Source organism: Musa acuminata, chromosome BXJ1-9 (genome assembly GCF_036884655.1).
Source record: "Musa acuminata AAA Group cultivar baxijiao chromosome BXJ1-9, Cavendish_Baxijiao_AAA, whole genome shotgun sequence".
Taxonomy (NCBI): domain Eukaryota; kingdom Viridiplantae; phylum Streptophyta; class Magnoliopsida; order Zingiberales; family Musaceae; genus Musa; species Musa acuminata.
This window is the reverse complement of record NC_088335.1, coordinates 23,106,660-23,178,748: the sequence shown is the minus strand read 5'-3', so window position 1 is coordinate 23,178,748 and position 72,089 is coordinate 23,106,660. Positions and strand designations below refer to the sequence as shown.

At 36.7% G+C, this 72,089-nt stretch overlaps 2 protein-coding genes across 6 annotated transcripts; both read left to right on the top strand.

Moving 5' to 3' along the window:
- Nucleotides 1-35,336: 35,336 nt before the first annotated feature.
- On the top strand, nucleotides 35,337-68,076 carry LOC135584300 (diacylglycerol kinase 1-like). 5 transcript variants are annotated; one of them, XM_018818494.2, is made up of 14 exons: nucleotides 35,350-35,517; nucleotides 35,611-35,654; nucleotides 36,253-36,461; nucleotides 36,542-36,664; nucleotides 36,812-36,940; nucleotides 40,033-40,118; nucleotides 42,909-43,032; nucleotides 56,755-56,803; nucleotides 57,798-57,880; nucleotides 58,138-58,205; nucleotides 60,324-60,398; nucleotides 67,140-67,227; nucleotides 67,328-67,444; nucleotides 67,591-68,076. In XM_018818494.2, exons 3-14 carry the CDS (start codon nucleotides 36,261-36,263, stop codon nucleotides 67,903-67,905), a joined length of 1,458 nt encoding a protein of 485 aa, XP_018674039.2. In that variant the 5' UTR covers nucleotides 35,350-35,517; nucleotides 35,611-35,654; nucleotides 36,253-36,260; the 3' UTR covers nucleotides 67,906-68,076. The 5 variants fall into 5 exon arrangements, with proteins under 5 accessions (XP_064939517.1, XP_064939514.1, XP_018674039.2 ...); XM_065083443.1 differs by having other exon boundaries at nucleotides 35,364-35,517; nucleotides 35,606-35,654; XM_065083445.1 differs by lacking the exon at nucleotides 35,611-35,654 and having other exon boundaries at nucleotides 35,337-35,357.
- LOC135593424 (uncharacterized) lies at nucleotides 46,867-56,748 on the top strand. The gene is made up of 4 exons (XM_065083441.1): nucleotides 46,867-48,730; nucleotides 48,810-49,016; nucleotides 49,107-50,318; nucleotides 50,411-56,748. The coding sequence occupies exons 1-3, from the start codon at nucleotides 48,148-48,150 to the stop codon at nucleotides 50,303-50,305; spliced, it is 1,989 nt and encodes a 662-aa protein (XP_064939513.1). The 5' UTR covers nucleotides 46,867-48,147; the 3' UTR covers nucleotides 50,306-50,318; nucleotides 50,411-56,748.
- Nucleotides 68,077-72,089: the final 4,013 nt, after the last annotated feature.

The following is a 72,089-nucleotide window of genomic DNA, read 5'->3' as shown; positions in this document are numbered from 1 at the left end:
AATCAGAAAATCTTGAGTTAATTGCTTATGCTGATGCAAACTTTGCTGGCTGTAGACTAGATAGAAAAAGCACATCAGGAACATGTCAATTTTTAGGACATGCCCTTGTTTCCTGGTCATCTAAGAAACAAAACTCGGTTGCACTATCAACAACCGAAGCTGAATATATTGCAGCAAGTGCATGCTGTGCACAAGTTGTATGGATGAAAAATACTTTAGAAGATTATAAAGTTCATCTTAAAAATATTCCCATTAAATGTGATAACACAAGTGCAATATGCTTAACAAAGAATCCTATACAACACTCAAGAACAAAACATATTGATATTAGACATCACTTTATACGAGATCATGTTACTAATCATGATGTAACCATAGAGTTCATTGACACTTAACATCAACTAGCCGATATTTTTACAAAACCTCTAAGTGAAGAACAATTTGATTTCATAAGAAGAGAATTAGGAATGTTGATGTGTCCGAATACATAAACTAGTTAAAATTATCTTTCGGACTTTATTGAATGATCAAATCACTTAACTGCCATTACATGCCTAAATAACATGTTGGAAATTGTGTTGAATACAAAAATGTTTTGTCTTTTGATTGTATTTGAAAATCTGTAGCATAGTCTTGTCCAAATGCATGAAAGAGTAAGTTTCATTTTCGGATTTGCTTAACAATTGGAATACTAAAAATCAGATTTTCTCATACACTCTTATGAAAAATATTTTTCTGAAATGGATTTGATGAAATGATTCCATGGATGATAGCATTTCTATTTACAAAAAGTTGTTTCATATATCTTGACTCAAAGCAAACTCACAAATAGCATGAATCAAAGCAATCAACATATCATGTTTTCCTTTATGTGCTTGAACAATTAATTTCCTATCATTTACTATTGGAAATAACATGAATCAAGTAAAGGCATGAAACAATCATCGCACTTATACTCAAAATTTACTTGTATTGTTCTCCTGATATCACAACTACCATGCTTTTTGTTGATGACAAAGGGGGAGAAATATATGAATTGATGCTATAAACACTGATGCTATAATTATGCCATGCTTGCATCACCAAGAGATATATGAATAAATGCTATGATTTGCATTATGCCTTGTATCGTGTCAAGATATCAAACAAAAAACTTGCATCGTAATTTTATGAGTTGATATCATACCGTGTGATGAAATGCAATACTTGCTAAAATATTTGAAATGTGTACTTGAAATTTGTACATCATGTAATGATATCAAAATCTTACTTCACAGTTTTACATGCTGATATCTTATAATATGATGAATTGTTACTATTACCATCATTCAAACTTGTAATGTAAAATTTGAAAATGAATGTCAAGCCTTGACATCATCTTCAGAGAGATACATCATGATAGGAATCATGATGGGAATATTGATAAGTTCAAATGATTTTAACTTATCAATATGTCTCTTGAATTCTTAAGCTTTTGAATTCGAGAATGACTTATCTCAAGTATGGCATATAGACAGGGGGAGTTAAGGTTAACTCCATTATCAATTGATTGTCATCATCAAAAAGGGGGAGATTGTTGAATCTCGGATTTTGATGATGAAGTCAATTGTCATTTGTTGTCTAATCTATGTGTTGAGATAAGTGTGCAGAATTAACTATGATGAAAGTTAGACATGCAGCAGGAGTTGAGCCAGAGTCAAAGACTATGATCACATTGGGAGTTCGAGAGCTCGATGGAAGTCCGAACGGTCGTCGGAGGTTCTACGGGAACAAATCCGAGAAGTCCATAAGCTTGCCAAAAGAAGCTCATCGGAACTCACCAAGTGGATCGTTGCAAGTCCAGGAGTTTGCCGGAAGTCTGCAGGAGCATCACCGAGGGTTCATCGGATGATCGACGGAAATTCGTCGGAAACTCGCCGGAAGAAGCGATTGACGCACCGGAGCAAGCTGCAGAAATTGTCTTAGGATTTATCGTAGTTAGCACAATGATTAAGTTGGAAATGGGAGGTGATCCCATTAGCTTAATCTTGGGGCAATTGGGCCCCTGAAAAACCCAAATTGGGTCGAATGGATCTACCCATTCGGACCCTGATTGCTGTGGGAGGTGCAACCGCCCAAGCCAGGAGGTAGCACCGCCTGGGCTAAGTCTCCCAGGGAGACTGGGCGGTGCAACCGCCCCAGCCAGGAGGTAGCACCGCCAGGGCTTAGTCTCCAAGCGAGACTGGGCGGTGCAACCTCCCCTAACAGGAGGTAGCACCGCCTGAGCTCAGTCTTCGAGCTTTGGCAGGTGGTGCAACCGCCCCAGTCAGGAGGTGCAACCGCCTGAGCTCGATCTTCGAGCTCTAGCAGAGAGGTGCAACCACCCCTAACAGAGGTGGCACCGCCCAGAGGCTCAGTCTTCGAGCTCTGCCAGGCGGTGCAACCGCCCCAGTCAGGAGGTGCAACCGCCTGATCCCAGAATTCCGGGAATTGATAGTATTGAGCTCCAAATTTGAACTGGGTTGGGGCCTATAAATACCTCACCCATTCAGCACTGAAAGAGAACAACTTACACTCAAAATCTTGATCTTTTTCTACGATTCTTAGAGCTCAAAATTGTTGAAAAGGCCAAAAGTTCTCCTCCCTCTGTTCTTCAAAGTTTTGAGTTGTAAAGAGAGGAGAGAAAATTTCTGTAAGGGTTGTCTCCTAAGCCCGTCAAAAGGAGTGAAACTGTAAAAGGGTGGTTGGCCTTCGCCTATTGAAGGAAGGCCTCTAGTTGACATCGGTGACCTCGTCGGTGGAGGAAGCCAAAAGTGGAGTAGGTCAAGATTAACCGAACCACTCTAAATCTCGGTTTGCATTTACTTTGAGCATTTTATCTTTACTGTAAACCTCCTAAATAGCTACTGCCTTCTGCGCTTTTACGAACGAGTTTCCAAGTTCAGAACTTTCCGAATCTACGTTTAGACGTAAATCGACTTTTTCGTACGATCATTACATTTCAGTTTACGTTTACGTTTTGATTTCAATCATAACTGCAAACTACCTTCTGCACATTTATAAAACGTATGTCAAAATTCAGTATCCTTAAAATTGGCATTTAGACGTAAACCGGTTTTATCGTACGAACGTCGCATTTCAGTTTACGCTTGTATTCTGATTGTTATCATAAACTGCAAACTGGCTTCGTAGATTTACTTTAACGTCATCTCGCTTAATTTTAAGTTAAAGTAATCTTAGAATCTGCTTTTACATCGAAATCATTTTTATCAAACGAACACAGCTTTCGATTTTAATAGTGAAAGATTTCCGCTGCACTAATTCACCCCCCCCCCCCCCCCCCCTCTTAGTGCTCTTGATCCTAACATCGATGACCTCATCGGAGGAGGAAGCCAAAAGTGGATGTAGGTCAAGATTGACTGAACCACTCTAAATCTCAGTTTGCATTTACATTCTACTCTTTATCTTAACTGCAAACTGCCTCCGTTGCTTTACATCAACTATACTTCTGTTTGCTCTTATGTTAAAGATCTTTCCGAAATGGTTTTCATACGAAGTTTTTTTGAACCGACAAAAGTTTTCCGCTGCACTAATTCACCCCTCCCCCTCTTAGTGCTCTTGATCCTAACAATTGGTATCAGAGCCTCGTTATTTCTCAATTGGTTTAACACCCAAGAGAAATGACTCTTTTCGGCTTTCAAGAGGGTCACTCTCTCATTCGTCCTCTCTTTTTCAATGGGACGAACTACACTTATTGGAAAACTCGAATGAGAGTTTTCTTGCTTTTATTGAATCTCGATTTATGGCATATAATCGAATCCGGTTTTCAAATGTCTTCTCTTCCAATGAACCATTGAAATGATTTGGAGAAGAAGATGTTTTCTCTAAATGTAAAGGCTATGAATGCATTATTTTGCGCCTTAGATAAAACAGAGTTTAATCGGGTTTTTTGTGCGAAACAGCCTTCGATATTTGGCATATTCTCGAAATCACACATGAAGGCACAAGTAGTGTAAAAAATTCTAAAGTAAATTTATTAATGCACGATTTTGAGATATTTTGTATGAAACCAAGAGAGACTATTGGAGACATGTACACCCATTTTACGGATATCGTCAATAATCTAAAAGCACTTGGTAAAAGCTTTTCGAATTTTGAACTTGTTAACAAGATTTTGCACTCACTTTCTAAAACTTGGGATTCAAAAGTAATCGCTATTCAAGAATCAAAAAATTTAACTATTTTTTTGATCGAAGAACTAATAGGGTCTTTGATGACCTATGAAATAATGTGCAATGCACGTGAAGAACTCGAGAACCACCTTCCAAAGAATAGGAAGGATTTCGAACTTAGAACATTTGAAGACCACTCGAGCACAAGCTCAAATGATGGTGAACTTGAACTCACTAAGAAATTTAAAAAGTTAATGAAACAAAAATTAAAGAACAAAAAGAACGCAACTACTTACTTTGAACGCAAGAAGAAGAACACAAATTGGGATGAATCAAGCTCCTCTGAAGACGAGGAGAAAATCAATAAAGGCGAGGTGGCAAACTACGCCTTAATGGCTTTCGACGATGAGGAGATCAAAATGCCCCTAATTTACTTTGAAATTACATAATACTTTTCATGAATTATTTTTAATTTAGTTTAAGAAAATTATATAATTTTTTTTTAATTGCATGTTTTATGATGTAATGAAAATGCAAAAATAAAATTATATCATGCTTATCTTTCTAGTGATTTTAAAAAATAATCATGAAAATTGTATGTTTTATGAAAATATAACAAAATGTTAGATTTAAATATAATGATAATCCTATGTATGTTTTTGAAAAATTTCTTCTTGATGATTTCTAATTTTGATTGAAAAATGATTTAAGCCTTATGAAATCATGCTTGAGGCTTTAATGATGTAATGAAGTAATAATGCGCATCTTGATGATTTTTGTATTGCTTTTTATTTTAAATGAAAATGCTCTATGTTTAATGCAATAATGCTTGATGTTTTAAAGACATAATGATATAAGACATAATGAAAATGTTAAATGACTTTGTATCTTGCTTGATGATTTTATATTATGCATGAGGATTTGAAGTAATGATTTGAAGGTTAATATTTCAAAATTATGCTTGATGATTTATAGTATATTGAAAGTTTCGTTTTTAAATGATGATGCTTGTTTTCATTTGGAATAAATGAAAAAGGCATGCTTCTATGAATTGAATCAAATAAATTGAAACAACTAAAAAGAGGAAAGGTTTCTCCTTGAAGAATTTATTTTTTCCTACTTTATCGATTTTTCTAAAAGGAAGATTAATGAATCTATTTGTATCATTTTTATGAATCTCTTAAAAGTGACTATGGTGATTTGACAAGTTGAATGATTTGAAGATAAATATTGATTTTTCTCTTGATCATAACTTGTGATTTTTTTTTATATGAATCACCATCTTGATTTCTCGATATTTGATACATGAGACTTCTCTATGAATCAAGATCTTGTTTTTGTACTCCTATGTTTCTTCTTACCAATTTTCTAAAAGGAAAGATTAATGAATCTATTTATGTCTTTTTTATTAATCTCTTGAAAACAATTTTGTTTTAATGATTTAAATTTGAATGAGTTTTATCAAAATCATATCTTGATATCTTGGAATTATTTGAGATTTTTTTTCAAGATCTCTTCTTTGAACTCCTACGTTTTTTTCTTGGTATTTTATTTAAAGAAGAGATTTACTATATGAATCATGTCTTTTGGTATTTAATTGATCTTATCCTTCATGATATGATCTCTTTGTATTTATGGCTTGTATGGCTTCAAATATTTTGGAATGATACATGTAACACTATGATTTTTTTCTTAGGTAAAAATACATGCAACACTATGATTTTTGAAATAATATGAAAATCAATAATTATCATTTTATGAAATAATACTCTAGAATGATGATTCGGAATCATGCATGTAATGATGATTTTATATTTTATATACATGATGATTTGGTGTTATGCATGCAATACTTTAACTTATGATAATAATGCATGCAATGATGAAATATTCATGATAAAATAAGTGTTTTGAAATTCATGACTTGAATTTTCATCTATGATATTTACCTTTGTCATAATTTGAAAATTGATGTAAAGAGTCTTCCCTTCTTTTTGACAATGACAAAGGGGGAGCAAAACATACTAGAAAGCAAATTTACTAGCTCGCATAATTCAAGAAGAAAGCAAAAATTATACTTCTCAAAAGAAAAGAAATTGTTATCTTGAACATCACCAAGAAGTGCTATCTTGCAAATCTCAAGAGAAGTAATGTTTGTCAAGTTACACATTTTAAAAAGAGGCAAAATAATCCATCTTGCACATCTCAAAAATGTAAAATTTTGCTAAATTTTTTATGTGTAAAATTTGATAGCTTGCACACTATAAATTTGCATACCAAAAGTGTTATCTTGCCTATCTCAAGATGCAAAACATGTTAACTTGCACTTTACAACGGAAGCAAAATTGCTAGCTCAAACATTGTGAAGGAAGCAAAAAATTTGCTAGCTTGCAACTTGTATATTTCAAGAAGCAAGAGTTGCTTTCTTGAACATCTCTAATTTGCTAGCTTCATGATGTAGAACTTGCTATCTTGAACACTACAAAGAAGTGTTATCTTACCCATCTCAAGAAACAAAAATGCTAAGCTTACACATCTAGCAAAATTTACAAACTTGCAAAACTCTAAATTTTTGCTAGCTTGCATGATGATAAAAATGGATATTATGTTTTTCATACAATGTATTGAACTTAGATATTCCAAACACATGAATAGTTGAACTTCTCCTTTTTGTTGATAACAAAGGGGGAGAAGTATGTTGATGTCATGCATGATTTGATCATGACATATTGCTTGGATTTTTGAATCCAAGAGTTTCTATCAATATGGCATATTGATAGGGGGAGTTTGTTTAAACTCCAGGAGTTAAGGTTAACTCCGTCATCGATTAGTTGTCATCATCAAAAAGGGAGAGATTGTTGAATCTCGTATTTTGATGATAAAACCAATCGATATGTGTTTATGTTTTAATCTGCATTTTGAGTAATGTAGGATGCTTCGATTAGGATGAGACAATTAAAGCAGGAAAAATCATGTTATGCCGGAGAAAAACATGTCAGAAGATTGGACGTCGGGCCGGAGGAATGGTCAACGTATCGACAAAAGGCTTCGGGCCGTGGATTCGGGCATCGGGCAAAAAAGAACAGATATTGCGCCAAGGATATCGGAGTTGCGGAGTTAACTGGCCGATTGGGCAATAGGCCGCAAGAGAGGACGATGCACCGAAGAATCGGACGAAGCGTTGAGGGACCAATGATATGTCAGACAACTTGATTAATGCTTAGTATTAATTATCTAGATCGAAGTATGTTTTAAGTGTGTAGGATTAACTACAATGGCAGTAATATATGCAGCAGGTGTTAAGCTGGAGTCAAGACCAAGATCACGTTGGGGGTTCGAGAGTTCGTCGGAAGTCTGGACGGTCGTCGGAGGTTCTGCGGGAATAATCCGAGAAGTCCAGGAGCTTGCCAAAGAAGCTCATCAGAACTCGCTAAGAGGATCGTCGCAAGTCTAGGAGTTTGCCGGGAGTCCACCGGAGCATCGCCGAGGGTTCGTCGGATGTTCGCCGAAAGCTCGCCAGAAGAAGCGATTGACGCACCGAAACATGATCTGCAGTATTGATGTCTTAATTATCGTAGTTAGCATGTAGATTAAGTTTGGATTAGGAGGTGATCCCATTAACTTAATCTAAGCCCAATTGGACCCTTGGCAAACCTAAATTGGGTCGAATGCATCAGCCCATTCGGACCCAGAATTCCAGGCCGACGGTGGCACTGCCTAAGAGACTCAGTCTCCTAGGAGTTCTGAGCAGTAGTACCACCCCTATCAAGTGGTGGTACCGCCGACAGTTATTACTGCCAGCAGTGGTACCGCCCTTGTCAAGTAGTGGTATCGCTTGAGCTCGGTCTCCGAGCGATGTCAGGTGGTAGTACCAACCAGACTGAGCGGTAGTACTGCTTAGTGACAGATGATAGGTGGTAGTACAGCCCAGTTATGGCAATGGTACCGTCAGGACCCCGAAAATCTGGGAATAGACACTTATGAGCTCCGAATTCAAACTGATTGGGGCCTATATAACCCCCACCCTTTCCTGCATGAAAGGGCACCGAAAGCTTACTTTTATTCTGAGTATTTGAGAGCTTAAAAGTTTTGTAAAAGGCTAGAGTTCCTCTCCCTCTTTTCTTTCTAAGTCTTGATCATTCAAGATAGGAGTGAAAACTTGTAAGGGTTGTCTCCTAAGCTCGTTAAAAGAAGAAAAGCTATAAAAGAGTGGTTAGCCTTTGCCTATTGAAGGAAGGCCTCTAGTGGACGTTGATGACCTCGTCGTCGGAGGAAACCAAAAGTGGATGTAGGTCAAGATTGACCGAACCATTCTAAATCTCGATTTGCATTTACATTCTACTCTTTATCTTAACTGCAAACTGCTTCCGTTGCTTTACATCAACTATACTTCTATTTGCTCTTAAGTTAAAGATCTTTCCGAAATAGTTTTCGTACGAAGTCTTTTTGAACCGACGAAAGTTTTCGCTGTATTAATTCACCACCACCACCCCCCCCCCCCCCCCTCTTAGTGCTCTTGATCCTAGCACCACGAACTTGCATAGTTCTATCTTTGATTCCAACTTGTTGAGATTGTGTCTCCTAATATAGGCAAGGCAGCCCTAAATCTTAATAACCTTAAGATCGAACTTCTTCACTTTCCATATCTTATATGGCGTAAACACTACCAATTTAGTTATAACTCTATTCAGAAGGTCAGCTATGGACTCTGGGGTGTATCCTCAGAATGAGACGAGTAGGTAGGTGAACGTCATCATAGACTACACCATGTTTAACAGCATGCGATTCCTGTTGAATCTCGTATTTTGATGATGAAGTCAATTGTCATTTGTTATCTAATCTATATGTTGAGATAAGTGTGCAGGATTAACTACGATGAAAATAAGATATGCAACAGGAGTTACGCCGGAGTCCAGACAATGATCACGTTGGGAGTTCGAGAGTTCGACGGAAGTTCGGACAGTCGTCGGAGGTTCTGTTGGAACAAATCCGAGAAGTCCATGAGCTTGCCAAAGAAGCTCGTCGAAACTCGCCAAGTGGATCGTGGCAAGTCCAGGAGTTTGCCGGAAGTCCGTAGGAGCATCACCGAGGGTTCATCGGATGATCGACGGAAGTTCACCGGAAGCTCGCCAGAAGAAGCGATTGACGCACCAGAGCAAGTTGCAGTAAATATCTTAGGAAAAATCGTAGTTAGCACAATGATTAAGTTAGAAATGGGAGGTGATCCCATTAACTTAATCTTGGGGCAATTGGGCCCTTGAAAAAACCCAAATTGGGCCGAATGGATCAACCCATTCGGACCCTGATTTCTGCCAGGCGGTCCAACCGCCTCAGTCAAGCGGTGGCACCGCCTGAGCTTAATCTTCGAGCTCTGGCAGGAGGTGCAACCGCCCCTGACAGAGGTGGCACCGCTTGGGCTCGGTCTCCGAGCTCTGGCTAAGCGGTGCAACCGCCTCAGTCAGGAGGTGGCACCGCTTGAGCTCGGTCTTCGAGCTCTGGTAAGAGGTGCAACCGCCCCTGACAGGAGGTGGCACCGCTCAGAGGCTTAGTCTTCGAGCTCTGCCAGGCGGTGCAACCGCTCCAGTCAGGAGGTGTAACCGCCTGATCCCGGAATTCCGGGAATTGACAGTTTTGAGCTCCAATTTCAAACTGGGTTGGGGCCTATAAATACCCCACCCATTCAACACTGAAAGGCAACATACAAACACCGAAATCCTGATCTTATTCTGTGATTCTTAGAGCTCAAAATTATTGTAAAGGCCAAAAGTTCTTCTCCCTCTTTTCTTCCAAGTTCTGATCTTTAAAGAGAGGAGAGAAAATTCTATAAGGGTTATCTCCTAAGCCCATCAAAAGGAGTGAAACTGTAAACGGGTGGTTGGCCTTCGCCTATTGAAGGAATGCCTCTAGTTGACGTCCATGACCTCGTCGGTGGAGGAAGCCAAAAGTGGAGTAGGTCAAGATTGACCGAACCACTCTAAATCTCGGTTTGCATTTACTTTTAGCATCTTATCCTTACTGCAAATCTCCTCAAAAGCTTACTGCTTTCTGCGCATATACGATCGGGTTTCAAGCTTTGCACTTTCCGAATTCGGCGTTTAGACGTAAATCAATTTTATCATACGACCATCATATTTCAGTTTGCGTTTACATTTTGATTTCTATTATAACTGCAAACTACCTTTATATCCTTGCTTTAACTGCATCTCGCTTAATCAAGTGATTTACGAATCAGCATTTAGACGTAAATCAGTTTTTGTCATACAAATATCATATTTCAGTTTGCGCCTACTATCTGATTTGAACCATAACTGCAAACTACACTTATATCTTTGCTGCATCTCACTTAATCAAAAGTTAAAGTGATTTACGAATCGGCTTTCCTACCGAAATTACTTTTATCGAACGAACGCGATTTTTATCGTAGAAGGTTTTCCGTTGTCACCCCACAACCCCCCCCCCCCCCCCTCTTAGTGCTCTTGATCCTAACAATTCCTCCTTTCTAATACACTATTAAGCTAAGGTGTATAAGAAAGGGTCTATTGGGATAGGATTTCATGGTCTTTGAGGAACTAGGTGAACTCTATACTCAAGTACTCACCTCCTTGATCTGATCAAAGAGTCTTGATACTCTTTCTAGTCTAGTTTTCTACCTCATTCCTATATTCCCTGAATTTTTCGAAGACCTCGGACTTGTACTCTATCAAGTACATATGTCCATACCTAGAGAAGTTATCAGTGAATGTAATAAAATAAGAATAATCGCCTATGGCCTAAGTTGACATAGGACTACACACATCACTATGTATGAGTTGCAGCAACTCAATAACTCTCTCTCCGGTTCTACTAAATTGAGAATTGATCAATTTCCCTTAAAGGCACGACTCGTAGGTTGCATATGATTCATAATCAAATGGATCTAAGTATCTATCCTTTAGCAATTTCTAGATTCTTCCTTCGTAGATATAACCTAGCCTATAATGTCATAGGTATACATTGTTTACCTCATTTTGCTTCCTCTTAGATACGCTTATATTCATGACTTATGGAGCATAATCTAGTATGAATAAATCATTATTTAATATTTTTCTCTATTGATGATCTCATCATCTAGGATCAAAGAACAATCATTGCTCTCAAAAAAAATATATATATATATATATATAATTAATAAATAAATAAAAAATAATATTTTTGATAATTAAAATAATAAAATAGAAAATATCTAATGCTTAAAGAGCTCCACCAAGTAACTGTAAGGTGACCTCGCCAATGGTAATAGTGGCAACCTTTGTGTCACTCTTCATTTTGAGGTCCACCACGCCTCTCGCCAATCTCTTAAGTTTTGCCAAAACTTACAATGAATTGCAGATATAAGATGCACTATCGGTATCCAATACCTATGCACTATCATAATTTTTTGACAAATGAAGATCAATAATGAATGTACCTGAAGCTTCTCTAAGCTTCTGTTTTGCCTTTTTTATAAGGTACTCTTTATAGTTCCTCTTCTAGTGTTTGTCTTTGCCATAGTGGAAGCACTAGCCTTTATTCTTTATCGAGACTTTCTTATCAACCTTTGCTTTGCTCGATTTGCCCTTGCCCTTGCCCTTCTTAAGGGACTTCTCTATCTTCCTTTTCTTTTTGCTCTCACCAATATAGAGAACTGGCTTCTATTTCTTGATAGTGCTCTCAACCTCTCTTAATATATTGAGAAGCTCAGGGAAAGTCACTTCAAGCTTGTTCATATTAAAATTTATAATGAACTGCGAAAAAGAATCTTGGAGGGACTAAAACATAATATTCACACATAAGTTATCCTCTAAGACTATTCATATACCTGTGAGCTTTTTTATTCACTTAATGATCTCAAGGACATGGCTCTGAACCAATGTCCCCTCAATCATCTTAGCGCAAAAAAGACTCTTGATATCTCATATCGTTGAATCATTCCCTGTTTCTCAAACAATTTATGGAGATGTAGGAAAATGGATATGACATCCATATTTTTATGCTGCATCTATAACTTGAGAGTTATATAGCTCAACATATAACACTGAGCAATAGTAGAGTTGTCTATGTACTTTATATAGCAAGCGATCTCATCCTCACTTGCCCCTTTCTCGGGCGTGGGCATCATTATGTTAAAAACATATGTGATTTTCATCATCGTGAGAATGATTCTCAAGTTATGGAGCCAATCCATGTAGTTTGGACCAGTGAGCAGTTGACATCAAGTATGTCACGTAATGGATTTGAAAGTGATATTTTTTAAAAAATAAATATGCAGTAGAAAAATAAATAACATGCAGATTTTGAATTTTATAAAAATAACTAAGATATGATCTTTTATCTTAATCTACTCCCACTATTTTCTCGTGAAACACACAAATCCCTTTGTTACGTGAATCAAAAATCTCAAGTGGATTTCTAATAGGGATCGGGATCCAATCGACATCTTAGTATGACCTTGAGGAACTCAACCAATCACACTAAGCCCAAATGGTAGGCAACTCTTGCCAATCACAACTTCTTGTTATTTCCATCCTATTCTCTCTGTACCATCATAATCTCGAGGGACTCGACTAACCTTGATTTTCAATTAAGTTAGTACCATCATTAGAAGATGAGTTTGATTCAATGATATACTTTCGAGGGACTCGACCAAGCATACCATGTCATCAAGTCATCGGTGACATCTCTATGTCATAGATAAGATCTCAAATCTCAATATAGGTGAGCCTCGAGGGACTTGACTAACTCAACCTATATTGAAAATTAATTTCCGCCTATAATGATGGAAGGCCACATTGGTCTATCTTATTGCCTCATATTTATCGACTTAATATTATTTTAGAAGGATTTTTCTAATTCGATTCAGTCTCATGGTTAAATATGATGTGTCACACACATATACTTTTATCTAGTAGGTGTAGAAATATATATCATACGATCATGGATCATAGCCTAAAGTGATTAGGCCCGAGCCAAAGGCTTGATTATAAACAAAAAATCTAAGTGTGTCTCGACGCATCTCCATGCCCGATGATTATTTGTCTCGTTCTCATCGATCCTACTTGCACCTCGACGCATCTCCATGCCCAATGATCATCCGTCTCATCCTCATGAGTCATGCTAGCATCTCCATGCTTCTGTCGTGCCTTCTCGTGTAATTACAACTTAATTAAAAATATGTAGGCGAACAAATACACATATCACATGATGAGAAACCTTGATCTTAATTGAGGAGAGGTATAACACCGAGGGAGATAGAATTACATGTCAGATATAATGAGAGAAAGGGAGGTTTGCAAGCCCCAATAATAATAATCACATACACATATCATCATATATAGCCCATGATTATCTATCCATATCATATATCATATGTACATAAAGATAAAGGACTACCAGGTAATAATAAATTAAATATTTAATTAATTAGACTTGGATTAACTTTTAATCCAATTAGGAAACTCTATAATATCCATACTATAGAGTGTCCCATGTAGTTATGAAACCCTAGCCGCTATGGTCCCCCTTGCAACTAGGAATCCTTGGCTGCAAGGCCTCTGCTCGGCCATGCAGCCCTCAATAAGGCCAAGAGTAGTAAGTTCTGCTCTCGACCGAGGCTACGAGCAGCCTTCTGCCATCGCTACAAAGCTACAACAATTGCTATCTTTTTTTCAATTTTTTGTCAATATTATGATAACAAACCAGTGATCGACATAACCCTTTAAAGTCATAATAGATTCAGTTTAAATATGTGACTGGTATCAAATATAACAACTATTGACAACTCTAATTTATATAAAGCATACTTTATATGAAAGTAGACTCATATAGTTTTCTAGTAATATTTTATTTAAATAAATTGGAGTACAATTGCTTATCTGAATATCTAGTGCAACTTATTTTATGAATTTTGCTATAATAGATTAATTCTCAAATTTATCAATTCTTGCTTCTAAACTTGATTTGAGCTAAAATCTTTTATTAAATGAGACTTATATTACTACTTTAAAATCTTTTGATCTCTTATTAATAGATTTTTATTATAATTGATATACATATGTTAACTTGATATTATTTCATACATACACATGTATGTTTTTATTATCTTATATGTGTTTCCGATACGTTCCATTTTTAATCAAAATATCTTTATTATATTTCAATATTTATGAGATAATATAAATTTTTATTAAAAATAAAAAAAAAATAAAAAAAAAGTTATATTTAGAGCTTGTGATTCTCTTGCCACCCTAACATCCAAACTTGGGTGGCTAAAGCTCCCAAACATGGGAGACTTGTGGACACCCATAAATGGGTAGATGAAATGAATATCAAATATAATTCTACTTTTAAACTTATATCCTATTTTTTGACTTTGATATGATTATATGTTGTTATATGCTCATTTGATATTAATGGAATCAAATGAAATAACAATTCTAGCTCTACTCTTGAGATCATGCCTTGTATTTTAACTTCGATATGCTCATATATTGTCATTTATCATTTTGTTATCAATGAATTGAGTAAAATATCAAATATAACTCTTGAACATGCCTTGTATTTTGAGCTTGATTTGCTCGTATGCTATTATATGTTCCTTTGATAATCAATAAAATCAAATGAAATGATAATTATGACTCTATTATGGGGATCATGTCTTACATCTTGATCTTCATATACTCATATGTTACCATTTACTCCTTTGTTATCAATGTATTGAATGAATTGTCAAACGTGACTCTTGAGATCATGCCTTGTACTTTGATCTTGATCTGCTTATATAATGCCATATGCTCCTTTGATATAATAGAATCAAATAAAATGATAATTTTGACTCTACTCTTAATATCATACCTTGCATTTTATCCTTGATATGCTCATATATTATTATTTGCTCCTTTGTTAATAACGAATTAAATGAAATATCAAACATGACACTTGGGATCGTGACTTATATTTTGATCTTGATTAGATCATATGTTGTTATATACTCCTTTGATATCAATGAAATAAAATCAAATGACTAATATGACTATTGAGCTCATGCCTTCTGATTTTGATTTGCATTTATTTTTTTTTTGCTCCTTGTTAAGTATGAATCATATGAAATGCTAATTAGGACTTTTGAATTTATGCTTTATATCTTAATCTTTGTCATATGACTTATCATCCATATGCCATCAATATGATAGCTGCTTGGTAAGCTTTATAACTTATATTGTTGCTATATAAATATTTAATATTAGCTTGTTGCTCACACTCGTGTTGGGTTTAGACTAGACTAGGGCAGTAGACTACTAAAAGTTTATGGCAAGTCTCTGGTGGTTTAACATGATATGATTGTAAAAGAACATTTTGCATGAAATGTTATCCAAAGAATCCTAACTAGTGTGTGTTGTTGTAAATGTTAGAATACCTCTGGATGTTTAGAATGTTAAATCTAAAGTTTTTATGTTGATGTGAACTTGTGGTAAATGTTAGTTTACTATTATGATGTTTCCTTAATCTTATGAGTTTATAAGTGGTTATTAATAAATTTTTAATTGGCTTCAAGTTTTATAAAGTTACTAAGTGATATATTGAATGATTATAATCTGCATACGTTGTTTATAGGTTATAGGTTTGAATTATGGACATAGTTAAAAATATTTTGTTTATAGGTTCACGCCTCCAGAATGCTATTTTGGGGAGTGACAACTCCCTCTCTTCGGTTTGCTTTACCTTCTCTCTTTTGCACCTCCAATTCTTCCTCCAAAAAATTCTTTTAAAATTCAAATTATAGTTCTCATAAAATTTTCTAGAAATGAGAAAAAAAACATAAATTAAATGTAGATGCAGATGTATAAGTTTAAAGTATTTTAGATGGGTCTTATAAACGAGTATATTTTAATTTATTTTCAAACGTAATAAAGTCAACGTTAATTAAAACATCTCGAATTTTCAATATAATCTAAGAGGACATCATTCCAACATCATTAGTGTTGAATCTCGTATTTTGATGATGAAACTACTTGATATATGTTTATGACTTAATCTGCGTTTTGAGTGACGCAGGATGCTTCGATCAGGATAAGACAATCAAAGCAGAAAAATCATGTTGTGCCGGAGGAACATGTTAGAAGATTGGACGTCGGGCCGATGGATCGGTCGACGTATCAATAGAAGGCTTCGGGCCGTGGACTCGGGCACGGGCCAAGAAGAGCAGGTATTGTGCCAAGGATATCGGAGTTGCGGAGTCAACTGGCCGATTAGGCAATAGGCTGCAGGAAAGGACGATGCGCCGAAGAATCGGACGAAGCGTCGAGGGACCAATGACATGCCGGACAACTTGGTTAATTGCTTAGGATTAATTGTCTCAATCGAAGTTTTGTTTTAAGTGTACAGGATTAACTACGATGAAAGTAAGATATGCAGCAGGAGTTGCGCCAGAGTCAAGACAATGATCACGTTGGGAGTTCGAGAGTTCAACGGAAGTTCGGACAGTCGTCGGAGGTTCTGCGGGAACAAATCCGAGAAGTCCATGAGCTTGCCAAAGAAGCTCGTCGGAACTCGCCAAGTGGATCGTCGCAAGTCCAAGAGTTTGTCGGAAGTCCGCAGGAGCATCACCGAGGGTTCATCGGATGATCGACGGAAGTTCGCCGGAAGCTCACCGGAAGAAGCAATTGACGCACTAGAGCAAGTTGCAGTAAATGTCTTAGGAAATATCGTAGTTAGCACAATGATTAAGTTTGAAATGGGAGGTGATCCCATTAACTTAATCTTGGGGCAATTGGGCCCCTGAAAAACCCAAATTGGGCCGAATGGATCAACCCATTCGGACCCTGATTTATGGCAGGAGGTGCAACCGCCCAAGCCAGGAGGTGGCACCGCCTGGGCTAAGTCTCCGAGCGAGACTGGGCAGTGCAACCACCCTAGCCAGGAGGTGGCACCGCCTGGGCTCAGTCTCCGAGCGAGACTGGGCGGTGCAACCTCCCCTGACAGGAGGTGGCACCGCCTGGGCTCGGTCTCTGAGCACTGGCTGAGCGGTGCAACCGCCTCAGTCAGGAGGTTGCACCGCTTGAGCTTGGTCTTCGAGCTCTGGCAGGAGGTGCAACTGCCCCTAACAGGAGTTGGCACCACCCAGAGGCTCAGTCTTCGAGCTCTGCTAGGCGGTGCAACCGCTCCAGTCAGGAAGTGCAACCGCCTGATCCCGGAATTCCAGGAATTGACAGTTTTGAGCTCCAAATTTGAACTGGGCTGGGGCCTATAAATACCCCACCCATTCAGCACTGAAAGAGCAAGAACTAACACTGAAATCCTGATCTTGTTCTGTGATTTTTAGAGCTCAAAATTATTGTAAAGACCAAAAGTTCTTCTCCCTCTTTTCTTCCAAGTTCTGAGCTGTAAAGAGAGGAGAGAAAAGTCTGTAAGGGTTGTCTCCTAAGCCCGTCAAAAGGAGTGAAACCGTAAAAGGGTAGTTGGCCTTCGCCTATTGAAGGAAGGCCTCTAGTTGACGTCGGTGACCTCGTCGGTGGAGGAAGCCAAAAGTGGAGTAGGTCAAGATTGACCGAACCACTCTAAATCTCGGTTTGCATTTACTTTGAGCATATTATCTTTAATGTAAACCTCCTCTAAAGCTTACTGCTTTCTGTGCATATACGATCGGGTTTCAAGCTTTGCACTTTCCGAATCAGCGTTTAGACGTAAATCTGTTTTTTCGTGCGAATATCATATTTTAGTTTTGTTAGGATCGAGAGCACTAAGAGGGGGGGGGGTGAATTAGTGCAGCGGAAATCTTTTAGCGATTAAAAACAAAAGCTGCGTTCGTTCGATAAAAATCAGTTTTGAAGCAAAAGCCGATTCTAAGATAACTTATGATTAAGTGCAGTTTACGTCTAAACGTAGTTTACGTCTAAACACAATTTATATTTAAATGCAGTTTGCGTCTAAACGCAGTTTTACGTCTAAACGCAGATTTACGTTTAAACGCAGATTTACGTCTAAACGCAGATTTACGTCCAAACTCAGTTTACGTCTAAAACGTAGTTTTACGTCTAAACGCAGATTTACGTCTAAACGCAGATTTACGTCTAAACGCAGATTTACGTCTAAACTCATATTACGTCTAAAACGTCTAAACACAGTTTGGACAGTTTTACGTCTAAACGCAATTTTACGTCTAGACGTAGTTTCAAAGGGATCTGAACTTAGAAACTCGTTCGTAAAAGCGCAGAAGACAGTTTTGCAGAATCAAGGCGTAAACGTAAACTGCAATGTAAATATCGCACGAAAACACTGGTTTACGTCTGAAAACAGATTTGGAAAGATCAGCACTTAGAAACTTGTTCGTGAAGACGCAGAAGACAGTTTTGCAGAATCAAAACGTAAACGTAAACTGTAATGTACAAAAACACCGATTTACTTCTAAATGCAGATTCTGAAAGAACAGCACTTAAAACTTGTTCGTAGAAGCACAGAAAGCAGTAGTTATGAAGGAGGTTTGCAGTAATGATAAAGTGCTCAAAATAAACGCAAACCAGAGATTTATAGTGGTTCGGTCAGTCTTGACCTACTCCACTTTTGGCTTCCTCCACCGACGAGGTCACCGACATCAACTAGAGGCCTTCCTTCAATAGGCGAAGGCCAACTGCCCTTTTACAGTTTCTCTCCTTTTGACAAGCTCAGGAGACAACCTTTTCAGACCTTTCTCTCCTCACTTTACAACTTAAGAACTTGAAGAACAGAAGGAGGAGACTTAAAGGCTTTACAACACATTTGAGCTCTTAGAATCACAGAAAAGATCAAGATTTCGGTGTAGGTCTGTATCTTTTCAGTGCTGAATGGGTGGGGTATTTATAGGCCCCAACCCAATTCAAATTTCGAGCTCAAAACGATCAAATCCCAGAATTCCGGGATCAGGCGGTTGCACCTCTTGACTGGAGAGGTTGCACCGCCTGGCAGAGCTCGAAGACCGAGCTCAGGCGGTGCCACCTCTCTGTCAGGGAGGTTGCACCGCCCAGTCTTGCTCGAAGACTGAGCTCAGGCGGTGCCACCTCTCTGTCAGGGAGGTTGCACCGCCCAGTCTTACTCGAAGACTGAGCTCAGGCGGTGCCACCTCTCGGCTGGGGAGGTTGCACCGCCCAGTCTCACTGGGAGGCTTAGCTCAGGCGGTGCCACCTCCTAGCCTAGGCGATTGCACCTCCTGGTGCAATCAGGGTCCGAATGGTTAGTTCCATTCGGCCCAATTTCAGTCTTTCAGGGGCCCAATTGCCCCAAGATTAAGCCAAAGGGATCACCTCCCATTTTCCAACTTAATCAATGTGCTAACTACGATTAAATCTAAGACAATTTCTGTAGCTTTGCTTCGGTGCGTCAATCGCTTCTTCCGGCGAGTTTCCAGCGAACTTCCGTCGATCATCCGATGAACCCTCGGTGATGCTCCTGCGGACTTCCGGCAAACTCCTGGACTTTGCGACGATCCACTTGGCAAGTTCCGACGAGCTTCGCTTGGCAAGCTTCTGGACTTCTCGGATCTGTTCTCGCAGAACCTCCGACGACCGTCCGAACTTCCGTCGAACCCTCGAACTTCCAATGTGATCATGAACTTGACTTTGGCGCAACTCCTGCTGCTTGTCTAACTTTCATCGTAGATAATCCTGCACACTTATCTCAACACATAGATTAGACGACAAATGACAATTGACTTCATCATCAAAATCCGAGATTCAACAATCTCCCCCTTTTTGATGATGACAATCAATTGATAATTGAGTTATCCTTAACTCCCCCTGTCTATATGCCATAGTTGAGATAAGTCAATCTTGAATTCAATACCTAAGAATTCAAGTGACGTATTGATAAGTTAGATCAGTTAAACTTATCAATACTCCCATCATGATACTCATCATGATGTATCTCTTCAAAGATGATGTCAAGGCTTAACATACATCAACAAGTTTGTATGATTGTGTTTATAACTATTCATCATGTAGTTTAAACATTATCATATAAAGCTGTGAAACACTATTACATGATGCACACATTTGAAGTATTCTAGCAAGTTTTGCATTTTCTTCACATGATCAATTTTGGGCATAATGCAAACTTCAGCACATGTTCATATGTTCATATATTTCTTGATGATGCAAGGATGGCATAATCATAGCAGTGTTTATCAATTCATATATTTCTCCCCCTTTGTCATCAACAAAAAGCATAGTAATTATGATACCAGGAAAATAAATATTAGCAAGCTTATAGAGGAATTTTTCGTAGATTGCTTTAAAAACTTCTTCCCCCTTTATAAAGATTGCTTTAAAAGCTTATAGAGGAATTTTGGAGTACATACATATCACTTCATCAAATTTATTCATGAAAGTGTACGAGAAAATCTGTTTTATAGCATTCGAATAAATAAGATGCATTCGGACAAGATTTTGTTGCAGATTTTCACATAGAAACATGGCAATCAAGTGATGCAATATAGTCCAAAAAATAATGTTAGCAAGTTTATCTATTCGGACATATCAACATTCCTAATTCTCTTCTTATGAAATCAAATTGTTCTTCACTTAGATGTTTTGTAAAAATGTCAGCTAGTTGATGTTTAGTGTCAATGAATTCTATGGTTACGTCATGATTAGTGACATGATCTCGTATAAAGTGATGTCTAATATCAATATGTTTTGTTCTTGAATGTTGTATTGGATTCTTGGTTAAGCAAATTGCACTCGTGTTATCACATTTAATGGGAATATCTTTAAGATTAACTTTGTAATCTTCTAAAGTGTTTTTCATCCATACAACTTGTGCACAGCATGCACTTGCTGCAATATATTCAGCTTCGGTTGTTGATAGTGCAACCGAGTTTTGTTTCTTTGATGACCAGGAAACAAGGGCATGTCCTAAGAATTGACATGATCCTGATGTGCTTTTTCTATCTAATCTACAACCAGCAAAGTCTGCATCAGCATAAGCAATTAACTCAAAATTCTCTGATTTTGGGTACCATAATCCTAGATTTGTGGTACCATTAAGATATCTAAATATTCTTTTAACTGCTTTGAGATGAGATATCTTAGGGTTTGATTGAAATCTAGCACAAAGTCCTACACTGAACATGATGTCTAGTCTGGTTGCAGTGAGGTAAAGTAAACTTCCTATCATACCCCTATAAGTTTTTTGATCAAAGCTTTCTCCAATTTCATCAATTTCTAACTTAGTGGAGGTGCTCATAGGAGTGTTACTAGCCTTTGATTTGTTCATATTGAACCTTTTTAATACACTCATGGCATATTTAGTTTGACTAATAAAGATGCCATTGCTTAGTTGTTTGATTTGTAAACCTAAGAAGAATGTTAATTCTCCCATTAAGCTCATTTCGAATTCAAGACTCATAGTTTTAGCAAAAGATTCACAAAGAGATTCATTTGTAGAGCCAAAGATAATATCATCAACATAAATCTGAACAATAAGAAAATTATTTTCAAAATTCTTGATAAATAATGTAGTATCAACCTTGCCTTTTGTGAAGTTATTTTTGATAAGAAAAGAACTAAGTCTCTCGTACCAAGCCCTTGGGGCTTGTTTTAAACCATAGAGAGCTTTAGTTAATCTGAACACATGATTAGGGAGGCTATTATTTTCAAATCCAGGAGGTTGTTCAACATAAACTTCTTCGGAAATAAAGCCATTTAAAAAAGTGCTTTTAACATCCATTTGAAATAACTTAAAATTATTACTACTAGCATAGGCAAGGAACATCCTTATGGCTTCCAATCGAGCCACAGGTGCGAAGGTTTCTTCGTAATCGATACCTTCTTCTTGGTTGAAACCTTTGGCCACTAATCTAGCCTTGTTTCTAACCACGATACCATTTTCATCTTGCTTGTTTCTAAAAACCCATTTAGTACCAATTACTAAATGGTCATTTGGCCTAGGAACAAGCGTCCACACCTCATTTCTCTCAAACTGATTCAATTCATCTTGCATTGCGATAATCCATGAATCATCTTTCACGGCTTCATCAACGCATTTGGGTTCAATTTTGGAGAGAAAGGCGGCGTTGGCACAAAAATTTTTAAAAGAAGATCGTGTTTGAACCCCCTTTGATGTGTCTCCTAATATTAGCTCCTTAGGATGAGCATCTACATACTTCCAATCCTTGGGTACGGATGTTTCGGAAGTGGATGCATTCAAGTTGCTAGTTGGAGAAGGGGTTTCATTTAAGTTTAAGGAATCAAAATTAACATTATCATCAAGATCATTTTTCTTAATTTCGGAAATCTCATTAAAAACAACATGAATGGATTCTTCAATAATTAAGGTTCTTTTATTGAAGATACGAAAAGCTTTAAAAACCGAAGAATAACTAAGAAAGATTCCTTCATCGGATTTAGCATCAAATTTTCCTAAGTTATCCTTTTCATTTAAGATAAAACACTTACACCCAAAGACTTTAAAATATGAAACATTGGGTTTTTTGTTATTCCATAACTCATAAGGAGTTCTGGTGAGTAAGGGTCTTACTAGTACTCTATTCAAAATATAGCATGTAGTGTTTACGGCTTCGGCCCAAAAGTATTTGGGTAGGCTGTGTTCATTCAACATGGTTCTTACCATTTCTTGTAGATTTCAATTTTTTCTTTCTACTACCCCATTTTGTTGAGGATTTCTTGGAGTAGAGAAACTATGGTTATATCCATTGAGTTCACAGAATTCTTGGAAATCGTGGTTTTGAAATTCTCCACCATGATCGCTTCTTATTGACGAAATCATAGAACCTTTCTCATTTTGAACAAGTTTACAGAACTTGGTAAAATATCTAAAGCATTCATTTTTTTGTTTTAAGAAGTAGGTCCATGTATATCTGCTATAGTCATCAACAATGACAAAGGCATATTTGCTACCTCCTAGACTTGATGAAGAGATTGGTCCAAACAAGTCCATATGGATCAATTGTAAGGGCCTAGAGGTGCTTATTTGATTTTTAGTCTTGAAACTACCCTTAATTTGTTTACCTAATTGGCAAGCATCACATACATTATCTTTGATGAACTTGATATGAGGAATTCCTCTTACAAGTTCTTTAGATGATATTTGAGTGATTAGTTTCATGCTAGCATGACCTAATCTTCTATGCCATAACCAAGCATCTTCATTTAAAACTGAAAAACACATTTCATTACACAAGTCATTGATGTCAATAGTGTATACGTTATTTTGTTTTAATGCAATCATAGACATGTTTTTATGGGGTTTTTCAATAATACAAGCATTGGATTCGAATTTGACAATGTATCCTTTATCACATAATTGACTAATGCTCAAGAGGTTATGTTTTAAACCATCAACTAACAAGATATCTTCAATAAAAAAGTTGGATTTGTTACCTATGGTTCCTTTGCCAATGATTTTACCCTTGTTGTTGTCTCCGAAGGTAACATAGCCTTCATCTATGCTAGAGAGCTTAGAGAATTGAGATGGATCTCCGGTCATATGCCTTGAGCATCCACTATCAAGATACCATCTCTTGCTCCTAGCTTGGGATGGTGTGGGTTTCTACAAGAAAGGATAATTTTTAGGTACCCATTTGCTTTTGGGTGCCTCACAAATAGATCTATATTTTCTATCATGTTGCATAGAATTTGTCATGGTTCCTTTAGGAACCCAAATCAATTTGTTTGGACTTATTTTCTTGAATGGACAACAATGTGTCTTGTGTCCAAATTTGCAACAAAAGTTGCATTTGTTTTGATGTTGAACATGTAAGATGGAGCCTTTTATGAAGGTGGTTGGATTTTGGTGAGAACTTCTCACGAATCCAATTCCACTTCTTTTGGGAACGTGACCCTTATTTGTAAGGATCATGTTCAATGACTTGCTACCAACCTCGAATTTCTTCAAGATATCCTTGAGTAGCAGGTTTTCTTTTTGGAAGGTTTCTAAATCATGACATTTGGTACATGAATTTAAACTATCATGACTTTCAACTTTTAACTTGTCAAACTCACAAGTAAGACTATCATGCACCTTTTTCAGCAATTTATATTTTCTACTGATACTCTTGCATTCGTCAAATAAGTCATTGAAAGCATTTAATAATTTATCAAAAGATAAATCAGCATTTAATGAATTCGTTACCTCCTCTCCAATAGCCATTAAGGCGTAATGAGCAACTTGCTCGGTGTTGGACTCCTCTTCCTCAGATGCGCTCGAATCATCCCATGTTGCTTTGAGTGCTTTCTTCTTTGTTGTTCTCTTTTTGGCTTGGGGACAATCACTCTTGTAGTGTCCCGGCTTTTTGCACTCATAGCAAATAACTTGATCCTTCTTGGGTTCAAGTTTATTTTTAGTATCATTCTTAAACTTGTTTCTTTTAATGAATTTTTTAAATTTTCTAGTTAAAAGTGCCAAGTCGTCGTCACAGTCCTCATCACTTGAGTTTTCTCTCAAGTGATCTTCAGAAGTTTTGAGTGCCATATCCTTCCTGTTCTTTGGAAGGATGTCTTCTTGCTCTTCATGAGCTTTACAAGTCATTTCGTAGGTCATTAATGACCCGATTAATTCTTCAAGAGGGAAATTTCACAGATCTTTTGCCTCTTGAATAGCCGTGACTTTAGGATCCCAACTCTTAGGAAGGGATCTTAGTATCTTATTAACAAGCTCAAAATCCGAAAAGCTCTTTCTGAGTCCTTTTAGACCGTTAACGATATCCGTGAAACGGGTAAACATGTCGCCAATGGTTTCACTCGGTTTCATCCGAAAAAGTTCGAAAGAATGTAACAGCAAATTGATTTTTGACTCCTTTACTCTACTTGTGCCCTCATGGGTCACTTCGAGTGTGTGCCAAATATCAAATGCAGTTTCACAAGTTGAAACACGGTTGAACTCGTTTTTGTCAAGTGCACAAAATAAGGCATTCATAGCCTTTGCATTAAGAGCGAAAGCCTTCTTCTCCAATTCATTCCAATCGATCATTGGAAGAGAAGACTTTGAAAAACCGTTTTCGACAAGGTTCCACAGTTCAAAATCCATAGAAATAAGAAAGATCCTCATTCGGGTCTTCCAGTAGGTGTAGTCCGTCCCACTGAACATGGGTGGACGAGTAATAGAATGCCCCTCTTGGTTTCCGGCATATGCCATTTCTCTTTGGGTTTTAATCCGTTAGAGAGTTAACCTTGCTCTGATACCAATTGTTAGGATCGAGAGCACTAAGAGGGGGGGGGGGGTGAATTAGTGCAGTGGAAATCTTTTAGCGATTAAAAACAAAAGCTGCGTTCGTTCGATAAAAATCAGTTTTGAAGCAAAAACCGATTCTAAGATAACTTATGATTAAGTGCAGTTTACGTCTAAACGTAGTTTACGTCTAAACACAATTTACGTTTAAATGCAGTTTGCGTCTAAACGCAGTTTTACGTCTAAATACAGATTTACGTTTAAACGCAGATTTACGTCTAAACGCAGATTTACGTCCAAACTCAGTTTACGTCTAAAACGTAGTTTTACGTCTAAACGCAGATTTACGTCTAAACGCAGATTTACGTCTAAACACAGATTTACGTCTAAACTCAGATTACGTCTAAAACGTCTAAACACAGTTTGGACAGTTTTACGTCTAAACGCAATTTTACATCTAGACGCAGTTTCAAAGGGATCTGAACTTAGAAACTCGTTCATAAAAGCGCAGAAGACAGTTTTGCAGAATCAAGGCGTAAACGTAAACTGCAATGTAAATATCGCACGAAAACACTGGTTTACGTCTGAAAACAGATTTGGAAAGATCAGCACTTAGAAACTTGTTCGTGAAGACGTAGAAGATAGTTTTGCCGAATCAAAACGTAAACGTAAACTGTAATGTACGAAAACACCGATTTACGTCTGAATGCAGATTCTGAAAGAACAGCACTTAGAACTTGTTCGTAGAAGCGCAGAAAGCAGTAGTTATGAAGGAGGTTTGCAGTAATGATAAAGTGCTCAAAATAAACGTAAACCAGAGATTTAGAGTGGTTCGGTCAGTCTTGACCTACTCCACTTTTGGCTTCCTCCACCGACGAGGTCACCGACATCAACTAGAGGCCTTCCTTCAATAGGCGAAGGCCAACTGCCCTTTTACAGTTTCTCTCCTTTTGACAAGCTCAGGAGACAACCTTTTCAGACCTTTCTCTCCTCACTTTACAACTTAATCAACATGCTAACTATGATTAAATCTAAGACAATTTCTGCAGCTTTGCTTCGGTGCGTCAATCGCTTCTTCCGGCGAGTTTCCGACGAACTTCCGTCGATCATCCGATGAACCCTCGGTGATGCTCCTGCGGACTTCCGGCAAACTCCTGGACTTTGCGACGATCCACTTGGCAAGTTCCGACGAGCTTCGCTTGGCAAGCTTCTGGACTTCTCGGATCTGTTCTCGCAGAACCTCCGACGACCGTCCGAACTTCCGTCGAACTCTCGAACTTCCAATGTGATCATGAACTTGACTCCGGCCCAACTCCTGCTACTTGTCTAACTTTCATCGTAGATAATCCTGCACACTTATCTCAACACATAGATTAGACGACAAATGACAATTGACTTCATCATCAAAATCCGAGATTCAACAAGTTTGTGCCTACTATTGGATTTGAATCATAACTGCAAACTGCATTTATATCTTTGCTGCATCTCGCCTAAACAAAAGTTAAAGTGATTTACGAATCGGCTTTCTTACCGAAATCACTTTTAACGAACAAACGTAGTTTTTATCGTAGAAGGTTTTCCGCTGCACTAATTCACCCCCCCCTCTTAGTGCTCTTGATCCTAACAATTGGTATCAGAGCCTGGTATTTTTTATTTCGGATTTACACCCGAGAGAAATGGCTCTTCATGGCTTTCAAGAGGGCTTATCGGTCTTTCGTCCACCGTTGTTTAACGGATTGGACTACACTTATTGGAAAACTCGAATGAGAGTTTTCTTGATTTCTATGAATTTGGATTTATGGAATATCATTGAAAACGGTTTTCAACTTCCCTCTTAACCGATGAACGAATGGTCAGATTTGGAGAAGAAGTATTTTTCTTTAAACGCAAAGGCTATGAATGCCTTATTTTGTGCTTTGGACAAAAATGAGTTCAATCAGATTTCTACGTGCGAAACAGCTTTTGACATTTGGCGAACACTTGAAATCACGCACGAGGGAACTAGTAGAGTCAAAGACTCGAAAGTTAACATTTTATTGCATGATTTTGTGCTTTTTCGAATACAACCAAGCGAGACTATAGGCGACATGTACACCCGTTTCACAGATGTCGTCAATAGTTTAAGAGCTCTTGAAAAATGTTTTTCAGATTTTGAACTCATATACAAGATTTTACGTTCTCTTTCTAAGAAGTGGGATTCAAAAGTAACTGCAATATAAGAAGCTAAAAACCTAAACAACTTACCACTTGAAGAATTAATTGGTTCGTTGATAATATATGAAATGGTGCATAATGCACGTGATTAACATGATGAACAAAATCACCTTCCAAAGAACAGGAAGGATTTGGAACTCCGGACAAATGAATACCACTTGAGCGATGACTCAAGTGATGAGGACAATGATGAACTTGAACTTCGAACACTAAATCTTAATAAGTTTATTAAACAAAAATCTAAAATAAATAATAAACTTGAACGAAGGAAGAGGCCAAAGAAGAAGAACACAAAGTGGGATGAATCAAGCTCCTCCGAAGACGAGGAGAAAATCAAGAAAGGCGAGGTGGCAAACCACGCCTTAATCGCTTTCAATGATGAGGTAATCGAAATCCTCCTAATTTATTTTGAAATTACTTGATGCTTTCATGATGTATTTTCTCTTTTAGTTTAGAATTAATTTTCTTAAAAATTACATGTTTAAAAAAAATATTATGATCATGCTAAGTAATTTCGAAAATGATAATATTGCATATTTTATGATAAACAAATAAAATGATCTTGATTGAAAATATGAAAACATGGTTAAGAAGTAATAATGTGTATTACGTTGATTTCCATTGTTATTGATTAAAAAAATCATGTTTGATTTGAAGAAATGCATAATGATGAAATTAAATATTTTGATTAACAATTTTATGCATGAGATTTTAAGCTGATGATAAGCATGTGTTATTTTCATGAGTGTATTTGAAAAACTATGGCAAAAATGTGCTCGAATGCATGAACTTGTTAAGATTATTTTTCGGACTTTCTTGATTCAATGTTCAAATCACTTAATTGTCATGATGATTTTACACTATTACATGCCTTAATAACATGTTGGAAATTATGTGTTTTGGATACATAAATTTATATGATCATGAGCATGTTTTATCTTCATGATTGAACTTGAAAATCTATAGCAAAATCTTGTCCGAATGCATGAAAATGTTAATTTCATTTTCGGATTCGCTTAACAATTGGTATCCTAACAATTGGATTTTCTCATACACTTATTATATGAAAAATATTTTTCTGAAATGGATTTGATGAAATGATTCCTGCTTATAAATTCCATCCTGAAATATGAATGATAGTGTTTTTACTTGCAAAGATTTGTTTCACATACATATCTCCTATGATTCATATGTAGAGAAAGAATTTATAAATCATAATACAATGAGATTTCTTATGCAAAAATAAAGTACTTTTGTGATTCTTTGCTAAAGAAAATAATTATTAAAATCATGATCTTGATAATTATAACATGAAGTTCTTTATAAATCAAGATCGTTCATTATGCTCCCTACATTTATAAAAAAAGAATTCTTCAAATGAAGTGTAACTTGTCTTTTGATTTCTCAGAATCCAATGAAGTGTCATATTGATATCTTGATACTTGGAATATTTTAAAATGTGATCTTGATAAGAATGTTTCAAGTTGCTCTTTGTGCTATATCTTTTCAAATGAATCATTAGCCTTGATATCATATATTTCATAATATAGAAATAACAAGATTTATTTGCCTTGTATGTCTTGTGTGATGATTGTACATCAATTTGCTTTATTATGAACTATATGAATCTTGATCGTGAACTTGTTAAGAAGAATTTTAATGAACCATGAATCATATCTTTGGTATTCACAAATTGATCCTCATTGATATCTTTCATTGATATGATAAATTATCATCTCATGATATATCTTATAATTATATCATGCTTTGCAATTGTATCATGTGATCTTTGCTGAATTTTCACATTGATATTCTTCATGACATGATTTCTTTGCATTATTGTCTTGTATACTTCATGCGATAATATGAATACATGAAACACTTATGATATGATTTTTATGCAATTCCTTGTATTCATGAAATGTTTATCTCATCACCTAATAATTTTTCTTGATATTCCTTATGTGATGATAAGAATACATGAAAAATTCATTAATTTGTTTTGATGTACACAAATAAGAAGTTTCGATCATGTATGGTAGGATGTAATTTGACAAATTTGGTACCATCATGTTGCAAAATAAATGATGATTAGGAATCATGCATTAATGATGATTGTATATTTTATGATTTGGCATGATGCATGCAATGATGAAATATTCATTAATTTGAAATGATGCATGCAATACTTATGAAAATGATGTACATGATGTATTGTATATGATATGTATCATGAATGCTTTAAATGATGAATGTTTGGTATCATGATCAACATGCTGATAAATGCTTAAAAATTTTAATGTTTGAGTATCATGTATGATATGCTCATTAATGATGATTGATTTATTTTTCGGTATCGTGCATGAAAAATAAGGTTTTTGAAATTGTGTATATTTTAATTTGAATATATAATGATGCATAAATAAGATTGATACTTACCTTTTTCATAATCTGAAAATTGATATAAGGGTCTTCCCTTCTTTTTGACAATGACAAAGGGGGAGCAAGAATTTATAGCGTGAACATCATGAAAAGAGGCAAACTAGCTAGCTTGCACAATTCAAGACAAAAGCAAAAATTACACTTTTCAAAAGAGAAGAAATTGATATCTTGAACATCACCGATAATTACTAGTTTGAAATCTCAAGAAGAAGCAAAACATGCTAACGTGCATGAAATTGAATATATAATGATGCACAAATAAAATTGATACTTACCTTTGTCATAATCTGAAAATTGAAAAAAGGGTCTTCCCTTCTTTTTGACAATGACAAAGGAGGAGCAAGAATTTCTAGTGTGGACATCATGAAAAGAGGCAAACTAGCTAGCTTACACAATTCAAGATGAAAGCAAAAATTACACTCCTTTAAAGAGAAGATGCAAATGTAACACTTGCTAAATTGTTTGCTTGCCTCATGTAAAACATTATCTCTTGCTAGTTTGGCATTTTGCTAGCTTGCACTTAGCAAAGAAAGCAAAAATGACACTTCTCAAAAGAGAATAAAGAGCTTGTTATCTTGAACATCACAAGTTTGCCAAACAAAAATTGCAAAAGTGCTATCTTGCCTATCTCAAGAAGCAAAACTTGCAACTTGCACATTGCAATAGGAAGCAAGAATCATAAGCTTACACAAGAAAACTATCTTGCATTTGCTTTCGAAATTTTTGCTAGCTTGTATGTAGTAAAACTTGCATATCGTAAAAATTGCTAGCTTGTAGTATAAAGAGAAGCAAATAGTTGCTATCTCAAAAAAATTAAACATGCTAAACTTACACCTTGCAATGGAAGCAAAATTGCGAGCTCAAACATTGCAAAGGAAGCAAAAATTTGCTAGCTTGCAACTTGCATATTTCAAGAAGCAAGAGTTACCTTCTTGAACATCTCTAAATTGTTAGCTTGCAAGTTCTAAAATGTTGTAACATTGCTAGCTTGCATGTTCTAAAAGTGCTATCTTGTATGCTATAAAACTTGCATATCTAAAACTAGATAGCTTGAATGTTCTAAGCATGATATAACATTTGCTGAATTTTCTGGCTTCAAAACTGTATGATGATAAAACTTGATATTATGTTTTTCATGCAATAAGTTAAACTAATATTCCAAACACAAGAATAGTTGGACTTCTCCTTTTTGTTGATGACAAAGGGGGAGAAGTATGATGTTCTGCATAAGTTCATGATGACGTGTTGTAAGTATTCATGATGAATATTGCAATGACTTGAATTCAGTTTGAATTCAAGATTCTATCAATATGGCATATTGATAGGGGGAGTTTGTTTAAACTCCGGGAGTTAAGTTTAACTCCGTCATCAAGTGGTTGTCATCATCAAAAAGGGGGAGATTGTTGAATCTCGTATTTTGATGATGAAACTACTTGATATATGTTTATGACTTAATCTGTGTTTTGAGTGATGCAGGATGCTTCAATCAGGATGAGACAATTAAAACAGGAAAATCATGTTGTGCCGGAGGAACATGTCAGAAGATTGGACGTCGGGCCGGTGGATCAGTCGACGTATTGACAGAAGGCTTCGGGTCGTGGACTCGGGCATCGAGCCAAGAAGAGCAGGTATTGTGCCAAGGATATCGGAGTTGCGGAGTCAACTGGCCGATTGGGCAATAGGCTGCAGGAAAGGATGATGCGCCGAAGAATCGGACGAAGCGTCGAAGGACCAATGACATGCCGGACAACTTGGTTAATTGCTTAGGATTAATTGTCTCGATCGAAGTTTTGTTTTAAGTGTGCAAGATTAACTACGATGAAAGTAAGATATGCAGTAGGAGTTGCGCCGGAGTCAAGACAATGATCACGTTGGGAGTTCGAGAGTTCGACGGAAGTTCGGATAGTCGTCGAAGGTTCTATGGGAACAAATCCGGGAAGTCCATGAGCTTGCCAAAGAAGCTCATCGGAACTTGCCAAGTGGATCGTCGCAAGTCCAAGAGTTTGCCGGAAGTCCGCAAGAGCATCACCGAGGGTTCATCGGATGATCGACGGAAGTTCGCCGGAAGCTCGCCGGAAGAAGCAATTAACGCACCGGAGTAAGTTACAGTAAATGTCTTAGGAAATATCATAGTTAGCACAATGATTAAGTTGGAAATGGGAGGTGATCCCATTAACTTAATCTTGGGGCAATTGGGCCCCTGAAAAACCCAAATTGAGCCGAATGGATCAACCCATTCGGACCCTGATTTTTGGTAGGAGGTGCAACCGCCTAAGCCAAGAGGTGGCGCCGCCTAGGCTAAGTCTCCGAGCGAGACTAGGCAGTGCAACCGCCCCAGCCAGGAGGTGGCACCGCCTGGGCTCAGTCTCCGAGCGAGACTGGGCGGTGTAGCCTCCCCTAACAGGAGGTGGCACCGCCTGGGCTCGGTCTCCGAGCACTGGCTGAGCGATGCAACCGCCTCAGTCAGGAGGTTGCACCGCCTGAGCTCGGTCTTCGAGCTCTGGCAGAAGGTGCAACCGCCCCTAACAGGAGGTGGCACCACCCAAAGGCTCAGTCTTCGAGCTCTGCAAGGCGGTGCAACCGCTCCAGTCAGGAGGTGTAACCGCCTGATCCCGGAATTCCGGGAATTGACAATTTTGAGCTCCAAATTTGAACTGGGTTGGGGCCTATAAATACCCCACCCATTCAGCACTGAAAGAGCAAGAACTAACACCGAAATCCTGATCTTGTTTTGTGATTTTTAGAGCTCAAAATTATTGTAGAGGTCAAAAGTTCTTCTCCTTATTTTCTTCTAAGTTCTGAGCTGTAAAGAGAGGAGAGAAAAGTCTGTAAGGGTTGTCTCCTAAGCCTGTCAAAAGGAGTGAAACTGTAAAAGGGTGGTTGGCCTTCGCCTATTGAAGGAAGGCCTCTAGTTGACGTCGGTGACCTCGTCGGTGGAGGAAGCCAAAAGTGGAGTAGGTCAAGATTGACCGAACCACTCTAAATCTCGGTTTGCATTTACTTTGAGTATATTATGTTTACTACAAACCTCCTCTAAAGCTTACTGCTTTCTGCGTATATACGATCGGGTTTCAAGCTTTACACTTTCCGAATCAGCGTTTAGACGTAAATCTATTTTTTCGTGCGAATATCATATTTCAGTTTGCGCCTACTATCGAATTTGAATCATAACTGCAAACTGCATTTATATCTTTGCTGCATCTCGCTTAAACAAAAGTTAAAGTGATTTACGAATCGACTTTCTTACCGAAATCACTTTTAATGAACGAACACAGTTTTTATCGTAGAAGGTTTTCCGCTGCACTAATTCACCCCCCCATCCCCTCTTAGTGCTCTTGATCCTAACAATTAGTACTATTTATTTATTTTTAAAAATTTTAATATAATTAATTATCAAAATTTAGATATTTTTGTTATGCTATGTAAACGAGTGTATTTTAATTTATCTTTAGCGTAATAGAGTTAACCTCGGCCGTACCATTCCAAATTTTCGTTGCTCTAATAGGATATTATTCTAACATTATAGGGAAATTTTTTAAATTTTTATAGTATTTTAGGTTATATAATTATTAAAAATTAAAAATTTTAATAAATTTTATGAATGAGTGTATTTTAATTTATTTTCAATTATAACAAAATCAACATCAGGTAAACCAGATCAAACTTTTATTATTCCACTAGTACATCATTATAACATTATTAGTAATAATTTTTTATTTTATGAGAATTTTAGGATAATTAATTATCAAATTTAAAATTTTTTAGATACGATTTGTGAATAAATTTATTTTAGTTTATTTTGGAGTGTAACAAGATCAATTTTAACAAAACTAGCTCGAACATTCACCACTCTACGAGGACATAATTTTAATATCATTAGTAACACTTGTTTATTTTTATAAAATCTTAAGATAAATAATTATCAAACTTTAGATTTTTTGGATAGGCTATATGAATGAGTTTATTTTAGTTTATCTTTGAGCCTAATTTTGTCAACTTCAGTCAAACCATCTCAAATAATTACGAATCTAATGAGACATCATCCTAAAATTATTATTAATAGGTTTTCTGAACGAGTTATTTTAATTATTTTTGAGTGAAATAAGTCAACTTTGACTAAATCATTTCAAACGTTCACCACTTTGCTAAACAATGATTTAGAAGATTTTAGGATAAATAATTGTTAAACTTTAAATTTTTTTTATGTAGACTTTGTGAACTTTAGTTTATTTTTGAGTAACAAGAGCAGCTTCAACTAAACCATTTGAAGCTTTTACCAATTTTGTAGGATATCATTCTAACATCATTAGTAATATTTTTTTATAATTTTTAGAAAAAAATAAAATAGTTAATTATTGAAACTTAGATTTTTTAGATAGATTCTAAGATTAAGTGTATTTTAAATAATTATTGAACATAATATGATCAATTCGATCAAATCATCTCAATTTTTTAGAATTCTATTAAAACATCATCGTAGAAAAAAATTATTATAAATTTTCATTTAATAAAGAATTAATGATCAATTTATATAAAAATTAATATTTTTTTAATAAAATTTAAAATAAGTTTATTTTAATTTATTTTTAAGTCAACAAAAATTTTTATGACTAAATCATTAAATAAAAAGAAAAAGAAGAAGAAGAGAGGGAGGAGACAGGAGACAGGAGTTAGAGGAGGAGCACAATCGGTTCATTAACCCAAACTAGTTTAAAAATTTTATGAGAATGATATTGATATTTATGAAAAAAAAATCTAAGAAAAAAATGATTTATGAGGAGTACAATCTGATTAAAAATAATCATCATGAGTTTTATTTGATAAAATATCCTAAATTATTATTGTCCGGATAATATTTACATATTTCTTGTATTAAGTCAAAACTATGTGCCTGCTATCTTTATCTTTATTTACATCAATCACGACCATGTGCCTGCTATTATTCGACGGTCGTTCCCTGTGCCTGTGCAATTTTTGACATTCATGGGGGGTCATTCACCGCCTGTACGTTGAACTCTTTTCACTAGCTTTATACCTAAGCCGATCTATCCCTCCCATCTGTCGGTCACAGGTGTTCCTAATTTCCTGATTTCTTAACCCAAAGATCATTCGTCCATCACGACAGGAGACCAGCCATTTGGTTATTGCCAAGTACCCGCAATGCAGCCGTCCGACCAATATCCTTTGCCCGTTATCAAACGGTGGATCCTTTGTTCGAATTTGGAGCATCCGCGAATCCGGATTCTTCACTTTGCTTTGCCCCGACGCTATTAAGATTAGACGGGACTGATTCAAAGGTATGTGCGGGGCCCATCATGTTCGTGCTTTGATAGCGTCACCGGAGAATATTTGGCGATCCGTACCCAACCTGGAAACATTGTAAGGTGACATCTTTTGGCGTCGCCCCTTCTCGCATTTTGAAGGCACGATCAGTTTGAATCCATTCCTTCCCCTGTTTTGCACAACATTTATAGCGGGGGAAGGAATCGCGTAACGGAGACCGATTTCGTTTTGTTCCCTCTTCGAATGATTCTCGGGTGTGCGTCTCCCGGACCCGTCTCGCATAAGTTCTGTTTAGGGTTTAAGTCGCTTATTGTTGCTTTCTAAAATTTGGATTTCTTTTCAAGATTAGGTTAAGAGCTTCGAGACTTATGATGACGGTGTAGTTTTCTGCAGGTGAGTTTCTGTTTCTCGTTGGAAGTGGTTGATGGAAAGGAAAGTAGATCTTTTCGGTTTAGTTGTCTCCTTAGCAAGAAATTGATGGATCATGGTCTGATTTTTATTTTAGGATTCTGGGGCTTCTTTATGTGGTTTTCTTGTTTGAGATGTTCGGTTTGTTGTTTCAAGTGATCGATGGAGAGATTGAATTTGAAAAGGCTATTTCATTGCATCCTTCCGTCGCATAGATGTTTTGTTCTTATTAATTAGGTCACTCTAACTTCATTTTTTGTTGTACGACTGTAGATATATGGAATTAGCTCAGTTAGTTTCTCTCTAGTCACCTATGATGTGGTGTTGAACCGAACAATATCTTTTTCCTATCTTAGAAAAAATAAAAATTAATATTTTGTTTGTGGGTGAATTACCGATTATCATTGACAAAATCTTCCTTTTGTTTGAAGGAGATAATCAAAGCATCATTGAATATTTTGTATCAACCCAATTGGCATCATGCTAGCATTTGGTTTTAGTCATCAGATAGTACCAATAACTGCTTTTATTATTTGAATTTAATTTTTTGAGGATAAAATTTTCTTCATATGTCACGTATCAGGTTGTAGGATGGATAACTTTAGTCCTGAGAAGGATGAATTTCTGAAGGAGTTCTATATCCCTAGTTACATATTTCTTCCTGAGTTACCTACGAGGCATCCTTCATTTGTGCCGAGTTGTCCTGTTGTGGTCTTCATTAACACCAAAAGTGGCGGCCAGCTTGGAAGTGCTTTGCTTGCGACATACTGCAATCTTCTTAACAAACTTCAGGTGCTTAATTTTATGCCTAGAGATACTGATACATGTGAAATTTATCAGTCTATTTTACTTGCAAAGAATGTAATTTCCAGGTTTTCAACTTGAAAGAGGAAGCTCCCGACAAGGTGTTGCATAAGCTTTATGGCAATCTGGAGAAACTCAAGTCAAATGGAGATCATCTTGCTGCTGAAATTCTGAATAGGCTGAGACTAATAGTGAGTAGTATAATGTCCAGGAGTAGTACCTAGCCTTCCATTCTTTCCAACTTTCATTATATGTAGGTGAAATTGTTGTCATTGATGTATGAATTTACATTTTTTAAGTTTTCTTGACTTGCCTTTGATTTAGGTTTGCTTGATTAGGTTGCAGGTGGAGATGGTACAGCAAGTTGGCTTCTTGGAGTGGTTTGTGATCTTAGACTTGCTCGACCACCTCCTATCATAACAGTGCCATTAGGAACTGGGAACAACATTCCATTTTCATTTGGCTGGGTGGGTGATAAAGCAAAATTTTTCTTTGTGTCCATCTTATTTAGGGACTTTTTTTACTCTCAATGCACATGAAGATTCTTTACTTTGGAGCATATGCAATATTGATTGAGGGTGTCCTATGATATAATCTGGTCCAGGTGTCTAACACTTAGTCTAGTTTAAATAAGTTGAATTGAGGGTTGAGTCAATTGTAGGTACTGTTGACATCATGTCTTAGGTCAAGTCAATTGAGTTATTTTGTTTCTACTTTTCTGGAACTTTTGTTGTCCAATTTTTAGTCACATATTATATTAATATATATAGTCATAGAGGGAGCAATTTGTTTAGGTTGGATTCTATTTTAGTCAGCTTTGGCTTGTTTATGTCACGGAGTACTGAAAGTATAGATTCAATATATCCAAAATATAAGATAATAAACAGATACAAAAATGCAAAATGTTTGTTTTTATCTATTTAAATATTTATCTTGTCTTGAGTCCATGGTTAAAATATGATGATTTTTTTGTTAAAAGAGTTTTTTCTTAAGCCAGATGGTATAAGTTGCCCTTTTTGTACTTGATGAGTATTTCTTTTGCTTTTAATCCACTCCTGCTCTTTATGTCCTTAAATCCAATATGTATATCTTTGGTTATTTTCAGTTATCTTGAGTTATATTGTTTCAGCTATTTGTTGCTATCTATATATATATATATATTCTAGTACAGATTATAGTTTTTGACCACCACGCAGCTTTGTATTTTCTCAATTGGCATCAAAGAAAGTACAGAAATTCTTAGGATTGAATCTTTTCATTTTCCTACATCTTTCTCGCTTTAACTTATCTTCATTCATCCTATTTTTAGCCATATTCTTCTCATTTTTGAATCTCTTTATTGGACAATCGAGGTTAACACTATAAAACATGTTAATGAAAATAATATTTACATTAAGTACATATTAAATGTGCAGCTGAGGCACATTAAAGGATTGAACTAGACTGGCATTGCATCATTGCAATAAGTGAAATCTCAAAGGATAATATTTGCATAAGGGTGATCTTATTGACTTAAAAGTTTCTGACTTGAGGTGCTTAGGTTGGATATCAAGTATTTATTGGGTCAACTCAATTGTGTATTTTGTTTTTCAGTGTCTTGCTACCGTTCTCTTTAATTATTTATTTAGAGAATTATGATTAGATTGAATTAATGTTAGTTTTGTATTTTTAGGTTATCATAATTGTTAGGATGCATTTGGAGAAAATTTTGGAGTCTCAGATATGTCAGTTATTCATATAAAGAGAAAAGAAGTAAACCACTCCTAAAGGAAACCTCTGATTAAACTAACAAAATCGTTTAAGTTGTCCAACAAAAGAAAAGATATGTTTTTCTGTATTTTTTGGATTCTGAATGAAATATTATCAATATTTATGTATGGTATTGTGAATTAATGAAACTAGCGATTTCAATAGGTGCTCGGGCGCTCGCCTAGGAGCTCGGGCAAGGCGAGGCGAGGCCCGAGCACCTCGCTTCATGTCCAGGCGCCTCGCTTCAAAGAGGCGCCGCTTAGGCGCTCACCCAAGCCTAGGCACCGGGCGCTTCGGGCGAGCACCCGAGTTAAACCAGGCGACTGAACCAGTGTTTTATGTTTGGTTCGGTCTCTGGTGCTTCGGTTTGTTTGATTGAACCAACTAAAGCACCGATATCAACTTCCCAACATCCCTCTTGCGACTTCCCCAACCCTAACCCTGCTCGTCGTTGCCGCTGCCACTGTCGCCGCTGCCATTGCTCGCTGCTACTGTTGCCGTTGCTCACTGCTACTACTACTGTTGCAGCTGCTCGTTGCTACCGCTGCCACTATCGTTGCTCGCCGCTCCCGCTGTCGCTGTCGCTGCCGCTACTGCTGCCACTATCACCGCTTGTCGCTCCTGCTCCCGCTGCTTGCTGCTACCGCTGCCGCTTCCACTGTCATTGCGCGCCGCTTCCGCTTCTCGCTGCTACCGCTGCCGCTGCCGCTGCCGCTGTCGCTGCCACTATCGCCACTCGCCTCTCCCGCTGCTCGTTGCTACCTCTTCTCACATCGACTCGATAGTATACTGTTAAAAATATATTAACAATATACTGTTAACTGTATGCTAGTAATAATATTTTTTTATTTATTATATTAATAATATATTATTTTGATTTTAATACTGCTAATTTTTATTTATTTGAAATTATTGTTATTATTTTGAATTTTGAGATTTTTTTGTTAATGTGATATTGTGATTTTGTAATATTTTTTAATTTAATATCATATGTTTATTTAAATAATTATATTTATTAATTATATTATATATTTTTAAATTTTAATGTCTCGTTTCGTTTGGGTGAGCACCTAGCGCCTCGGGCGTTTTTGGATCTTGGCGTCTTTTGGCGCCTAACACTTTTTAAATCACTGAATGAAACAAACATAAATTTTTTGAAGAAATAATTCATCTTTTTATGGGCCAACTGACCCAAGTTTGCTTTCTTCTCTCTATGCTGATTACTGGTTTCAATTTTGTCTACGTTGTTCTTTATAAAGTGCTGTTTTTATTCCTTGTGTTTTCTTTCTAAACTTACATCTTTGGGCTTTAGCCCAAACATAATGCTAAATCACAGTTTTGGTTTGACACAATCCAAGCGACTCGAGTCAGATTATGTAAAAGCTTATTCTTTTATACCAATTAACCACTTCAGTTGTTTTCATATAGGCTTTTCAGATGGCATGCAGTTGCTTGGCTGATCGATGCATAATGTGAGAGCTACGACTTTCATAAAAAAATTCCAAAATCTTGATTTTTTATAACTTAGAGTTTATATACACATATTGATACATTCTTTGCTTTGCTTTTATTTAATATAATTTCATAGCAAGCCAGAGACATTCAAATATAAAAGATTGTTCCTAATGTATGCTAATATACGTATATATCAGCTGCTTCACTGTGCAGTTATACACAAATGTGTTTATTTATTTTCAGATGTTATGTTTGAATTTCAGATAAGTTGGTCCTGTGATGAATTATTTCTTTAATTAACATGACACATGATTGAAAGGCCAGTTGTTGAGTTGCATTTCAAATTCACTTGTAGGGAATGAGGAATCCTGGGATAGACTGTCAGTCTGTCAAGTCATTTCTAGAGCAAGTCATGAAGGCAAGAGAAATGAAGATTGATAGGCAAGTCATATACTGTTCTTGAGTAGGCAGATTTTTTATCTAAGATAATGAAATTTGCCTTATCAGTTCATTATCTTCTTTCTGTACATTTCCTGTTTGCTGCATGATTGGATCTTGTGACTTGCATTGCCTCCATCATCACTTTTGAACATCATTAGATGCAGTTGTCAGCTTTTCATATTTTGACGAACTAGATGCTTTCAAACAAATAGAAGTACCAATCTTGCTAGTGTATTCTCAATTTTCAGCGAATTGTTTTTCTCTTTACCTACAAGAAAGGACAATAATTTACGGAAATAGATATTTAGGTGGACTGTATGTGGTCTCTCACAGACCTGACATGGCAAACAACACATCACTCATAGCTCTGCAAGAGGTGACATCATTTCTGACTGATCTTGGGGTGATACAATCCATCTAAATAGCAGAGTCCATAATTAGCAACATGGATCATAAATGTCTCATGATTCAGGGGCATAAACATAATTATGTGTATCATATTTTGAGCCAAGAATGTTATTTAGCTTATTTTCAGAGTTTACTTGCATTAGTAGCTGGAGCCTCTAATGAAAATAGCCTATCTGCTTGTAGTGTTGAGGTTATGAACATTGACCCTTCTCACATCCTGCATTTGTAGGAGGCTCATGCGCTAGGATATCCCTTTTTAAGTAGATGGAATCTTTAATTTGCATGTATGACTAATTGGAGTCTTATTAGTAAGTTGCACTTTCTAATGTTTTGGAAGTTTGTTCTGAACTTTTTGAGACTTGTTGCTTGCATTGAATGTGTTCCGACTTACATTGAGATTTGTCATGACTGAAACTTTGCTAATCCCGTAACTATCCATGAGAAATGAAATAAAAAAGGGTCTTTTAGCATTTCCAAAATTTAAATTTGCAAGTGTTCTTGCTTGGATATGATAGGGTCCTTCTAAAAAATTAAGCATCTGCTTGTTTGCATTGAGTGGCATCTTTGATTAGAGACATTGAATGGAATCCAATGGCCCTGGTCGAGTCACATCCTAGAATTATCCCTTGCTTTTTCTTCTCGATTTTCTTTGCATCAGGTGTGGATCTAACTGGACTGCATCAAAATTGGTGTTAGTGCTTCAGTTGGCTTATGCTATCCTGAAGGCAAACTGGAACATACTTGGTTTAAATTGATTTAGTAGAAAAGACTAGTTGGTGAACTGTTTGACACTGGAAATCCCTTTGATTCTACTTTCCAGGAAAGGAGGGATCGTAATTCTGACTTTGTTGATTGAGATATGTTTTTATTGACCAAAGGTCAGGCTGTCCTGACACTGTGGGATCTGTTTTTCTTATTTGTTTCAACAATCCGCGCCATGGATGAAGGAGAAATGTTGAGGTTTACCCACAACAGTCCATTCAAGTTTTGCAACCAAATGATGAATTAAATCTTCTAAAGAATGCAAAATTCTCCACCTTGTAGTAGAAGGAATTTGAATGGTTCAAGAAAAGAAGATCCCAATGATGATATTGGTTTTCTAACTTGTAGCTTTGATTTTATGTAGGTTTTAGCTTGTGTTGGAATGAGTCCCGACTTCAATGTAGAATTATTATCATAATCTATGTTTTCTACTCCTATAAATATTCATTATAATGGGATAAATATGATCTTTTTTATTTTTTATTTTTTTTCAAATGTTATTGCTTGGAGTTGATTGGAAAACATTTAAATGTTGGCTTGGCCACTTTGAGTAGCATCTGAAATTAGCAACACTGAGAGGTATTCCTCCTATGGTTTGAGCATCAGCTACTTGTCTAACTGGCTGTATCACGCTGTATGGTAATAAGCCATCTTTGAGTATTAGATCCATGAGTAAGCAAATATGTGAACTCTAAATTACATGGAATTTTGATTTCATTTCTAAGATGGCGACATCGATTGATTTTCTTGGTCATACTACACTAGATGATAAATGTTGCTTGAGCATTTAAGATCTTATGTCTACTATGTGTACATTGCCATTTTCACTCCCCAGCATAGTGAACCTGACAAGATCAAGTGGTTTGGTTCTTGTATAGTCAGATTTATATTACCAGCATTGATATTTGTTTTTAAATTGTTGATATGCTCCTTGAAAATTGCAGGTTCTTAGTTTGCCACTACCTAGGGATGAAAATAGGATGGATATAAATAAATACTAACTTGTATCCACTTGTGGTCATGGAACAATTATAGATGTTGTCATGAGATGTCATTCAAGCATAAATCATTTGATAGAAACATGTTAACCTTAATTAGTTAAGGCACCGAGTTAGATTTGCAAACACTCAAATTTAAATTCTTAAGCAGCTTAGAACAACTAGTCAAGTGGCTTTATTTTTCATTGATTAATTTTACCTTTTCATGAAATTTTATCGTCAGTCCAAGATTTACACATTTTCATATCCTTATTTGGAAACCTTTGAATATCAAATTTGGTACTGAACATGGATATCTGATAGTTACAGATTTGAATGGTAATATCTATCTCCAAAAGGATGCTGACCGGCTTTCAACACATTGCACAACCTATTTTCCCTCTTTGCACTATTATTAACATTATTTTAACAACTTGATAGACATATGTGGAAGATCTTGACAATGTAATCTAATAGTTTTGTTTTTCTTTTCCTTTTAATCTTGAGGTGGTTTACCTTTCTTTTCCTAACTAGATTTAAGTTGTACAATATTGATGGAAAATCTTGTTAAATGTTATGCTTGATAATATTTTCTGAGGTTCAAAACTCAATTTAAATTGCATCGTTCTTCATGCATCATCAGCTGGCATATTATTATGAGAATGCGAGTGCCAAAGGAAGGTTCTTGTGATCCAATTCTACCTCTAGAACTACCTCATGCTATGCATGCATTTCAACGTGTTTCAGAATCAGACTCACTGACTATGGTAAAAAGATTTCTTCTACATTTATGTGAACTCTTGTTATTTTTATTATAATAATAGAAACAAAATTTCCCCTTCCTTGTAACTGATGGTCTCTGGCAGAAGCTAGTAAGTTCAATCACATATTCTCCCAGAATTTCTATTTAATATGATGGTCTTGCCTGGTTATTGAGAAAGTGCTTTTCTAGTTCAATTTATTTTTACTGCAATGCAACAACATATGCATGGTTCCAGCCAAAATTTTTCCTTGAGGGGCTGCCTATCCTGTGGCTAAAGTCGCTGCTGTTGTAAAGGCTGATAGCATTTTGGACGCATTAATAAAATTTAAAATACTTCCCGACCGCAATAATTGCAAGTTCAGATTGGTCTTAGTTAATTGCCTATATATACATCCAATGTGCTAAACAAGCTGGTGCATCAATTTTTTGAGGTTTTGCATTCTTTTCTCACATAATTTCTCTTTTATTGGTTTTGTCTAGCATGTGCTGTCAATTTTTTCCCATAATGCTTGTTTCCAATTCCTATAAAAGTACATGACAGAGGATTCATCAATAAAATTCTAATTTGTACAAGAAGACTATCTGCAGGAAGATTGTTCATAGCATATTGTAGAAGATCTAGGTGCACAGAGAGGAAATCAAAGACATGTTCATCATGTCACAGTAGATTAGTGTTAGAACCGAAGAGAACAGAATGAAACTTAGACCTTTCAGGATACTTACGCATAGATGCATTTGGGATTTTTGTTCTCTGTAATTATTCTTTTGCTCTCACTCTTTTGCTCCATTCCTCTATTAGTAAAGGAGATAGATTTTATGGTTATCCTTTATGTTAGCTATCATTAATGTCCTTGATGTGCTCCCCAGGTCCAATTAATGCAAGTATTTACTGACAGTAACTTGTGTAATGATAAATATAGAACATTCTAAGGTACTTTATTGCCAACTAGATTTTATTGATGAACACATCTGGCCACTAGCTCCCATCATCAATATCTTGGGTGTACCATCAAGGTTGTGCTGTCATGAATCTCAATGAACCACTGCAGCTATTAGGTTTATCTTGATGGTTGGATTAGACTTTCTTTAAGGTAACACCTAGTAACCCTCATGCGCATGTACTTTCTAATGTTGATCATTGCATAAGCCTCCTGAGCTTTTCAATGACAACTTTTCTGCTCTAGGACACTTCTATTATGAATATATTTTTAGATTTAGTTTTCTAATACAATAGTGTTTCATTGTAAACATGGGTCATGACCTTTCATTGCTTTCAAGTAGAGGTAATATTTTATGTCTATTTCCTTTGGAGTTTGCAATGGTTGTTTTTGTGAAGTTTATAATTTAAGCCACACCCTCTACTAAATAGCACTTACATGATTGATGAATCAATATTAATTCGTTCCAACATAAAATTATTTACTTTATATTAATCTATCGATTAAATAATCAATAGATTAATATAAAGTAATATAATTTTAAGTTGGAATGGTAGTTAGATTGCATGGAATTAAAACATCAAAATGCTCGAGAATAGATCTACACAAACCTTGTAAGAAGGATGCAACTATGAGCAAGGAATCATATTTTAGTTGGTAAGGTGCATCAACAATAACAAAACCATAAAGTCTTAACTATCTAGGGTTAGCTACTTATATCTTCTATCACTGTTGAGATCCATTAAAATCTATATGATTAATTAAGTTAAGAGTATTTAAATCTTTGTTTATAATTCCTTTTGAAGTTTTTTTAGGTATTCCTTTAGCTCTTCTTATATCATTGATTCCTTTACCTCTCCTCATATCACCAATAGTAATTTTTTTACATCTTCTAACTACTACATATGTATTTCATTTAAGCATATATCCATACAACTTAAACGAATCTCCCTCATTTTTTCTTTATCAAAGCAATACCTAATTGTTGGAAAATAAACATATTTTCTTTTCTATCTTTCTTATTAATTACACACATCCACTTCAATGTTCTCATTTCAGTAACACAATTTTTGTAATATTGTTATAACAATAAAGCATTGTTGTCCAACACTCACTTAGATCCAATTGAATTTTAGAGATACTTATTTTAAATCTTTTTCTACTTTCGATAATTTTTTTTAAAGCTTTGTAGTAGGACATAATTTAAATTCCTATATAGTTAGAATAATTTTATATATCACACTTATTTTGTAAATTGTTACGAAAAAGCTCTTTCTTCATTCACCAAGCATCTCTAAAAATCTCGAACTTTTGTAAAATAAATTAACCAAGCTATTCCTTAATGCATCTAATATTAACTAAATCCTTAACACTTTCTTTCCCTAGCTTTAGTAATTCGATATATATCATTTTCTTATCTTTTAGTACCTAATTTGTTATAAAAATTGTTATAAGCTTTATGTTTTGTTGTATTGATTAACTCTTTTAACCTCTTTTTTAGATTCTATATATCTTTAAAATTTTTCCTCGTTTTTATAGTTTTACGAATCCTTAAAACATGATCTTATGGTAATAATTGTTTTTTGAACTTCCTCACACTACATCCAACTCTTCCTTCACCTCTACCTTTAGTTTCACTGATAATCTCTTTTATTAAGCTCCTAATCTTATTGCTATCGTAATCCAAATAATATTAATATTATCCTTATCTAAAGTCTAATCCGCCTTATTTTCCATCCTATTCTTAAAAATCCTTATATTAGTATCTTAAAATTTTATCTAGTCATAATGAATTTTTCTATTAACTTGTCTTCTTCTGTATTCAATAACAAATATCTAATGCCATCAATCTATGTTGATTTGTCAAGCTCTTGCTAAGTATAACTTTATAATTCTTATATATAACTTTGTATTATTTTCTAGTGAGAAAAAAGTTTATTTGACTATAGTTATGACCAAGGTTCGCCATACCGATGTGTATCGCCCGGTACGGGCGGTACGTATCGGTCCGAGAGGCGACCGGTACGCGGACCGCCCTCTACCGGGCGGTACACCAAAAAAAGTATATATCGGGCGGTAACGGTCGAAATTTCGACCGTTACCGCCCGGTACCATTCGGTAACGGTCGATTTCGACCGTTACCGCCCGATACCACTCGGTAACGGTCGAAATCGACCGGTACCACTCGGTAACGGTCGAAATCGACCGTTACCACACTGTAGCAGTGCTATAGTGCTCCAACGGTCAAATTGACCGTTGGAGCCCTTTCTCCTCCTATTTAAACTAATCTTCTCTCCCCTATTTCATTATACTCTCTTAAACTCTCTCTCAAACATTTCTTTTCTCTCATAAACTCTATAAAACAACGATTTGTGAATTCAATCGAGGTAAATTTAGGAAGATTAAGAGGAAGAACTTTCTAATCAAGAGGTATGTATTCGTTTTCTTTAATTAGAGAGTAATTAAGTTATTTAATGCTGCGATTAGTTATTTTAATGATGATTTAATTGAAATTTGTTTGATTTTATATCAATTTAATGTCTTTAATACCTATTAGGGTATTTGTCATGTTTATAGTGGTGAAAGAGAAGTAAATGATTAGTGTAGATAAATGATAAGTTTATCATAATTTGAATTTTGAATCATATTGGATTAAAATTACATATTTAATGTTTCTTTTATGTGTTTAACATATATATGATGGTAAAATAAGTTTAATTATGTTTTATTAAAGTTATTTAATACTGTAATTAGTTATTTTTACGATGATTTAATCAAAATTTATTCGATTTTATGTGAATCCAATATCTTTAATATCTATTAGAGTATTTGCCATGTTTATAATGTTGAAAGAGAAATAATTAGTGAAAAATTAACTATATTAATCATATAATTAGTGTATCTAATGATTTTAATACTTCTTTTATGCACGTAACATATTTATGATAATAAAATATGATTAGTTATGTTTTAATAAAATTACTTAATATTGTGATTAGTGATTTATGATCGATATTTGGTCAATTTAATATGTTTATACTTTATAGTTTATTTGATTTAAATTTGATAGGATCATGGCACCAAAGGAACAGTCACACGATGATGCATGGGTTCATGCCCGAAAGCTAGATGGAAACCGTCATCATTGGCAATGTATTTATTGTGACTACATTGGTAAAGGTGGAGGAATAACTCGAGTAAAAATGCATTTGGCTGGTGGGTATCCTGACGTTGCAAAATGCAAGAAGGTTCCAACGGAGATCCGTAAATTATTTCAAAGCAAGATGAAACAAGCAAAGGAAGATGCATTAAAAAAGAAGGCAAGAGTTGAGGAAGAATATCATAGGGCTACACAGGAACCAGTTTATGATCAGTATGAGGGTTGCGACGATGAAGTCGACCCGGATCTCACAGCTGGGATTCGTGCATCATTGGAGCATCAGCATACGGTCGATGAAGCAATGAGGCATCGACGACCTGACTCACAATTAGAGCATGGTAGTGGTAGTGGAATCCAGAGGTCAACCAGCATGAGGCAACCAACTGCTCCTTCTCAGTTAGGCCGAACTAGTAGCATGAGGTATGGTGGACTCCGTGGTTTTATAAGAGGTCTTGGCAGGAGGTCCGCACCAGATATTGTTGATATTGATCCGCAAGCCTATCCCCCACAAACAGCGAAACAGACACGGATTGACGATGCATATACAAAAGAAAAAAAACGGGATATTAGGAAGGCAATCTCAAAATGGTTCAACTTTCATAGGATTCCAGCCAACACAGCCCAAGGTCCATATTATCAGAGCATGATCTCCTCTATTCAAAAGTCTGGCATGGGGATCCAACCTCCAACACCGAAGGAGATTCACGGCGTGTACTTAGATGAGGAGGTGGCAGAACTAAAGGATTGGATCAAATCCTTCAAGAGGCAATGGGATGAATATGGGGTGACATTGATGTGTGACAGTTGGACAGGACCAACAAGAATGAGTATCATCAACTTTCTTGTTTATTGCAATAGAAGAGTGGTGTTTCATAAGTCCGTTAATGTTTCTGAAAAGATCCAAGATGCAAACTACATTGAGAGCTTGATGGACACTATGGTAGAGGAGATTGGACCATAGTATGTTGTCCAAATAATAACCGACAATGGAGCGAATTTCAAAAAAGTCGGTTTGCAATTGATGGAAAAAAGAAAAACTTTGTTTTGGACTCCATGTGCAGCTCATTGCATAGATCTAATGCTAAAGGATATTGGTGAGTTGGATACGGTCAAGAAATGTGTAGCTCGAGCACAATCAATTACAAAGTTTATATATAATCATCATTGGGTCCACGCATTAATGCAAAAGTATGTAAATGGTGAGATACTTCGACCTGGAATTACTCGGTTTGCTACAAATTTTATTGCATTAAAATCATTACAGCAAAAAAGACATGGCTTGAAGGCAATGGCTAGCTCACAAGAATGGTCTGAATCCAGATATTCGAAATTGAGTGATGGAAAGAAGATAGAAAAGGCCATTCTTTCATCTAGATTTTGGGAGACTATAGGAGAAATCATAAAAGGTGTGGAACCACTTTATATTGTCCTCCGTAAAGTCGATATGGACGAGCGTCCACAAATGCCGTATCTTAAATATATGCTGATTTCAGCAAGAGAGGAGGTCAGGAAAGCATTCAAAGATGATTTTAAGGCCGACCAATACGTACGAATCATTGATCGTCGGACCGAAGTTCATATGGATCAAGATATCCATAATGCAGGTAAATTCATATTCAAAAATACTTAATTTATTATTATTTAGATAATAAATTATCATACTAACAAAATTATGTTTTGCAGCGTATTATCTAAACCCGGCAATTCAATATCGATATGCTCTCGGAACGCAAAATAATTTCCTAACGACACTACGAAATGTTATATATCGACTCTTGCCAAACACTACCGAGGCAGCCGATGCTCTTATGGAGGGTCGATTATTTCGAGAAACAGTTGGTTCATTCTCCGACGTTGTAGCTATATCATGCCGTTACACTATGGATCCTGGTGAGGAAAAGTTATGCATATTGATTATCAATTATATTTAATGTTAATTATTTGTTATGCTAATAAAATCTTATTTATATCTTATTGCAGTCGAGTGGTGGTTACAATTTGGAGGCGATGCACCACATTTAAGGAAGGTTGCCGTTCGTGTACTTTCACAGACAACAACATCTAGTGGTTGCGAATGTAATTGGTCAACGTTTGCGTTGATTCATACGAAAGTCCGCAACAGACTCTCCTACAGACGGTTAGAGAAACTAGTATATGTCCATTATAATATGCGGCTAAAATTGCGATGTGCTGAGTTGGATAAGGAGCCAGAGGAACCAGATATTGATCCCATTGACCTCCAATTCTACAACGAAGATTCAGAGCCAATGTTAGATTGGGTTGAAGCAGCAGAGAACCAAGAGGATCCTCTACTTGATGAGGCGGGAGATCCTCAGCGTCCTTCACGTTTTATCACCGAGGCAATAGAAGAAGAAGAAGCACAACCCCAACGGGTAGAAAATCCCCCTCGATTACAACATGGTATGAGTCAAACTGCTCGAGGAACTACCGATACCCAACGGTCACACTCGTCCGCCCAACGTGCAAAGGCAAAGGGGAAGGCAATAGCATCAGTTGCATCGTTGGAAAGAATCGAGTCGGGCGACGAGACACCTTCACAATCACATTCTCTTTCTCGTTCGGTCCAGAGACATGACAGCAACACGGACAGCAGTGCCTCAATAGATGATGGCGGTGATACCGGGCAGTCGTTGGTCTCGTCTGCACAACTTGAGGGTGGTGAATGGATTGAGGAGCAATATTTTACACATGCCACTCAAGATTCAGATCATGGAACTCGACAAGGTACTGGTCAAGTTTATGCGCGGAAGGGAAAGGAGAAGGGGAAGGGGAAGGCAGTGGATGAATATGAACAAATGCGACAGAGCATACATGATATAGACACAGAAAGAGACTCATCGTATTCACAGCCATCGTATTATGAAGAATCATATGGGCAACAACAGTATGGTGATAGTTGGTCATCCTTCTCTGAGCAACAGCATGATACAGAACAACACCAATATATGCCTCAAGAGCTGCCTCGGACAAATATGATTTATGACGATCAATCTACGATCAGTACCACATTGATGCATCAATGCCATACGGTGTATCAATACACTATGTCATGGGATCAATTTCATGATTGGGTCCAACAAACGTATCATATTGATATGTATCGGATCGAGGACCCCGATCCACCACCCGTGGAGGCTCGTCGTTCGTTTTGGTGGTAGAATTAACAATCAGGTATATCTAGATATATGATTATTTAATTCATTTGAATTTTAGAGTTTATATTGTAACAAAGTAGTCTAACAATTCAACTGATTTTTCTATAGATATTTCAATCTATAACGAGCTGAAATACGAACCTCGAACAAGACTACCTCAAAGCCCGAAAAAGATATATGATGCTATTTTTATCTAATTTACATTGATTTTGTTAAACTTATACTATTACTATATTTATTTGTAACTTGAAAACTCTATCCTAACTTTTTTTTTAATTTTCAGGTATTTTCGGAGGGATAAATCGGTGAAATTAAGTGTACCGAGCGGTACACCTCGGTATACCGCTCGGTACGCCGTACCATACCGTACCAAGCCGGCGTCGAAACGCTGGTACGGTACGGTTCGGCGAACCTTGGTTATGACAACTATTATAAGTAATCAAATATTCATCTCTCTTCTTAAAGTGAATATTTATAATTATGAGATTTTATGAAGTAACAAATTCTAAAATCATACCACCCCTTCATCCCTTTAAATTCACCATAAGTTTTCTTTACATTCTTTTTTAGTTTAATCAGTTGGTCCAACTTGATCGGGTTAAGCACTTATAACATTCAAAAACTTTTCTCCCAAGACAAGTTTTAATTTTTAAAATCTTCAAATCTTTTCACATCAACAATAATGTTCTTCAGATCAACAATTCGTACAACATTTCCATATTTAACTATTTTGGTATACCAAATTTTAAATCAAATACTACCAATATCTCTAGAATTTTCTCCAACCTACTTGATCTTTTGTAAGAAAATAATGTTTATTCTTCTACTGATCAATGCCTATCAATTCGACTCCCATTTCTGAAATTGTTCCTATATTCAAAGTTATTGACCTAATTCTCTATTCTTGGATTAACTTCTTTACTCGCATTGGTCCAAAACAATGAGAACCCTTGCCTACTTTGCACCACATTCGGGTGCCGATGTGATAAGCCATTTTTGAGCAACCTCCTAGCTTACTGTTTGCGATTCAAGATACCTAGATGGCAGGGGTGTCTTATGTCGGTTTTTAGTGACGACGTAGCCATATATTGAAATTGGATAACATCCATGTTCATGAGATCTGATGTAGTTTTATGTTGGTTGTCAATGACCTAAAGCAACCCTTTGCCTTTTCCATCCGGGCTTGTGATCAACATTGACGATGTGAAGTTACACATTGATCAATAATTATCAATTCGACCATGGTTTGATAACATACCATCTATGTCACTACTGATTGATATTTATATACTGTTATTCTTTTTCTTTGTTACTAGAGGGTACAAGCCGATATACCCTCTAGTTTATTGGCACTGTACTAGTTTGACCCATTACCAACTTGGTATTGGTTCGAGATTTAGATCCTTGATTATGAGATCACAATTATATAACTTTTAGACAAAAATATATATTGGCTTCATAAGTGTTTGTGGGCCGAGCAATTTTGCTTTATCTGGTTCAACATTGAGCGTGCCATCTAGTGGGCTAATGTTATTAGGCATACCGGGTTGTTCGCTTATTGTTACTGAGATAGAGCTGTACAGAATGATAAGTCTACCACTCTATTATTGATGATCATCGCGCGCCCACAACACCTTGATTAACGTTACTTATGTTTGCTTGTGCTATTGTTTATCATTGTGGTTTGCTTAGTTTTTGTGTTTTTCCTTGTTTTTGTAAGCCTAGACAGATCGTAAGGTTGCACACCAATTGCTCCCGGAACAAGTGAAAACTAGGCTAAAACTTCCCCTTTTTTCATGTTGTGGCTTGATTTCTTAAGCCTATAGTGTGGTACAAAACATCAACTATTTTAGCCCCTAGAATGCTTTTGGGTGGCGAATCAAGCAAGAGTGCTTTAAGGAGGTAGCTGTCTCAAGTGGTCTCAATAGGGTCGCAAGTGCAAACTCATTCTCAAGCTGCTAGAGCTGCTCAAGAGGAGTGTCATAGTCAGAATGGTGAGTAAGAAGTTGGCAATTCTCCATGAGTGGAGGAAATGCAATCCGAAATGCTGATTATGGGAAAGCAAAAAAAGAAGAAGAAAATGTTTGCAATGAGGAAACTTGCCTCTATGTCGTTGAAACAAGCTTAGAGGAAGTCTACCAAGGCTAGTGATGACTTTTTAGGATAGAAGACTTGCAAGAGGTGGAATCTCGAGTTGACATGATGGAGTCCCAAGTCGATTGACTTATTATTCACACCAAGGAATCAATGCAGCATCTACAATAAGTAGTGGCTGATCTCACTGCAATAATTATAGGGTTCAAGAGAGCTTTACTTGTGGGCGGGGGCAATACCTATGTTGCTTCATCACAAAATTTGAAGGCATCCGAGCTGCACTGCTATGGGGTGCTAGGGATGCAAAGGAACTCAAAAAGTTTTATTCGACATGGAGTAGTACTTTCGGGCAACGAGGCTTGATTTTGAAGAGACCAACGTGTTGATCACGACCATATATTTGAATGCGGATGTCAAAATCTGGTGGCACACCCAATGGGAAGAAATCCAATACGGGCAATGTCGGGTGGACACATGGGAGGACTTGAAGCGTGAGTTTTGAACTCAGTTCTTGTCTAAGGATATTAAGTTCGTCGCCCATCGGAAGTTCAAACAACTTCGTCAAACCGGATTGTGTAGTAGTACTCGACAAGTTGCAGCTTTCGACATGGTTCAAAATTCACAATGTATTCCATGCGTGTATTTTAAAAGCCTACTATTCAAATCCGTAAGATGCTTTTAGAAATGTTAAATTTGACTACCCTCCACCTAAGTGTCTTATGAAAAGTGAGTTGAAACCATTTTAGCAGGTCTCAAGATACAGCACTGTAGTGAAGCAGATCGAGTATTTAATGAAGTGGTGAAAGATTCTCAAAAGCCAGTTGGGAGCTAGAAGATACGTTGCGACATGAAGAAAAAATCGTCAAAGCCTACTAGCCTTCGTTGATAGATTAAGTGGGGGAGAATGTCACAGATGGCCATCGCATGCTTGCAATACCTTTGTCAACATACCATTCATCGCTTATGTTTGCTTGTACAATTGTTTGACAATATGTTTTACTTAGATTCTGTGTGTTTCTCTTTGGTTTTTGTAAGCCTAGGTAGTTTGCAAGGTTGCACAGTGACCACTTATCGAACATGGGAAAACTGGGCCAAAACTGTCTTGTTTTCATATGTCCGGACATGATTTCTCAAGCCTACTATCCGGTGTAAAATGTCAGCCATCTTAGTTGTTGGAACCCTGAGTGGTACTGAGCTGGATGGGGCTTTAGAGTAGTATCGAGCCTTATTTAGATTCACAAGTTTATATGCAAAGTGTGCATAGACTTGCCCAACACCTCAATACCTGGGTGAGCGGTCATTTGTGGGCTTGTGGCTGTCTTTTTCTCTTCCAAAGTCTTTGTTTTCACCTTGCATTTCAAGTGTTTGTTGAATTGCTTGAGTGCTGTGTTTTTGAGCGAGACGTTGTGACCTCGTCTTTGAAACTAACCAACTTGTATATTATTTACAGGTCTCTTAAGACCTATGCGAGGTTACACTTAGGCTGACCTTTTATAGACGGATATCATAAAGGTGCCTCACGACTTCACAATTTTAGCTAAGTCCATGTCAATTCGATGCTAGTACTCAACTCTTATCTTATAAGGAATTCTTCTCCATGTCATTGTTTCATTTTCTCTTCCCTCTTTCTTACTACCAACCATAGTTGTTCCGCCAATGCCTTTTTTGCTGCCTCCACCATAACCAGCTCTATGCTGCCATCCACCAACCAATTGCACCGGCTTTGCATTTCTTAATTCATGGCCTTGTCAACATCTCCTTCCTCTCCACTAGCATGTGAATCTTTGCCTTCACCACCTTCCCATCCCACTTCTCTAAAATTTCCAACAGTAGTAAAGTTCCACAAATCCAAGTCAAGCTTCTCACTTTTCTCTATTTTTGACTTTTCTGAATACAACCCAATTCGATCAAAATGTTAAACAAATCACTGGGCAATCAAACAAGGAACTCTGATTCATGAGCTTGCATTACTGGACTTGATGAAGCTACAAAGAGATCATTATTGCAGGATCGATTAAATGATGATGTCTATTCTATCTGTCTCTATTTTCATAACTTTTGTCACTTATAAGCCAATTGAGCTAAATATTAAGTTCTCTCATTATGAAGTGTAGACCTGACATTTCTATTCACATAACCTCAAATATGTTTTTTGCCCATGAGAGATGAAAAGAAGCAACTAAAGCCCAAAAACGAAGTCTCGGTAAATGAATGGTGTTCCATGCTTTTCATGGGCTATATATCATCACTCAGTGATTGAAAGAGGTGCTCGAGCGCTCGCCTAGGCGCTCGGGCGAGGCGAGGCGAGGCTCGAGCGCCTCGCTAATGTCCCAGGCGGTGTGCTTCAAACAGGTGCTGCCTAGGCGCTCGCCCGAGCCCAGGCGCTGGGTGCTTCGGGCGAGTGCTTGGGTAAACCAAGTGACTGAACCAGGATTTTATGTCCGGTTCGATCCTGGTTCGGTTGTTAGTTGGTTCAATCGAACCAACTAAATCGATATAACCCTTACCCAACCCTAACCCTTACCCAACCCTAACCTGTTGCCGATGTCGCTCCCGATCTCGTTGCTCGTCGCTCCTGCTCCCGCTGCTGCTGCTCGTCGCTGTCGCTGCTCGCGCCTCCCGCTGCTCGCGCCTCCAGCGAGCCCTCCAGCTGCTCGCGCCTCCCGCGAGCCTTCCCACTGCTCGCGACTCCCGCGAGCCCTCCCGCTGCTCGCGCCTCCCGCGAGCCCTCCCGTTGCTCGCGCCTCCCGCGAGCCCTCCTGCGAGCCTTCCCGCTGCTCGCGACTCCCGCGAGCCCTCCCGCTGCTCGCGCCTCCCGCTCCCTTTCCCTTTCCCGCTACCGCTCGCCACTGCTTCCTCGTTTCTCCGTCAGGCTCAGTATACAGTATACTCTTAATATTAAGTTTATTTGAATTTTGAAATGATTAATTTTCAATACTGTTAATAGATTAATAATATATTATTTTGATTTTAATGTTGTTAATTTTTATTTTGATGTAAAATTTTATTGTTTTGAATTTTGAAACTTTTTGTTAATGTGACATTGTGATTTTGTATCTTAGATTTTCTTAATTTAATAGCATATTTTTATTTAAAATTTTAAATAATTATATTTATTAATTATATTATATATTTTTATATTTTAGCGCCTCGCTTCGCTCGGGCGAGCGCCTGGGCGAGCGCCTAGCGCCTCGTGCGTTTTTGGACTTTGGCGCCTTTTGACGCCTAGCGCTTTTTAAATCACTGGTATCACTTATTCATTATATACAGTAAAGATAAACATCAAAACTAGTGATAAAGGTTTGAAACTTTTGTAAAAGCTAAAGCCATAAACATAGATTATCATTGCAAATTCAATTAAAAACAATGTTAGCTTCAATCATAGAGTATAAAGCTCATGCTAAGGTGATGTTTTCCTCCATTCTTTGTACATTTTCAGTAATATCTGCTTTTTTTGTTTTTGTAGATTTGATGTGAGAGATAAATTTTATCTAGGTATAAGAAGGAATCACCTCATTCACGAAAGAATAGTAAGAAAGGTTGGACAAATTTACCAAAACTAAAATGTTTTTCCAGAGCATGAGAATAATAAAGATGATATTTGAGTTCCTTAGATTAGCTGCAGCCCTCCAAATATCTTATTTTGGTGTTTAAATCATCACCCTCATATCAACTTAAAATAATGCAGAATTTTTGGTGCCACAGGGTTGAAAACTCGGCTTTAGAACTCCATTTTTACTCTAGTTGGCCAAATCACTCTTTTGTCACATGAGAAACAGTGGTTTTGCTCAAAACTTTTCAGTTTAAGTCAGCACTGGAAAAACTGGTAGAAACTGAGTTCCAGACCAACCATTTCCATGGACAAATCTGCTTGTTCTCAATTGACTCACAGATGTACTTTATTAGTCCAGATATATCCTTTTATCTGTCATCTATTTTCTTCGCTTCAGTGGAGGGACTGTTAAGGCTTACAAGGCATGAAAAGCCGATACAAAAATTCACATTACATCTAGGTGGTATATCAACATGAGTGTAGAAGTAGTTGAAGTTTGTACTGATGTGATACTACAAATAGGAGATCAAGAGACATTTTGCTTAAGCAACATATATTTCTAAGAAATAATATTTTTCCTTCTGATCAGAACTCAGAAGGTCAATTACTTATCTTGATTATGGACTAAGGTTCTCTTTGAGCTGCCTAAAATAGTTCAGAATAAACGGAATTCCAAGATTATTCAAATCATTCGGCAGCATTTATATTTATAACTGGCAGTCCTGAATATCATGTTCCCAGAAATGACATATGCTACTTAACTACTACTATATGCATGCATAACTTGTCCATATCAATCTTCCAGGAACGGCATCAAACATTTCGTGGGGGATTTTGGAACTACTTCAGTATTGGTAAGAGTTCCTGAATTCCTAAAGATTAAATTGCAGATTATTTCTGACTGTAATTTTGTTTGAGGACTTCAAAGAAAATTGCATTTGTTAAAGGAATGTTAAGGGCTCAACTAATGTATCATAGATATGCTACTAAATCATATACATGAAAATTTAAATTGAACAAATAGTTATGGTGACATTATAACAGTTTCTTTTCATTATTCTACTTTTGTATTGATTGATTTATTCATATCACTATGCTTGATATATTGGTCATATATGCCAAAAGCCTGGTATTCTTGTCTAGATCCTCGTAGTACATGATTGTAACCATATCTTTACATTTTAGCATGGATGGGAATTTTAGGAAATTTATTTCATGTTATTTTCATTCAAAGAAAGTTTATGTTAAATTCCCATATGCATGGGGATGTAACTTTTGCATGCAAGCTATGTAATTTAACTATTGATGAATTAACATTGTTAGGATGAGATTTCTTAGTACAAAACTGAATAAATGTACTTAGATAAATCATTTGTATGCAGAAAACAAGAACTTGTACAAGTGTTGTTTGTCTGTATGATCCTTTTAGTAGGCTACTTTCCTTTTATTTGTGAAAAATTCTTTCTAAACTTGAGATGGAAACTTGTATTATGGAACATGCTGGGCTGTTTCTTCGAATGTTTTCTTTGCTGCTATTGCAATAGTCATGAATTTTGAATACCAGTTTGTATCAACTTGTGCACAGTGTAGCTGCTTTAGTGACATAGACTGACATTCTAAACATGTGTGTGGTATACTGAGGTATATGATATCATATTGATACCCCATACCAATTAGCTTGCTGGCAGGCTGGTACTTGGTACAGTTTGGTATATATAGTCTTGTTGGTTGTCAAGTTTTCCTTCAATTTTAAGTGGAAAATTAACTTGAACATTTTGGCTGGTAATTTTCTGGTTTCATAAGTCTGTACTTATGTGCCATTGGTTATGTCAAATGCATGTTTTACAGGAATGGATGCCCAAGTATCATATGCATTTCACCATAAGAGGAAGAAGCATCCTGAAAAGTTTAAGAACCAGTTAGCTAATCAGGTGCTCGTCGATTATTGCTGCTCATATCACCATTCCTATCCTTCATCTGTGTTTACTGTTTGCACTGATTGATTGTAAATCTAAAAATGGAAGTAATTGTTGTTGGTCACATTGGTTCCAGTGCACCCAACTTTGATGGATGTAATTAACAAAAGCACATGTTCCTGCAAAGGATGCCCCATGTATATTAAGCTTATCATCTTTGTTTCTGTCCTCAAATACCTTACTAAAGTTTCACCATTGCATTGGTGTTCCAGAGAACCTATTTAAAGCTTGGATGTACCCAGGGATGGTTTTGTACATCTCTTTTTCAGCCTACTTCAAGGTAACTTTGTGGCAATCTTTTAACAGATTCCCTAGATTTTGATAGCTTGAATAACAGTTGTTGTAATGATCATAACCATTCTCTTATGCTATCTGTTATAGTAAACTTAGCGATACACATGGTAAAAGTTTAATAATGTGAAGATTTATGCTTCTTTGTCTGGGAAAATGATTTATATAACCATACATATTGAATTGCACAATCTGGACAAGTTCTTTTTAGTTTGTGGCTGGCTATACATTATAATCATACATAAAATCTATTGTACTAGTCAAGATACATTATAAAACCTAAAGCAAGTCTTCGAATATCAACTGTATTGATTGGTATGAATTAGTATTTACTGGTCTGGCCAAGGATTAGTTTTGAAACATATTGATCATATCAGTATAATGCCATTTATTTTTTTATTATTTTATTCAATGATACTGAGCTATGTAGGTGATGTATACTGCCAACATACGGTAGTCCACTGAGTTACCAGAATCAGTACAGATCAAGACTTAAATCTTTGGCCAAAAGTCTTCTATAGTTCCAACTTTCAATACTGGATTAACATTAGGCACGCCATCTTGATCATGTGCACAATATGCAGAATTTCCACTTGTTTTAGATCATATAGAAGTCTTAGAATGTTGCTCTATATAATTTGTTCAAGTGACTGACACATTACAAAAACCAGTAACTAAATGTCAATCCATTGTAGAAGCTTTTTATATGGAAGTGGCAGCCATTTTAACTTAGTTGACTTGACATGATATAGTACCACTGAAAGAAATGAGTGTTTGTTAGACCAAATGAATATTGTGACAAGGCAAGTGACACTTGTGTAATTTGGATTTCCAATGAAGGACGGAAACATGTTGAAGATGACTATCAGTTCATTCAACAAAGGGGTTGAATAAGGTGAGAGAAATTGGCATGACAGATACGAAAGGATGAGGTCTACACATTGGTGCATTATGGTTTTCGGAAAAGCAAAAGCTAAAAGTTACTATTATAAAGGAGGTGAAGACCTCTTTACAGCATTAATGATATCATCTTGACTCAGATATTCACTTGCTTTTTCATGCTTTTTTTGTTCTTTGATATGGAACTGCTGTGATATAATTTTCCAGTCAAATCTCTAGCATCCTTGTTAGTCCATGACAGATAGCTTAATATTCTTCTTAAATCTATATGTAGGATTAATGTGATGTTATATTGTGTTGGTAGAATGAGGTGAACTACCTCAGGATGTTATTGCACATGTAAGCCACTTGCAGACCTAGCTTAATAACCTAATCAGGGCAGGCCTAACCATGCCGCGCTGGAATTATTGATAGATCATGTTTTCCTTGGATCCTAATATATGTCAAATATCACATTCAACTAGTTCCATACTTGGTTACTAAGAAAAGCATGATATCATATTTATGAACAGTCCCTGCTATCAATATTAACTTGTATTTATGGCTACATCCACTCTATATCTTGTTGGATTAGTAGGTTACTCAAATTATGACATATGGTATGAGAGCAACTCTATGGAACTCTACTTGGGGAATGATACACGTTTCCTAATGCAGTCTAATATGGTGTAAGGTCAGGTTGGTCCAATTGATCTCCATTCAAACTCTAAAGGAGACCTTGAATTGGAAGGGTGAGATTAGGATATCTTGGTAACCTATAGCATGAACTGAGAAATGCATGATCTACTAATAACTTGGTTTCATTTCTTTCTTAACTGCCCCTCTTTTGTCTCAGCTCTTTGCATTCGTTATTTGGTATTTTGTTTTAAAATTTTGTTACTTTTTTCCAATATAATGAAATGAATGGGAAGTATTTCTGTTTTTTAAAGGAAAAAGAAGGGTTAGTAGGTCACTGGGGCTGTGACATGTATAATATAATTTCACAAACAACCTCATCAACCAAATCTAGACTGTTGTTTGGTGTTAATGAGTAAGATGCACAAGATTAATGAGAAACGTTTACTTAAAGGCTTCGTTTTATTGGCTGAATTGTGATTGTTCATTAAAAATGTGTGTTCTTTTTCCTGAGAAATTGGATTAACTATGATTAGCGTGTGTTATTTTCTGTTGGACATAGTTTCTTAGAATATTTTTTGTTCAAATACAGGAACATAGCTTGTCTTGCAAAGGTCAAGATCATGAAAAAGACTGGCCATTGGGAAAAGCTTCATATTCCTAACAGGTGAAATTTTAGCTGCTTTTCAATTGAAGCATTGCAATTGCCTTCATTGAGTGCAGCAGTACATTACTCCCTACCAATGACTAAATGAATGACTTAAAATATCTATCTATTTAGTCATGGTAGTAGAGCATTTCTTATTTTTCTGATATTGGGATGCTTGGCTATGATTAAATTGTTTTATATTACTCTGCAGTCTGCATGATTGTTTGTGATCCTTTAATGGCTTAGTCCTTTTATGTTTTTTTTCCAATTATCAAAGATCGAGTTATACAATTCAGGAGTCTGTTATTTATTTATCATGATTTTTGTTTCTTCAGGCCTTCTGTTTTTCAATTGCCTCCCATATTTAACATTTGTATTTAGTCCAACAAGCACAAGATAAGGTTCTTTTCTTCCTTTTTTTTCCTCAATACTAAGATGTGACTTAATTCATGAAGCACCTTCTCTCTCTCTCTCTCTCTCTCTCTTTTATATATATATATATAAAACTGTGTTCAGCTTCATCTCTGTTAGGACTCTAACTAGGAGAGTCCTAATTGAGAGGGACATTCATGTAAAACCTACCTAAGCCGACCCCTATTAAAGAGGTGAAGTGGCCGGCTAGGGTTAGGAGGTTATTTCTTAGAGAAGAATAAGGAGTTGTAAAGGAATAGGAGTCTTGAGTAGGAGTCCTATTAGGAGTTGGTTAGAAGTAGGAGTCTTGAGTAGGAGTCCTATTAGGAGTTGGTTAGAAGTAGGAGTCTTAAGTAAGAGTCCTATTAGGAGTTAGGGTTTAGAAGCCCTATAAATAATCATGTATTCCACCTCTTTTCATAAGCAATAGATGAATCTTTTCTGCAGCCTTTGAGTAGCAACTTAGAGGGAGGAACCCCTATAGAGTTCCAAGGAGGCCGATCCCCTAAAAAGATCAACCCCAAGTTTAGAATCTGCAAGGGTTCTAACACCTGGTATCAGAGCAGCGTTCTTGGCATCTCGCTGCCCTTCCACTGCCATCCATCAACCCTCCACAACCGCCCAAAGCAATTCCCACAATTGCTTAAAAGATCGTCGCCAAATTCTACCGTCATCTCCACCACTGCAGATCATCCTTTGATCTCCTCGTGAATTGTAACAGGTTCTGGTTTCCTACCTTACTGCTGCTGCAATTTAGTTATCCTTATTCGAAAATCCAAAAAAAAAAACTGTTCCTATATTGCTGCATAAACCTTTCGTCACAAAGTTTTCATCTCTACGACGAAAGATATATTGTAGAATTCCAGCCGCATAGCACCATCTGTTTGATCTTGCTACTGTGCTTTTTTTATCCAAATTTCTATGAAATTTTTATGACATCTTTGACACTTTCTAACAGCAGATTTTCCTTTGGTTTTTTCAAAAAATTCTCAATATAAACCATTGATCTTTTACGTCTAATCTGCTATACTTGAAAATCTGCACTGTAAAATTTCAACCGCATAGCACTATTTGTTTGATCTTGATACTATATTGTTTCTATCCAAATCTCTACGAAATTTTTATGATAGCTTTGACACTTCCTAACAGTGGATTTCCCTTTGGTTTCATCAAAAAATTCTCAATATAAACCACTGATCTTTTACGTCCAATCTGCTATACTTAAAAATCTGTGCTGCAGAAAATTTCAGCGGCATATTATTGTCTTAACCCATCTATTTGCAATCTTTTTTTGAATGAAATTTCTTATACACTTCATAGATCATCTTGGCTTCCATCTAAGATTGATATATTAAGGAATTCATCTCTAAAAATGATTTTGTGTTGCTGCAAATTTTCATCATAACCCGCTGAAATTTTTCGACGACAATTCTGCTATCGCAACTTGCACCAATTTTCTTGCTGTTATACTGCCGAAATTCTCTTGATTAAATTAGACATCCTTGCTGTTATATAATCTGTGATTTTGCTATCAATTCTCTCCTCAATTCTCTTAAGTTTTTGGTAGAAATTACATCGAGAAACCATTGTTTCTTCGACGACAATTCTACTCTTACAAGACAGCACATACTTGCTGCAACTTCCACTGATTTCTATCAAACCTTTGCTGCCATCTACCACAGATCCAAAACTTTCATTAACAGCCCTAAAACTCCGCTAAACCACACCCTCAAACTGCACCCAAAACTGCCACAAAACAAGTCTAAATCGTAGCCTACATCCACCGATCCACCAACCCTTTCGACCATCACTTCTCTCAACCTATACATGCCTTTAACCTAACAACAAAAGAGAGATTTTAACATCATAGATTTGGAGGCATATACTATGGCATCTAAGGAGGCAATCAATGCTAAATTCGAAGCTTTGGAGGCGCGAATGGAGGATAAGATTCGGACGCTCTTTACCGAACTCAGATTGGGCCGACCACTAAGCCCGAAGAAATCACATCAAGAAGAGAGCTTTGCCCAATCACACCAAGCCCAAAGATATGACTTCCAAGAGAGGGGAAGCTCTATGACCAACCCCAACTATCCATGCATGAGAGTAGATTTCCCTAGATGGGAAGAAGGAGACCCGATTGGTTGGATCTCGTGCGCGGAGCGATATTTTCAGTACTATAAAACCGCGGATGCATCTTTGGTGAAAATTGTAGCTATACATCTTGAAGGGGATGCTATACTGGTTTGACTGGTTTGAACATACTTATGGAGTCCTTTCATGGCGACAATTCAAAGAAGGACTGCTGATCCGCTTCAAATCAACCGATTACGAGAATATTGACGGACAACTAGCAAAGATCCGACAAACCTCTACCATTCAGGAGTACCAAACCAGGTTTGAAAGGTTATCTAATCAAACTCATGATTGGTCTCAAAAACAACTATTGAGGACCTTCATCGAGGGCTTGAAGCCGGAGATCCGAGGAGAAGTTAAAGCGCGACAACCATATACGCTTATGGCAGCCATCTCTTTCGCACGACATCAAGAGGAGCAATTGAATCATGAAGCTCGGAGGACTAGGGTCGCTCCTCAACCAGTAATATTGAAGCCCTCAGCCCCCCCTACTGTCGACCAAGTCCCTACACCAAAGAGGTTAACAAGAGAAGAGCTTCGGGAGCGATATGCGAAGGGGTTATGTTGGCATTGTGACGAGCCGTGGAGCCGTGAGCATCGTTGTAGTAAAAGGAGACTTCTTATGATTGAACCAATAGAAGAAGAGGTCATTGAATATCCAGAAAAGAGCCTTGAATATGAAGAAGAAGATGTAGAAGAAGAGCCACAATCGACCGAAGTTACGGTACATACACTAGCCGGCTACTCAAACCCGCAAATGATGAAAGTTGGAGGCCTTCTCAAACAACAACCGATCACTGTTCTCATCAACACGGGCAACACTAATAACTTCCTAAACAGTAAGGTTGCTGTCCATATGAAATTACCTATTGAGAATTGCAGCAGGTTTGTCGTTAAGGTCGCCAACGGACGGATTTTGAAGTGTGATCATAGGTGCCCGCAGGTGAAACTGTTGCTGCAGGACCAAGAGATAATTGCAGATTTCTTTCTCCTCCCTCTTGATGATCATGAGGCCATAATCAGAATTAAATGGTTGATGACATTAGGTGATATTTCTTGGAATTTTATGCAACTAATTATAAAATTTTACAGTAAGGAGAAACAAGTGATACTGCACGGGAAACGTGAGGGCGACGTAACGATGATTTGCGCACAACAAATGGAGAAGGTTTTGCATAAAGCATGTAAGGGCTTTTTGGTACAACTTGAGCAGCAAATTAAAGGAGAGCCAATAGAATTTGAAGATCCAAACCTATTTCCTTTGCTTGCTGAATTTTCAGATATATTTGATGAGCCGCACAACCTACCTCTTACTCGTCGGCATGATCATTGTATAATGATTTTTCCAGTCAAATCTCCAGCAAATACTCAGCCATATCGGTATCCACATCTCCAGAAGGATGAAATAGAAAGGATTGTAAAAGAGATGCTGGAAACAGGAGTTATTCGGCCAAGTTGCAACCTCTACTCTTCACCGGTGCTACTTGTACGCAAGAAGGACGGAACATGGCGAATATGCGTTGATTACCGAGCTCTCAATGGCATAACCATCAAGGATAAATACCCTATTCTAGTAGTAGATGAATTGCTAGATGAAAGGGAGCACAAATCTTCACAAAGCTGGACCTTCAATCCGGGTATTATCAAATACGAATGTATGAAGAAGTCATACCGAAAACCGCCTTTCGAACACAACGGCCACTACGAATTTTTACTTTCTTCAACAAAAGGTGAAATATCTTGGGCATATCATATCAGAGGAAGGTGTGACGGTGGACCCCTTCAAAATTGAAGCAATGCAAAACTGGCCTACCCCGAGGAACATAAAATTGCTACATGGCTTTCTGGGTTTAACAGGCTACTACCGTAAGTTCGTGAAAAACTATGGAAAGATAAGTGCACTACTTACTTCCTTACTAGAAAAAGATATCTCCCAATGGTCGGACAGAGCCTTCATTGCCTTTGACAAACTTAAGGCAGCCATAACGACGACGCCGGTGCTAGCGCTACCAGATTTCAACCGACCCTTCATCATTAAGGTCGATGCATCTGGAGACAGAATGGGAGACGTTCTCATGCAAGATGGTCGACCACTCATATACATTAGCAAGACATTGTCTCCCCCCGATCAAAACATGTTAACATATGATAAGGAGATGCTCGCCATTGTGCGTGCAGCAACGAGGTGGAGACCCTACTTGATTGGCCGATGATTTCAAATTAAAACCGACCATAAAAGCCTCAAGTACTTTTTGGAGCGAAAGATATCATCCCCTGAGTAGCAAAAATGAGTAACAAAACTTCTTGGATTTGATTATGAAATAACTTACAAAAAGGGGAAAGAGAATGTTCTTGCAGATGCGCTTTCGCAGCTACCCGAGCAAGTTGAAGTTTCGGCCGTTTCACTTCCGATGGAATGGTAGGAAAATTCAGAGACTAGTAAGATTATAAAAAAATTGGAGGAAGCACCAAGCCCCATGGCTCATTACAATTGGGACTCAAAAGAATTACACTATAAGGGACGCATTGTGCTTATGATAAATTCTACTTTCATTTTCACGAGTAGATTTTGGACAAAGTTATTCCATATGCAGGGTACTAAATTGAAAAGGAGTATGGCATATCACCCACAAACCGACGGCCAGACGGAAGTTGTAAATAGGTGCTTGGAGACAACCCAAAGCCACCCACCAAATATGACTACCCAAGGAGAACTTCAGACTCAGCCAAGTGCCATTATCGATCGACGGATCGTGACTCGACGACGACAATCCACTACTGAATTGCTAATACAGTGGGCAAACCTACTAACAGAAGATGCCACTTGGGAGAACTATGATGATTTGAAGATCAAATTCCCAAAATTCATGAATCGTCAGCCTTGAGGACAAGGCTGATTTGAAGAGGGCGGGTTTGTTAGGACTCTAGCTAGGAGAGTCCTAATTGAGAGGGACATTCATGTAAAACCTACCTAAGCCGACCCCTATTAAAGAGGTGAAGTGGCCGGCTAGGGTTAGGAGGTTATTTCTTAGAGAAGAATAAGGAGTTGTAAAGGAATAGGAGTCTTGAGTAGGAGTCCTATTAGGAGTTGGTTAGAAGTAGGAGTCTTGAGTAGGAGTCCTATTAGGAGTTGGTTAGAAGTAGGAGTCTTAAGTAAGAGTCCTATTAGGAGTTAGGGTTTAGAAGCCCTATAAATAGTCATGTATTCCACCTCTTTTCATAAGCAATAGATGAATTTTTTCTGCAGTCTTTGAGCAGCAACTTGGAGGGAGGAACCCCTATAGAGTTCCAAGGAGGCCGATCCCCTAAAGAGATCAACCCCAATTTTAGAATCTGCAAGGGTTCTAACAATCTCATTACTAAATTCATCATGTGTTCAAAAACAAATAGTTTTTCTTCCAATGTTTTTCCAAATCATAGATAAACTAAAATTAGACTCTTGAATTCTGATAAGTGATGGACTTACAATTAGTTGACTAAAGTATCTGGTAATGGAACATGAAAGTGGTTTTAGAAGTCTGGGCACTTTTGAATTTAAAGAAATTTGGTTACATTTGCCTCCATTATTTCCCTCAATCCTTCTGTCTGACCTGCATCTATTAGGTCTGCTACATTTCTTTACCCTCATGCATCTTGTCTAGTCTCTTAATTGGGCCTAACAAGAATCTTCATTGACATGCTTGTATTTTGATCTTTAGTGTCCACCTCTTTGCATCTTTAGTTCTTCTCATGAAATCATTCATTTCAGTTGTTGGCTGCCCAGGTAATTTTATAATTTGTTTCCATTTACCTTGTGTGTGATTCTTTGAAAATAGAACTGACATTAGACTATGAAGTTTCAAATATTGAGTACATAAATTTTGATGACAATCATTTCAAAAACTGTCATGTAAAGTGGTCTTTCTAGAAGATGCTTCGATGAGTACTCTGATGGCAAACAACTTGAGCATTTCTGCTATTAATCACACACGGTGTAACTGTAAATAAATTTCTCTACACAATGATAAATGTATTTCTTGGTGATGAATACATAACCATTTAGGAGAGGAGAATTGCTTCTGAAATTTCCTGGGTTGAGACCCACATATCAGGTTTGTGAGACGAATTTTTACCTTGAAATATTCAGGGTTGACTCACCTCTCCTAGAAAGTTTTTCCATTTGAATTCTGAAGGATATTGGTGGGTCACTTCTAATTACAGTTCAATATGCAGCATCAGGTCGATTGTTTGTCTGAACTTGCCCAGCTTTTCTGGTGGATTGAATCCTTGGGGAACACCAGATAAGAAGAAACAGCGAGACGTCGGTTTTTCCTCTTGTAAAGTGTTATACATTGATTTTTCAATTGGGGAAAGAATGTTTGGAACATTTCTTTTTAGTTCTAAATTATCATATCCTACAGCGGGATTTGACTCCACCATTTGTTGACGACGGCCTATTAGAGGTAGTGGGTTTCAAGGATGGTTGGCATGGACTTCTTCTGCTTGCTCCTGGAGGGCACGGGACTCGTCTTGCACAGGTATCTGGTTCACAACAGCTTATATCAGAACTGCTTTTCATCAAATCAACATCATGCCTGAGGATAATATCAGCATGCCATATACGATGATCACTTCAATATTTTTCTTGTGATCTACATTAATAATGTACTCTTTCTACGTCTAGGCTCGTGGTATTCAGTTCAAGTTTCGCAAGGGTGCTGGTGATCATGCATACATGAGAATTGATGGAGAACCTTGGGAGCAGCCTTTGCCACAAGACAAGGACGAGGTTGTGGTAGAGATCTCCCAACTGGGTCAAGTCAGTATACTTGCAACAGATAATTGCATAGCTAAAAGTGTTTATGATGTCTCAACACAACCTGATGAAGACTCGACCAGTGAAGATTCTGACAACAGCTACTCTGAGGAGAGGAAGAATTTCGGAGCAGCAGATGCATTCAGATATTATGATGATATTGATCGTACTTGTATTAGTTAGTCCGTACTTGGCCTTTTGATGTAACCAGTTGTGGTTTACAACCTTTCACCAGCCGCAGTATTTTGACCAGGACACCGTTGGTGGATAAGCAGTTCTTTTTCTCTGTATATATGTGTAATATGTATCTTACCAAAGGATTTTCTTATAAAGAAAGATTATTAACGAGCTCAATGCAGATTTGCAGTTGTCTTGGTTTACTTTACAACACCTCAAGGTAAGGTAGGTAGAGGGGATAGCTAAGTTGGAAGAGTGGCATACTGAAAGAACTGAAGGTTGTGTTCAATCTAAGCTCACAGCATGTATATATTTTCTATTAATTCTATGCAAAAATTGCATGCTAAAAAATTAATATTAAAACATTGGTCATTTTATTTTGGCCAACGCAAACTATAGTCTGATTTCATTTTCCCAACATAAACTATATTCTGATTTTAACTTTCCCAATACAAACTATTCTGACTTGGACAACTCAAAAAGGCAACTTGGCTACTACCTACATATAAAACCTTACAAGCGTCAATCACATAATTACCCATTTAATCCATTAAAAAACTATATATAAATTGGATGATTTTCCTAAACAAAACTAATGTTGTTTTTATTTCCTAAGAGCATATCCATATTAGTTTCTTTCTCATATAGCCTTTTTATTTTTAAATGATAAAATTACCTCCAACTACCATTTATTTATTTATTTGTCTCCTTCCATCTTCAAACTCATTCAATTGAATCAATCTATTCAATTGAACTAATTCAATCAACCTAAAACTTGGACCAGTTCAAAACAAATAATATCAAATAAAATATTAATGTATTATTTATATTAATATAAATAATCTATAATTATATAAAGGGTGAATCTAAAAAAAAACCTATAATTTTGGAAACTTCCTACAGAGTGCCCCTAATTTAGAAATTTCTTACCATTTTCTTACTTTTTAGAAAGATAATATTATCCTTCTAGAATTCGTTGGGTTCACATAGAATTAAACCGAAGAAAAAATCGATTTATCTTAAACCGATTTTGTTACCATACACCGTATAATGTTTTCATTTACCAATCGACACGACCAGTGGTGAATGACATTCCACCTCTCGTGTTTTTCCTATTCCTTGACTGCATTGAGTTCCTATGTCGAAGGGTTTAGGGTTTATGATTACCACAAGGAGTATCAAGCTTGGTATCGAGTTCTAGCAACGAGGCTTTTAGGGTTCTAGCGTACTATCGCTAGAGCACCCCTCTTAACTATGGTGTGGGGTTCCTTCTTTGTCATCTATCTAGCTAGTCTTCATTTCTCAAACAACATTTCTAGTCCCCAGGTCATTTGTATGAATATTAGGATGCTTGTTACTCTTGCATTGATGTTTACTGTTCTAAAATTTGTGAAGCTAGCTCGTAAGCTCTACTACTATCGTAGTGTTCTAAAAAATGTTGGTGGACACAAGATTTTTTTAGGATTCAATATGGTACTAAGAGGGGGTGAGACGAGGGATGAATTAGTACAGTGATAAAATTACAGTTGTGATTCCAAATCTTTCCGAGTTGATAAAAACATAATGAAGAAATCGTATCGATTAAATGAATAATACAGAGTGCAGCTAAGTAATGAAAGTAAGCAGTAAGGAAAGAACACATTGAATTTATAGTGGTTCGGTCGTTGTGACCTATGTCCACTTCCGATTCCTCCTCTGTTGAGGTTACCAGCGTCCACTAATGGTCTTCCTTCAATAGACGAAGACCAACCACATTCTTACAACACTTTCTTCTATTTTGGGTTTAGGAGGCAACCCTTACAAACCTCATACCTCACTTGAATGATCACAAGACTTAGAAAGGGAGGAGGAGGATACTTAGCACTTTTACAATACTTTCACATCCCAACACTTCAAGATTTTGTTCATACTTTGTTACTTCCTTATGTAGAAAAGAGTAGCATATTTATAGGCCCCAATGACTTCAAAATTGGAGCAAAAAAGTGTCTCATCCCGGGTTTTCGGTGTACTAGCGGTACTACCGCATAGTCTGGCGGTACTATCGCCTGATAGAGCCTCGGAGACTAGCTCTGGCGGTACCACTGCCTGGCAGCATTAATTGCCAATGGTACCATCGCCTAGACCACCTAGAAGGCTGAGCCTCCGATAGTTCCACCGCCCACTCTAGGTGGTGCCACCGCCTGATAAGGTTCTAAGTGGCCTAGTGGGCCTTCCATCCGACCTAACTCAGTCTTGTTTTAGGCCTAGTTGGCCCTTAACTGAGTTAGTAGGATTTTCTCATAATCTTAACTCAATCTAAGTTCTAATTATGATAATTAAGGCATTAACTAAGCAATCATTGTCCGGTATGTCAATTGTTATTTCGGCGAAGTCTCGACGAACTTTCGATGAACTCTCGATTAGCTTTTGGCGAACTCCCGACAAATTCTTGGCGAACTCCCAACGAACTTTTAGCAAACTCCTAACGAACTCTCAATGAACTCCCAACAAACTCTCAGCGAACTCCTGACAAACTCTCGGTGAACTCCCAATGAACTCTCGACGAACTCTCAGCAAACTCCTGACGAACTCTCGGCGAACTCTTGACAAACTCTCGGTGAGCTTTCGGCACATCATTCGAATCTTCGACGTATCGTCTGATCTTTGACTCCGACCCAACATCTGTTTATGCCTTATTATCGTAGTTAATCCTGTAACACTCTTCTCAACATATGGATTAGATCAATAATTTATTAATTGATTTCATCATCAAAATTTGAGATTCAATAATCTCTCTCTTTTTTATGATGATAACCAATTGATAACGGAGTTAACCTTAACTCCCCCTATTTATATGCCATATTGAGATAAAGCAAACTTGAATTCAAAAGGAATCATGACCTTTGAATTTAAGTGAAATAATTTTGATCTCTACGATCGAATGCAATATATCAAATCAAAATTTTATATGTTGTGCATCATTTATAGTTTTAAATTAAAACATGTACAATTTCAAAACATTACATTTCATCCTCATTTCATGTATGATATAAAAAATAAATCAACATCACTTTGGGCATAACATGCATGATACATTCATTATTTCATGATACCAAACATTCATCGTTTCTCCCCCTTTGTCATCAACGAAAAGGAGAATCATTTAACAATGCAAGTATTTTAAACTATTCAAGTAAGTTTTATACCAATTTATCTAATAAGCTAACAAATTTGTGAAATGAGAAGTTAAGCAAAAACTTTACATGATAACTACTTTTGTTTCTTGAAATTGGCAAGCTAGCTTTATTGCTTTAGATGTGAAGTACCTTTTGGTGTAAGTTTCTTTCTTCCTTTTGTCATAAGAATAGGAAGAAGAGTAAGAGAGGAATTCATTTATCATAAGAAAAATCAAGTTATAAGAACAAAATCCATGAAAGGATTTGAACCATGTCAAATCCATGAACAAAATCAAATTCACAAAAAAATTAGTTTCATTGAATCAAGCTTCTACTTTTGCAAAGAGAAATGATTCATTAAAAAATCAAAATGTGCATACTAAAGATTTATGAATCAAATCCCTTTTCTTGTAAATAGAAGGAAGAAGAATTCATAGGAATTGATTATTTCATAGAAGATCAAGTCATTAATCCAAAGATCCATGAATCAAGGTTCTTCCTTTGCAAATAGAAGGAGGGACTCATGATCATCACATGAAAAATAAGGAATCAAGTTATGAATATCAAAAGTCTATGAATCAAATCTTTTCTTTTGTAAATAGCAAGAGGAAGGATTTATAGAAAATGATCTTAATTTAAAAGGAAAATTCAAGTTACAAAAAATTGAGAAATCCAAAAAGCTTATAAAGGAATTCATGTATTTGGAAGGTTTAACATGCCTAATTCTCTTCTAATAAAATCAAATTATTCCTCGTTCAATGGTTTTGTAAAAATATCTACTAATTGATGCTTTGTATTAATAAATTCTAAAGATATGTCATGATTATTAATATGATCTCTAATAAAATGATGCTTAATATCAATATGTTTAGTTCTAGAGTGTTGAATGAGATTTTTTGTTAAAAATATTACACTAATGTTATCATATTTTATAGGTATATTTTTTAAGTGAATTTCATAATATTCTAAATTATTTTTCATCCATATAACTTGTGCACAATATGCACCTACTGTTATATACGCAACTTCAATTGT

Excerpts from the sequence above, each read along its gene's own strand:
- LOC135584300 (XM_065083442.1), top strand. Across the intron at positions 56,804-57,797 it reads TTGGAACTACTTCAGTATTG|GAATGGATGCCCAAGTATCA; the intron begins GTAAGAGTTCCT and ends CATGTTTTACAG. Across the intron at positions 58,206-60,323 it reads CTTTTTCAGCCTACTTCAAG|GAACATAGCTTGTCTTGCAA; the intron begins GTAACTTTGTGG and ends GTTCAAATACAG.
- LOC135593424 (XM_065083441.1), top strand. The coding sequence starts at position 48,148 with ATGGAAAAAAGAAAAACTTTGTTTTGGACTCCATGTGCAGCTCATTGC. Across the intron at positions 48,731-48,809 it reads TCAAGATATCCATAATGCAG|CGTATTATCTAAACCCGGCA; the intron begins GTAAATTCATAT and ends TATGTTTTGCAG. Across the intron at positions 49,017-49,106 it reads CCGTTACACTATGGATCCTG|TCGAGTGGTGGTTACAATTT; the intron begins GTGAGGAAAAGT and ends ATCTTATTGCAG.